Source organism: Silurus meridionalis, chromosome 17 (genome assembly GCF_014805685.1).
Source record: "Silurus meridionalis isolate SWU-2019-XX chromosome 17, ASM1480568v1, whole genome shotgun sequence".
Classification (NCBI taxonomy): Eukaryota; Metazoa; Chordata; class Actinopteri; order Siluriformes; family Siluridae; genus Silurus; species Silurus meridionalis.
In genome coordinates this window covers 3,078,185-3,149,731 of record NC_060900.1, presented here as the reverse complement: position 1 = coordinate 3,149,731, position 71,547 = coordinate 3,078,185, and the positions used below count along the sequence as shown (strand labels likewise).

Below are 71,547 nucleotides of genomic sequence, written 5' to 3'. Positions count from 1 at the left end.
TTACATCCCTGGAACAAAATGTTCTACATGATATACTGTAAAAGCAGCAATTTTTCCAGATAAAAAAACAACAAGAAGGAAATATCGGGTTACGTCTTTTCATCATTTTGAATTTATCTTTTTTTAACATCAGTGTACCTTGACACACAAACATATGCTGGTTATCATCTCAGGGACAGCATGCTTAAACAACCCACCATGTCAAACACACACACACACACACACACACACACACACACACACACACACACACACACACACTTGAGCTGGAGGCTCCTGTCAGTATTCCATCTTTCAATCCCAAAATACTTCAGGTACATGCCCTGAGTCTCATCCCACCCATAGCATTCTCAGGTGTTACCTGTAAAACACAACATACACAACACACACACACACACACACACACACACACACACACACACTTGAGCTGGAGGCTCCTGTCAGTATTCCATCTTTCAATCCCAAAATACTTCAGGTACATGCCCTGAGTCTCATCCCACCCATAGCATTCTCAGGTGTTACCTGTAAAACACAACATACACAACACACACACACACTTGAGCTGGAGGCTCCTGTCAGTATTCCATCTTTCAATCCCAAAATACTTCAGGTACATGCCCTGAGTCTCATCCCACCCATAGCATTCTCAGGTGTTACCTGTAAAACACAACATACACACACACACAGACACATACACATATACATGGGTTGTGCTTCAACAGTGTTTCCTATCATGTAGATGTGCTCTGATTACTTTGAAAGAAATAACAGACAGCTGCTCTGAACACCCCATCTCTCTCTCTCTCTCTCTCTCTCTCTCTCTCTCTCTCTCTCTCTCTCTCTCACACACACACACACACACACACACACACACACACACACACACACACAGACACATACACATATACATGGGTTGTGCTTCAACAGTGTTTCCTATCATGTAGATGTGCTCTGATTACTTTGAAAGAAATAACAGACAGCTGCTCTGAACACCCCATCTCTCTCTCTCTCTCTCTCTCTCTCTCTCTCTTACACACACACACACACACACACACACACACACACACACACTTTCAGATACACACACGCTCTCATTGTGTGGTCTCACTCTCGATATAGAGGCTCTTAAGTGATGCGGGGGGAAAACAAAACACCATTAGCCCTCTCGCACCGGCCGATTTAGCTTTTACGGCAGAGAGGAAACCGACACACACACACTTTGTAGTGGAACACACTCGAGCAGGAGAAACGGGGTTTCGAGAAGACCAGACAAAACACAAAGAGTAAACCCCCCGTCTCGTATTTCCAAAGACACATCCATTATATCGATATTCCGTTGTTGCAAATGCACTGCACACTTTTTTATCTGTCCAGAGTTATGCTGAGGAATTGTTCATTGTTGTGTCCACCAAACAAGTTAGTTCCTGTTATCAGTTTGCAGCTATGAATATCTATTCCTTTGTTTCAGAGTTAATAAAAAAAATGCCTGTCATGAAAGCTTTCCACTGGTGGAAAACTACCTCTAACACGGGAGACTCCCTAGCTTTTCTTCAGCGTTAGACCAGACTGACCAGAAGTCAGACAGAGTCCAGACTGAAGCCAGAAATCTGGTAGTTTTTCCGCCATGTGAAATTTCACAACATTCTCAGCTAGCATTTATGAATGTCTATTCCTTTGTTTCATTGTTAATACAAAACTCCTGTTCTGAAGATGTTTCTGTGGAGGAAAACTACCTCTAACATATTCAAGTTAGTACCTGATAGCAGTTAGCAGTGATGATCAGTCAGTCATTTATTTTTTCTTTTTGAAAGTAAAAAGTACTCTGTTCTGAAGACTCCTTAAATAACATTATATATAAACATTTCATTAGAGAAAAAAATAAACAAGCAAGTGGAGGACGAATGTCATTTTATGATCTCAATAAAGGCTTATTTATTTATGAATTGCAAGGTTTTCTATAAGGAATTGTTTAAATATAACATTTTACTTGAACAGTGTCCAGCATCAGAGGTAATATTTCCACCTTGTGAGACTTTAGAACAGAGTATTTTTTTTCTTTCAAAAAGAGAAAATGATTGAAGAAATCGATGAACATTTCCACAATGACAGCTATATCTATAGACGGATAAAATGTACGTTGTGTTGTTCCAAATTGTAATCCAAATTGTACATTTCTGTGGAAGTATGGAAGCAGGTTGTCGTGGCGAATGATACGATTACGTTTATTTGCATTTGTGTGTGTGCCGCAGTCGAGATTTCCACAACATTTGAGCGATTGTTAGCTCCAATGCTGCGATACTGAGGTGTCTCTCATTAGATTTAAAGTGAGATGGTGTGTGTTACAGTTTCCTCTTTGATACCAAAGTCAATAGTAAAGACATGTTGTGTATAATAACAAGAGGTTTCTCATTTGAGATTTCATCTCAACTCATCTGCTTTATTTGGCAATTGTGTGTGTGTGTGTGTGTGTGTGTGTGTGTGTGTGTGTGTGTGTGTGTGTGTGTGTGTGTGTTGGAGAGTCGTCTGGCTAATCTGACCATCTGTTTCTTATCAGGCCTCCTTTTATTTTTTTTAATTTGCACATTTATTTATTTGCCCAAAGGATCCCGGTGAGCAGCAGGCATCCTCTCCACACTGCAGGGAGTTAGATAGCACCAGAAGTCACCAACATATGTATGTGTGTGTGTGTGTGTGTGTGTGTGTGTGTGTGTGTGTATGTGTGTGTGTGTGTGTGTGTGTGAGAGACCAGAAAGCGAGGTACCAGTAAAAAACTATCTCATGTCCCCGAGCATATGTGGTGTAAAACTATGTATATGTCTCTCCACTAGAGGGGGTTCAATGTCCTGGCACTCTGCCAACCCCACTGGAGCAGGAAGCACTGTGTTTGTCTTTTCACCAGGCCGTCTGCTTTGTGTGTGTGTGTGTGTGTGAGTGTGTGTTATTTTCTCCCGATAGGTGCAGAGGTCCAACAAAAACAACATGCATGGGAAAGAAGGTTGCACACAGGTCCGGAGTAAAAGATTACAGGGATACCGAGACATGCCACCGGCTTCTAAAACCTTACAAATGACTGACATGATAAAGGCAGACTTTCCAGGACCTCACTAATGAAAGTGCTGCTAGCTATGATCTATAGTAGATACTTACAGCATAACATATGGTAAATTATACGTAAGGAAGAAAACCCTTGGGAACAAGTCCAGGCCAGGACGTTGAACCAACTCACCAATCAAACACTCTGATACACACCAGGTCGTTTGCACGTACAAGCCGGTTATGTGTCCACCCATCTGAGCAGTTCAGGCACAATAGACCGTCATTTGAATCCGAATCAGAATCCAAACTGGAACTGGTGCACTCGAGAACGATCATAAAACAAGACCGACCTGTAGTTCATACTGCGCATTTAAAAAGAAGCAGGAACATCTTGATAGATACTCGCCTGATCCTGTAAGGGAAATTACTTTGAGCAGAATAGAGTTGTTTTCCAATTTACATAACAATCTAATGGTACATTTAATAAATACAAGAATCAACGGGTAGATTCGCATTCGCCTTATTAACAGAATAGGTTGAATTTTGGAATCGACTGTGTAAAAGTTTTATATTATAAATTATATCTGTGATTTAGGAAAATTACACTGTCCTGCTTACACTACATTGTAGATTTTTGAGTTTGTGCAGAAACTATTGTTCGAGACAATCAATCAGGTGTACTTGAAGTTATACTGATATTTCTGATATTTCGACACTGATTTTTAGACTGCGCTGTTACCGCTGAGATTATTATTTGTCACATTGTGTGTTCTCGACAATTATAGAGCGAAGATCCTCAGATGATAGGCCTGTGATTTAATAAAATGACAAAACTTTGCTAAAAATACTAATGTTTTTAGCATGTTTAGTTTGTACGCTCTTGCCGTTGTGTCTAGTCAGAACTTTCTGACCATGTCATGTGATACACTTAAATCCAACAATTTCAACTCATTAACAAAGATTTCTTGTACGATATACTACATATCTTAATAATTTTCCAATATATACCATACGTTTTAATCTTTACACTGCCGGCATATACTTAATATTTAAAAATGTACACTACCAAAATACACTGTATATTCTTCATATTTACACTGCGATATATACCGTGTATTTTAGTATTTGCACTGCTAATATATAGTGTATATTTAAATATTTATACTGCCAGTATATACTGTATATTCTTCATATTTACACTACTAATATATACTGTATATTTGTAATATTTACCTTTCCAGTATATACTGTATATTTTATCATTTTCTATGCCAATATATTACATATATTTAACCTTTACACAGCCAAAACATGCTGTATATATAAAATATATACGGCCAATATATATTACTGTATGTTTTAATATTTACACTGCTAATATATAATGTATATCCTGTTTACTTTATATATTTACACTGCCAGTATATACCATATATTTAAATTAAATACCCAGTTTTGGGAGAGAAATTGACTGACTGCTCCATCACTTCCCCAAATTATTGGACTTCTCAAAGACTTCATTATCCAAGTAAAGAAAGTCTAAATGAATGCTTTATTAATGACAAATGCACTTGCTCCATAATGCCACATAAACACTGTATGTTATTATCAATTCACAAATTGATTAATGGATTGAATTGACAAAATCCTCTGTCTGTTATAACCTGAGGCTTTAAGTCACCAGTCACATGATATACTATGATTGCATAATTATTTGTAATTTAGTATATTTCAGACATGTTTATTAGCTTTGATACATTAAAATATTAATATACTAAGTTTTTTTAAGTTTATCAAACCTGTTTTGTTCTACATTTTCGTAAAATTAATGATCATGATTTTAGCTGCAATTGTACAGCTCGAAGCCTGGAGCTGATCCTTGATTATAAAAAAAGGTTATATACGTTTATCAGGCTCTAAGTTAAAAACATAGAGCTAAACTTGGGGTCACGGTTTCATGAATTCCAACTGGGAATTAAAAATGGCAAAAAGCAGCTTTGTTACTTTTCCTGTTAGTAAAGCCTTTCTGGGTCACACAGCTAGAACTAGCACCACTTTTTTTCAGATTAATATCTGCATCCTTCAATAGTATGTCTTTGGTTAAATGGTTAGTTAATATCATGTTTATTCTAACTGAGACCCTAATTTGTAATGTTATGGTTAAGGCACGGCACTTCCCATGGAGACGTCTTTAGAAAAAGATGCCTTGAGTACTTAAACCGTATAAAGAGGATCAGAGAGGACCTGGATTGGGTTAAGATGTTTTGATGATGATCTTATAGCCCCCCCTTAAGGGACTGTAATGAGCTCTCAGGCGATTAGAGGTGCAAAATTAAATGTGTTAACAAAGAAATAAGTATTTAATTAAATGAAAATGGGACAGAATTAAAAAGTAAATATATGGTGAATGGAATGAAAAAATGGAAAAGAGTAACTAAATAGCATAAGAAAAAATTGATGAATATGTTCAAAATAATCTATCTATCTATCTATCTATCTATCTATCTATCTATCTATCTATCTATCTATCTATCTATCTATCTATCCATCCATCCATCCATCCATCCATCCATCCATCCATCCATCCATCCATCCATCCATCCATCCATCCATGAACAGAGAGTGAGAGAGAGAGATGGATAAATTAAACGGACACTGAGCTAAAAACGTATCTCATATACACATCTAATTGGTTTCTACATATTCTGTTCCTCTTTCTCTCTCTCCACGGGTGTGGTGCGTGAACAACATTCAGTTAACGACTCTGTTTATCTCCGATGTGTCGTTTCCTTTAGAGTATGACTCTGAGGGGACTGTATAAGTTTGTGTCTCTCTTTCTGATGCTAATTAATCCCTCGGTATCGCATTCACACTCGATGCTAACATTCACACTTAAACATTTAATGCCTTTTTTTTATTTTAATTGTGTCAGTTCAGAAAAAAAACATGTTAAAACTGAAAGAGTCAACTATCATGTCCTAGCAAGTCTCCATACTACTACTACTATACTAAATAGTTGGCTAGGTAACATCAGAGTATGTAATGTCAGGTAGGTATTTATGCATGTTAGAGCACTGGGGGCATTAATTGAAATTTAGAGTACACTGTCTCCATACCGGATAAGTGAAAAGTTAAATGTGTGTGGAATGAGTTGTTAATTAATTGTTAAGAATCCTAAATCCGTTTAAGCCAATTTGGGAATTGAGCAGAGACCACGAAAACCTTTACATTCAAACTAGGTGTTTCGTTATAGAAACCTGTTCAAGCATGCTTTAGACGAGCCCTGGAGCTACTGCTTTATTTATTCGTTTCCTTATTTGGTTATTGATTCATTATTCGCTAATGAATGCATTTTCACATTTATGCACAAGACTCGTTCATTTTTTTAAATTCATTTTACCAAACGAGAACAGTTTAGACCCTCCTAAGTCCCTCATTTTAAAAAAATACATTGCTCACTAGATTACTTTTTTTAGTTAAATACATTAAATACTCATTTGAGTGTCTTGATCATTTAATCAAATTCTGAGTGACACCTTAAATAGTTAGAGAGCAATCAAGTGGTTCAGCCTATATTAAAGAGACCCAGGGATCTTTGGTCATCCGTCATTTCAAGCCTGACTCGAAAGAAGCATGGGCCATTACTTTTTCATTAAGAAGAAAAACAAGAGTTAATTCCTGCTGTGTTGACCCACTCCACGCTGGCCGAGATTCAGAGGCTCGGGGGTGGGTTAGTGGGATGTAGGGGGACTGTGCTTTAGAAAAAACAGGGGGGGTCTGAGGGGCGGAGATGGGAGGACGAGGAGGGGACGGAGGTTAAATAGGCTGGGTGGCTCTCCCCCCTTCACTTAAACACAAACTCTCTCTCTTGCTCTCTTGCTCCTGCTGCCCACGTGTGCATGGTGCAGAACTTCACAGAGAGACTTCTGTTCACAGAGGGAAGTCAACCAGTTGGCCTTTTGTCAGCCCAGAAACTTTTGGTTCTGCAGTTTTAAAAGCATACCTGGACTAAAGAAAGAGAACCAAACTTTTTTTTTAAACTTCGTGGAAGGCAGAAATATCCAATGGATACCACGGAGTACCCCGACAGCTATGATTATTATGAAGACAACGAGACAACATGTGACTACTCTGAGTGGGAGCCATCCTACTCGCTCATCCCTGTCCTCTACATGCTCATCTTTATCCTTGGTCTGTCTGGGAATGGGATGGTCATCTTCACAATGTGGCGCTCGGCCAATTCCAAGCGCCGTGCTGCAGACGTCTACATTGGCAATCTGGCTTTGGCTGACCTGACCTTTGTGGTGACCCTGCCACTGTGGGCTGCGTACACTGCACTTGGGTACCACTGGCCTTTCGGCGTTGCGCTCTGCAAGATCAGCAGCTACGTGGTGCTGGTAAACATGTATGCCAGTGTGTTCTGCCTCACCTGCTTGAGCTTTGATCGCTACCTGGCTATCGTGCATTCGCTGAGCAGCAACCGTCTCCGATCCAGAGGCACCGTGATGGTATCACTTGGCGCTATTTGGTTGCTTTCTGGGACTCTTGCTGCACCGACACTGCTCTTTCGCACCACAGTGGATGATATGACCAGCAACCGAACCACCTGTGCCATGGACTTCAGTCTGGTGACCCTGAATCAGCGCCACGAGTCACTTTGGATCGCCGGTTTGAGCTTGTCATCCTCAGCGCTTGGCTTCTTGCTCCCGTTTATGGCCATGACTGTGTGCTACTGCTTAATTGGCTGCACGGTGGCACGCCACTTTGGTCATCTGCGCAAGGAGGACCAGAAAAAACGGCGCCTCCTGAAAATCATCACTACTCTGGTGGTGGTGTTCGCCCTCTGCTGGACTCCGTTCCATGTTCTGAAAAGCATGGACGCACTGTCATATCTCGGTCTGGCTCCGTCGTCCTGTGGTTTCCTGCACTTCCTGCTGCTGGCGCACCCGTATGCCACCTGTCTGGCGTACATCAACAGCTGCCTCAACCCGTTCCTCTATGCCTTCTTCGACCTGCGTTTCCGCTCACGCTGCCTCTGCCTTCTCAGCCTGAAAAAGGTCGTTCATGGTCATGTCAGCTCTGCCTCATCCACACTCAGCGCACAGACCCAGAAGTCCGAGTTGCACTCGCTGGCCACCAAAGTGTGAGGAGAAAAAGTGCAGAAGGAGAAAGAGGAAAGGATAAAAAGGAGGTGAGAGGAGAAGTGAGGGGGCGAACCAGACGGCTGGTCCATTCTGGTGCCTCGACTCGTCCAGGCTGGGCCTCAAACACAGACATTTATTTAGACTGAAAAGATAAAGGACTTTTCACTCCCTCTCTGTGTCTCTGTCAAAGAAATGGTCTGTTATGTACAGCATGTAAATAATACTCCCAGGGTTGTGTATTCTACTGTATGAATAATGAAGTATGAATGTGTGTATGGGAACCGTATGATGAGGAATTTGCAGGAGAAACAATTTTGGCTTCAAATCTGCAGCTCCTTCGAGGTGATAGATGTGTGAATGTGTGTGTGTTTGTATACACTGGTCAAAGATTACAAATTGTACAGTATTTTCCTACTTTAGACACATCTTTAGCCTCTGTAGCACTTGTTTAAAATTAAGATATAAATGTATGAGTTTGCATGATGAGCCCTTCTTCCTGGCTGCTGTTGTTTGTTTGCTGATGAAAGCTTCAAAGCATGTGTGTGTATGGAAGGCAGGGGGGCAAGTAACTGAAGTAAAGGTGTTTCAGCTTAATTAGATAGTTTAAAGAGTGGTCATAGACACGGGAGGAGGAGACGGGGCAGACAGACAGATGGCAGCTGACAAATGTCTCTTGGAGAGCGAGAGAGGTGAGGAATGGAGGAGGGGGTCAGGATGATGCACTCCAGATAAAGTTGGGTTAATGAAAATCTTTTATTTTTGCTCATCTTTCTGTAACTAACTACTGTTTAATTAAAGATATTATGGAGCAATCGCACTATCGTGTTGTACCTTTGAATATAAAGGACATCTTTGTGTCCTGTGTGTGTGTGTGTGTGGGTGGGTGGGGGGTGTTAATCAGTTAATGTTTTGAGTTAAAGACATTGGTTAGGAAGGCTCTATAACTGCCACACACGTGAAAACGTTTTAATAAACCACAAGCCTACAGTGGTTAAATTGTAAAAAAAAAATGTTCCAAGGTGATAATGAGTAAGTAATAATGGGGTTCAGCTTTAATTAAATTCTTAAGCTTGGGGAAACTAGGAAAAAGTTTTGGTTAGCATAAGTAGTTAGCATGTAATCTTTCAAAAACACAACTAAATGAAATAGTTGGCCAACTTAATATGATATAAATATGCATTATTGCATATTAAGGCAATCCATAAAGGTATTAAATCATCTTATTTCCCGTGTTGATAAAAAACAAAAAATGCATTTGTAAGAGATGTAAATAGAAACAGTTTATAAAAAAGGTTGTTTAAATGTCCTTTCACATTCCCCCTTAAATCAGGACCTGCAAGCACAAGCATTCTTAATAAAAAAGTGCTGAGATTTCACTATAGGACCATGGGTCTCTTCTATACACAAACACATTTGTAAAGAAAATTAGAAATGCCAGTGGTTGATACAGGTTTCATATATATATATATATATATATATATATATATATATATATATATATATATATATATATATATACACACAAAAAAATATTTTCTTTACTGTAACTAGTTAAATGACTGAATAAAATGTATTAATGCCAGATGATTTCATGATATCATCAGTAATGTATATTTTAGATAGCTTAGTTTGATCAGAAGTATTTCACTACTGATCAAACCCAGTTATTAGTTTTTTGTACCTTTAGGATATAATAATGAAAACCAAAAGAAAAGCGTTTCACATTTCACAGACGTTTATTTTCAACACATAGCTCCCATTTTTGCTTTTATAACCACATATTTTTCAGGTCCTCTAGTCATAGCGAAACCTATTTCCAAACTGGTTTTCTGGTTTACCTTGTATTTTTTTTATTACTTTGGCAGATAGATCATATGACAAACAATAAGTTCTAACAATATATTATGTGTATATGAAAATAACATGAAGGCAGGCATCAAAATTTGCTACACAAATAAAAAAACAATAAAACCCAGAACAATCAGCTAATTAGCAATTAGTGTCACTGTATCTTCTATTAGGCTGATCCCAAACTTATTAAATTAATCACAATGAATGTATTATGAGTTCAATTATTTCTATTATCATGTCTGTTATTTCTGAAGGACAAATAATACATTTTGTTTTGTGGTTAAATCAATTTTTTTATGGACATACATTTCAAATAGAAAGCATGGGGTGCACCAACTTTTGCACTTTATCTATACTTTATTGACTTTATTACCAAAAGTTTAATGCTTTTTTTTTTTTTACATTTATTTTAAATAAGTAAATAGTTTGACTGGGTGGGTGGGACAAGTGATATATTACTAGATACCTCTTGAATAATAGAATGATGTTTAATAAATGTCACAGGTTTCTAATAGTGATGATTAGAATTTCGCTGATGAATGTGTTTGAGTGAAGCTAACCTGTTCTTATCCCATCTAACACGAAGACGAAACTTTACGGGTGGAGTGGGCCTGCTTCTCCAGAGACGCCAGTTCAAGATCAGGTCCAACAGGAACGAAGACAGAAACACACACTTTCTCTCTTACATACGTACACACAGAATGTAGTAAAGAACACAGTGATTCATTTTACCCATACTAAGAAATAAATTGGTGTGTGTGGCTGACATTTTTTTTAATTAATGACGATTAACTGTTTTTCAATACCGAAAACATTAAGAACTACTGCTTGCTAGCATATTTAGCACAGAAATATATATATTTATTTTTTGCTGGCTAGTTCATTTTAGTACTGAGAGTTATTACTAACTAGCTTTACCAGACCCATATTGTGAGTATAATGATTATATCATAGGAGGTAATGTCCAACCAGCTCATATTACCACAGGATGCTTCTATTAGCTAATCCTATTTTAAAAATAGGAGCTTATTGATTGGTAGCTTTAACACAAGCAGCTTTAATTAGCTAGCTAATTTGTTTTTTAAACCCAGAAGGATATCGCTAGCCGGCTAACTTTACCACAGGAAGTTTCGCCTAACTGGCTAATATTCCCAAATATTTAAATGCAAATGTGTGTGTGTGTGTGTGTGTGTGTGTGTGTGTGTGTGTGTGTGTGTGTGTGTGTGTGTATGTGTGTGTGTGTGAGTGTGTTTGTGTGTGACTTTTTAAGGAAGTTAGGGTCTTCAACCCTGGAAGCAAGCTTGTGTAGTAATAAATGGGTTAAACAAGGACATGAGAACACAAGAACAAACACGAATGCATATTGAGAAACATGGTGTATTTGTTTCCTCAGAAGGCCAATGACCAACACAGAAGGGGGAGGGGTGAAAAAACACACACACCTACGTTCCCCCTGACCCCCCATACACACACACACACACACACACACACACACACACACCTCTAAAAGCATACCAAGCAAGCCTGTCTTTCTACACTGTAGTCGATCTGCCCTCAAATGCAAATCAGAATGATGAAGGAGAAACACTGAAAGCTTTTTGTGTATGTCACTGAACTTGGCCCTGGTGAAAAGCGTTAATCCCAAGATAAACATGTCTGGATTGTTTTTGGCCAATTTGTCTGAGGAGCACATATGCGGACACGCGATCTAGGAGACTAAGATGTAACGAGGTAATCTGATCGGGTTCAGAAATTCGGCCAGAGACATCATCTGAGAAAACAAACCTTAATATTGAGCTCAGTGAGGGGCTAATCTGCTAACTTTCACACTCAACGACTGGCATGATAGCTCAGTGATTAACGTCTCTTCTCAGTGATTATAAGATTGGAAGTTCAAATGCTATATTACCTCAGATCCTCTGAAACCCAGCCAAGTAAAACAAGCTTTCGCTTGGGGATGGTTAAGGATGGCGTGAAACACATTTTTTTATCCTTTTCATAGTTAGCATGGTGATGTAGTTAAAAATCAGAACATGTAAATTTAGATCTCCAAGATCGATCAAGAATAGGAAAGATATAACAATGGTGGAAAAGAACTCCCTTAGAGGATATGAGAAAGAAACACCGGTCCCTTTATCAACCCATGGAAAAACATACAGATTTACAGAAGCTTTCTAAAGAGGAATAAAGTGCCTCATAAAGTCTTCCAGTAATGCAGCCCAGCCACTGCTGTGGCATAAATTCAATGTTTCTTTTTAAAAATCATAATTTTATGCATTTAGGCAATTTTTTGCATTTACAAAACTTCTACAAAATCCATGTTATACACTCAATGATCAAACGTCATGGGGTTCTTCACCAATTTGTAAAGGTGTAGAATGTCTTCGTATGCTGGAGTTTTAGGATTTCCCTTCACTGGAACTAAGAGGCCCAAACCTATTGCAGCATGATAATGTACAAAAATGTATTTGTTACATATACATTAAAGCAAAAGGAAATTCTTTACTGCTCATATCCCAGCTTGTTAGAAAGTTGGGGTCAGTGTGCAGGGTCAGCAGGCCCCCCCTTGGAGCAGAAATTTTTGAGGCCCCAACAATTGCAGCTTGGTAGTACTGGGGCTTGAAACCCCACCCTTCCAAACAGTAAACTACAATCTTAACCATTAAGCTACCACTAAGCTCCATGAAGTGATAGAGTGTTAGGTTTGGAGCAGCAGAAATTTAGTGTCCTACACAAAAGTTGACCCTGACCTTAACTCCGTTAAACACCTATGAGAAAATACAGACTGTAACCCAGACTCCCTCACAACCCTTACTGATGCCTGTAGCTGAATGACCACAAATCCACACATCCGAGACCAACTTTTGAATGGTATGTCCAAATGGGTAACTTTTGGCCATATAATGTATGTTGCTTCGAACAAAAGTATGATAACTAAAAAGACATTAGCACACAAACACAATGCAGCCACTAATTATTGCAATGCAGTGGATTTGGAAAGCTTGGTGGTGCTGGGATTTGAACTCATGACCTTCTGACCTTCTGGTATGATTGTTTCACATTGGTTCACTTTTATCTGGGACAGCCCAAAACCGTACAACGTATACCGTAAATGTGCTAGTCAGGGCGGCATATCCAACCTTTACAGGCAGAATTGTAGGTTAGAGTTGATGGATCTTTTTTATACTGTATAAATTGGACATTATAGTTTCATTCTATAGTTCAAGTTCAACCGGGACTTTTAATTTTACAGGTATAAAAATTCCTTCTAGCATGGCGGTACTAAGTGGCTAGTGTGTCCTATTTCTGATTTCTGGCGCACATGTCGTGGCCCGGGCCAAAGACCATTAATCAAGATGACAGACAACGGTGTTAGTGTGCATGGAACAGTGTGTGGTGATGAAGTTTCTTGTGAACGAGGGCATAAATCAGTGGATACCTACAGAAGACTTCAAGCACAGTACGGTGATGAAACACTCAGGACATTTAAATTTTGTAAATGCTTTAAAGATGACTGTATGTCTGTCAGTGATGATCCAATTCTTTGTGGTTCCTGATGACGAAGTGAAACAGGATGTCTTAAGATTTTTCAGGCGTACTGACCAATCCTAGGCCGAAATTTTCCATGCTTTAGTTAACCGCTGGGATAAGTGTATAAATGTAGCAGGGGAGTAAAAACTTTTAGAAAATGGGCATAAAAAATGAAATGTCTTTTTTGCTTGCATGTGACGATGTGTTTGTGCAGTGATAAAAACAGTTGTTCCAACAAGCTTCAGTTATTTGTTTGCTACATTCGCTAGAGTGAAAACCTAAATACGTTAAGTCATTGGGCTAATCCAGGCCAAACACTCGAGGAAACATGCTATCGTACTCAAACATGCTACCACCTGCCTCTGGGGGTTGTTTGTGTGTGTGTGTGTGTGTGTGTGTGTGTGTGTGTGTGTGTGTGTGTGTGTGTGTGTGATAGTCACTGTTACTGTTATATTATCTGTGCATTAAAGAAAGAAGGACAGAAGGCTTCAGTTAGGCTAGACAGCAGAAATCTGGACACACACACACACACACACACACACACACACACACATACACACACACGAACAAACACACACACAAAGGACAAAGGGGTCTTTGAAAAGAAAAAAAAAGCAGCTCCTTTTATTATGTACATACTTAAATTGGTTAGGCATGTTTTCATGGTTCAATACAGACCCATTACCACATCACTCAGAATGTGTGTGTGTGTGTGTGTGCATGCGTGTGTGTGCCCACCTAATAAACCTGACCAGAATCTGACCAGAATGTCTCCTGATGTATGCATCATCACCGCACATACTTCCCTACTGCCTCATTCCTCTGATTCTCAGGAAGCTTATCTCAGACAATTGGTTGATTGGTTGGTTATTTGGTTGACTCATTAAAATAATGGATGTTTTGCAACAATGTCTTCAAACTCTTTGGAAGACAGGGCTAGTGGGAAAAAAGATGTAATAAGACGTAATAAGTAAGAGTGTTTTAAAAGATGGCCGCCCCATAACATGTTCAGCTATGTCAAAGGTGTATGACAAACTCAATGAAGAACTGAATGTGATAAAGATGTTGCCTGAGACTGTTTTTTAGAATTAGCAATATTAGCCAGTTATTAGCTGGCTAGCAACTAAAATGTGTGTGTGTTCATGTGTGTGTGTTTTACTTGGTGTTCACACACTTGTGAACATCAAAGAGTGGCAAACTGTCATTTGATACACAATACATTACAGCAAGAATTTGTTCACACTCAAGGGTATAGAGCAAGAGAGAGAGAGAGAGAGAGAGAGAGAGAGAGAGAGAGAGAGAAAAGAAAGAGAAAGAACAAGAGAAAAGAGAAATTTTATTAAAATGCAGTGATGGATGTCCACAGTGTGTGTGTGTGTGTGTGTGTGTGTGTGTGTGTGTGTGTGTGTGTGTGTGTGTGTGTTTGAACACTGTACTGCAATCAAGCCTGCTGCCTATTTTGCTTGTAAAGACATCCAGATATCAATTTTAAACACTTGCATGCTCCAAAAGGCACATAACAGTGTACTATGTGTATGTGTGTCTCTGTGTGTGTGCCCAAGCTGAAAACATGTCTAGACAATAGAGTAGAGTCACCTCTTATCCATCAAAACAAACAGACCATGCTGGACCATAAGTTTGTTCAAGGTCAACACACATACACACACACACACACACATGCACGCATTGACGGGCTGGAAAGAAAAGCAGGTTCAGAGATGAATACAGCGAGTGTGTGTTACAAAGCTGTCTATAAAAGAGAGATTAGAATGGCATCTGGGCTGAAAATGTTCATCTCTTTGATAACTTGTTATACAATCTATGCTAATTTCCACCACATATGCTATAGTTTTTATAGTTAGCTAGAAATACTGTCACTTTCCTTACGTTTCACACGAAACAAGGTTTCCTTGATAGATTTAGTCATCCTAGTATCATTCCGGGGCTGCGTTTGAATGAAAACACTTAAATCTGTGCCTTCAATGTTAGCAAAACACTTAAGACTGGAGCTAGCGTTTAGCAAGGCTAAGTATAATGAATGACTATAAGATGAAGATAAGTATTTTCTTTGACAGTAGAAAGCATAGGGACATTTAAACAAAAGAAAAGCATTCGGACTAGTATAACATGACTATAACTACCAGTTAAACTCTTCTGTCATCTGTACTGCCTCTGCTATTTTGATTTATCAGTTTGCTCATGCCACCTCTTCATATGGACTGCTAAAGTTGGTTATCATTTGCTTTACAACAGCTATACACAGCACTCCCATCACCAGCCTTTTCCACCTCTGGCTTGAGGTGGTAGCTTAGTAGTTAAGGCATTGGACTTTGGATCAGAGGATCATGAGTTCAAATCCCAGCCACACCTGGGCCCCTGAACAAGGCCCTTAACCCCAGTCACTCTGGATAAAGGCACCTGCCAAGCATTATGAAAATAAACGGGTGCCTGAATTTTCCAGAAAATTGACAAATTCACCAAGAACATTGAGGATAATGGGTAATTTGCTGAGCCGTCCCACATAGGCCTAGTGAAAAGGATTTATTAGAAAGCAGATGGTTCAGCTTTTATCTTGGAAATCTGGAAAAAAGGGATTTTAGTGAGAAACCCATTCTATAGAGCTGTTAACTGCTTAGCAAAAAACAATACTAATTATAGACAAATAAGCAAAGAAACATTTTTAATTATTTAATTAACGTTTACCTCGACATCATCATCCTTTTGTATTTGGTTCAGACGTCTGCTAGCATTTATCTCCTTTTCCATCTCTCATATCATTATGTCCTTTATCTCAGTTTTCTGCCTCTTGATTTTTTTCTCTTACTTGTGGTTAGTTCTCTTTTGATGTTTTTTGTGAGCTCTCCACCTCCTCTTTATGCCCTAATGAGCTCCCAGACCACTAATCTAGTGATAAACAGCACTAGGAGCCACATGGACTCTTCGAGCCCTAGGGATGATTTAAGAGTCTGAAACTGGATCGCTTTCCATCAATTTCATGGCGTATGCCTTAAACGTTAAAGCCGTTACAGGGCACCTGCGGAAAAAGCTGAAGAATTGTGAAACGGCCCCATTGATGTGTTTGTACGTTTGTATGTGTGTGTCTGTTCCATTTTAATTAGTAGCATTAGTCTCCTGATATGCTATCTCTCCCTTAGAGTCAGATGTCACGTGTAAATTAACCTTTTTCAGTCCGATGCCGGATTTAGACCCGGATGGCGAGCCAGAGGGGTTACATCTGCCCCTTGTTTTGCCCCTCTTCCCTCGAGGCATCTCTCATTCTCAGCTGGACGCGCCCTATGATAGGCCATTAGGGTCAAACAAAGCCCGCTGATCTGTTATCCCGCTCACATCCATGACAAAAGAAGCAACCGAGTGCCAATACACACATTTACCCATAGAACCATTTATCCAAGCCAAGCAGTGACGAAACACTTACAACAAATAACCAGTGCAGGCACTAGCTGCAATCCGGGTGTGTGTCTGATGTGCAAGTAATTTGACATGCAGAGTCGTTTCTCGGCCGGGAAAGGTGCGAACAGTTTTATTTTTACTCTCACCCGCTTGGTTTGTTTCATCGATCGTAATTATACCATGATGTGGACAGAGGAAATTTAATTCTTGTTTAATTTTAACCTTTAGTTCATGCATGTGTGTGTGTGTGTGCTAGAAGAGTGTGTTTAATATGTTACTTTGAAAAACAAGTATTTAGAAGCTAAATAAATGATTCTATTGTTATTTCAACTAACAATCACTTACATCCGTTTCATGCTCTTACACCTTATAGATCTTCTCCTCAGCCTTCTATCATCTGTAACAAAACACAATTTATACCATTATTTACCTTCAATACTTAAAAAAAACAATTTATATTTGAATCTTTATTTGTGTTCATTGCTAAATAATAAATAAATAAATATATATATATATATATATATATATATATATATATATATATATATATAAATTATATAATAATATAAAATGTCATGCAATTTACGTTTTTTTTTTTTTTTAACATTTTGGTTGAATATTACAAAAATCTTGATTTTCACATATGATAGTCTTTAAATATGGCACAGAATGGACCGAAATAAACAAACAATACCGTCTACTAAGTACCAGTTCTAAAGATGGAAATGCCGCCGGTGAAAGGTAAAGATGATTTTTACTTGTCACATGTACAAGTAACAGTGAAATTCTTTCTTTGCATATCCCAGCAATGTTCATCCCTCCTACAGCAAAGAGGGTTAAGGGCCTTTCTGAAGGGCCCACTTGACCACCGAGCTACCAAATTCCTAGACTATCGAAGACTACAGTATACTCAAATCACTCAAATCTAGAAAGCCTCCAGAATGCATCTTAAACCTTAAGCAGGATAAGCAGAACAATATTTCAGATTTCACTGCTTTCAGTTCTGAATCTGAGGCTACAGCACCGGCTTTGAAATTCAGCCTGCATGATACTAATACATTCTGAATAAAACACTTTCCAGTCAGTCGGATTTACATAATTCTGGTGGATACTGAAACCGTATATTTTCTGTTTAGGGCTTCTAACAATCAACAACGTACATGTCTGGCTCCGGAAAAGATCTTTATCAGTTTAGTCATGGTCTTTTGCCCTTTTGCCGTACCTAAAGCTGTCAAACTAATCAAATATATGAGTCTCCATCCTTCCCTGTCAAGATGAGCAGAGGAAACATGTTGCAGCAGACTTGGGTTTTGGGGTTAAATGTCTTGCTCAGGGGCACAAACACAGCAGGACTGTGATGTTGAAGCAGTGTTTCTCAAAGTGGCTGTTTCTTTTATTTTTTTTTTATTTTTACTGCTTTGTCACATACAACAAGTCAGATCAAGGGGTTTTTTAACTACCTCAGGAGGTATGTAGGGCCTCTCAGGACTGATCGTGGTATGTTTTTGAACGTGTTGATGAATGTGTTTTCTGTCGCTTAACTTGGCCATTTGACAGATTCAGTAATTGCCAGTGATGATCGCTTTTGCATTACAGTTGTTTACATACATCGGTCTCAGATTGGCATTCATATATGGGGAACGACAATATCATCGGATATGAATTGTATTATAACATTTGTTCATGTTATATTGTGTTTCAAAAGTACTATTTTTTTTTTTTTTTTTTTTTTTCCTAGGGTTACCCTTATTTTGGAAGCCATGAAAGCCACACTAAATCCTAAAAGGTTTGCAGACACTCGAGCACAAAGTTGGTATGTGCTTTTTGACATCCTATTCCACATTTAGTCCTCATTTGCTGTTATAATAACCTCCACTCTTCTTTGAAGATGTTTGAAGGTGAGGTGAGGTGAGGAAGCCTGGGGTGCAGTCAGCTTTCCAAATTCTATAGCAAAAGATCTTCCACTCCAACAAATATAAAGCATATCTTCATGGAGCTGGCTTTGTGCACAGGGACATTGTCATGATGGAACAGGTTTGGGTTTTTCTAGTTAAAGTGATTGGAAAAGATCAAACTCCCGCATCTAGAGACATCCTTCAAAATCGTGTGCCTCCAACTTTATGGTAACAGTTTGGAAAAGAACCAAGAGATTTTGCCAGACAACTGCAACAAACTGTTATGTTTAAATGCGGCTGTACCAAACATGATTTAAGATCATGAGGAATGTTCCCGAAGGCACCCTTAGAGTGTGTGTGTAAGTTAAGATGGGGTGAGGTCCCTCTCCGATTGCCCTCAGAATGGTCAGGTCTTCCTCTCTCATTGTGCTGCTTAATGGATTAGACATGCAGCTTCCTGCAGGCAGAATGAGTTCCAGTCAGTATTGTGAGATTTGTACTAGACAGGTTAACCACACACACACACACACGGCCGCAAAGTGTCCTGTATAATGTGTTTATAATGCACATACATTCAATGATCATTCATTATCGACCTTTGCTCTAAACCAGTGGTTCTTCTCAGGTGGTTCTTATAAATTAATCAATTATAAATTTTTTATTTTACTAATAAAGTTAAAGTTTTGTGTATCTTTTAAAAACAAGAACTTTCCACATCGGCATCCTATAAAAATCTCCTTTTTTTCTGCTCACAGTTTTTGTTTTCTGAGATATGTCACTGGATCTCAAAAACTATGCAAGAACATGGAGACCTACATACAAATGTATTTTAGTTATTATCAGTCATTTCCATAGACAGAGTCTGTTTTTTGAGCACAGGTCTAATAACAACAGCAACAACATTGTCCATAAAACACCTTTCATATATGTGAAATACAGCTCAGAATGTGAACTCAAAACAATGCAATATAGAAAACTAAACAAAAGGGAGTGAGAAAGGCATTTCATTCTTTAAAAATGTGTAAAAAAGAAAATATACAAAAATTTAATAACACAGGAAATGCAAATCAAATTCAAGTTTAATGCTTAAGAATTTTTTTTTTATAGTGATTGCATATTCATAGCTTGTTCGAAATCTTTTAAAAACTAACCAGTCGTGTATTTAATTGAATGGTGCATTAGTTGATTTCTAATACAATTTGCATTAAATCATTTGGAAAACCTTTTTTTGTGTACGACTAATCGATGTACAGCCGATCGTACATTTGTGGGGGTTGAGCTCCAGGAAAATGGACAGGAGAGAAAAAAAACAATTTCATACTTCATAGAACTAAAGTTGTATAAAAACATTTATACGTTTAGTACCAATACATTTTTTTTTACTTTTAATTGCAAGCTTACTCCAAATAAAGGACGGGCGCAAGGTTGGCATATAGAACAACCTTGAGAGGTAATAGACTCAAAAGGGAACCCGTCCTCACTGTGTTAACTGCTTCATTGTGTTGTGTTTGTACTTTATGTAGTGTCCTAGCTAGTTATTATTTGAGTAAATATACTTCGTTACTGTATTTCAAGTAAATTTTTGGCTACTTTCTAGTTTTAATGAGTATGAAGATATACACAACTTTTACTCTCTACTCAACTACATTCATGATTCAATAGATGTACTTTTTACTCCACTATATTTTAATTAACAATGAGCGTTACCAATTATATTTTGCACCTCTGTTGAAGATTAAGCCTCTGTTATGGCTCAACACTTCTTTACCCACATCTACTCCATGTGAGCAACTTTTTTAGCACAGCTGAAATGTCTCTCAGTTTTGAGGACTAGTGCATCTTTGAACCTACGTTTAATAGGAGTCAAATACTCAAGTACCGTTCAGATCAGAAACTTTTACAAAAGTCATATTGGAATTGGTGACTTTTCACTTTTGTTAATGGAGTAAGTTTTGTAGTAAAGTATCTATACTTTTAGTTAAGTATGATTTTCATTTTCATTCACCTCTGTTGCCGAGCGTATCGCAAAATGTCGATTTAGAAACATTAGCAAAGATAGCGAGTGACCTAACCTAAGTGCAGCTCTATCATTAGTCAGCTAATTCATTTTGCTAACATTAATGGTATGTCTGAATAATTTACCTGAGGTATTTAGATTGCGATCTAGACACTTAAGTTTTAATGAGCTCAATAAATTGAACCAGTCATCTAAACATGGATAGACTGTTGTATTGTAAGAATGCGAACTCTGTAAAATGTTAGCATTTCTTCTTTCATTCCATTAAATCCTGAAAATAAGAGCTGTGAAGCTCACAAACAGACCCTACTGTGTGTTTAACAATCCTTCAACCTTCAATGTGTCGAATAATGTGACACAAAAAGTCTAGTCACTGCATATGCTAATCTCTGCAGGATTCATCTCTCTTCCTGCATCCCTTCATCCCTCTTTCCATCCATCCCTCCTTAACCCTCTTTAACCCGCTTTTATATTTATGTATCCCGCTCTGTCGGTTTGTGATGTTCCTGCACCCAGCGACGGTTTTTGGCTGGAGGATGTGCGTTCCTCTTCTCGCGTGTGTGTGTGTGTGCAGCTGGACTGGCAGTGGGTTTGAGACATGGACAGGAGACTTATTTAGCCCTGTAATGCTCATAATGCTGCTCTCTTAGCACAGCATCAAGGGACCCTTTGTGGTCCCTGGGGAGGAGGATGAGTCACTTCTGCATCCAGATCCGGTGCTTATCACAAACACACACACACACACACACACACACACACACACACACACACACTCACACACTCACAACCGTTTTTGTGCACCTTCCTCCAACCTCTTTTCTCTTGTGTGACAAATTGTTGAACTAATATGTGACACATAGACACACATTCACAGACACAGACACACACACACACACACACACACACACACACACACACACACACACACACACACAAAGGTGTGTAGGTGTGATAGACTAGTGTGAAAAGTTCACTTCTCCCAAAGTGTCTGAGGTTTGTGCAAGGGCGGCTCGTTCTCTTTCCTATTTAGACATCCTGCACCACACACACACACACACACACACACACACACACACACACACCTGTCTCATCTGTGAATTCTCTGCCTGTAACAACAACCCCTCCATCCTCTCTTCCTGACAGGTGCCTCTATGAAAAGACCTCCAGTGTGAGAGATGCCTGGCGCTCCATCAAAGCTACAAAATGAGGGGGAAGTTGTGTGTGTGTGTGTGTGTGTGTGTGTGTGTATGCCTGTCTGTGTGTGTGTGTGAGTGAGAGAAGAAGAGCGAGAGAATCTAGAGTACTTGGGTAGCATACCAATATAGTAATAAATAAATAGAGACATCACTTAACGTCCTGAACATCTTTACACAGACACTTGCACTTTTTCATGGTCTGTGAAGGCGTTTAAAAGTATAAATAACGCACTCTTGCATATGTGTTATCAGGTAGTGTGACTGGGATGCTAGTCCATTAAAAAGGCACCATGCACAAAATTCACACACACTTGAGGTAGGATAAAACCCAAGAAGCAAAATGAAACAAAATTTGCACATACATGACATTTACATTAACCAGAGCGACTGACAATGTTCTCAGTTATACACCTGAGAAATTGATGGTTGAGGGCCATGCACAAAGGGCCAGAAGTGGCAGCTTGGTGGTGCTGGGATTTAAACCTACAACTTTCTGATCAGATGTCCAACAGCTTATCCAGCAAGCTACCATTTCTCTCATGATGAGAAAGTTCAAACCACCACACAGACACTAATTAGACAGCTAGTTTATTTACCTGGGTATTAACCTACACCCCTCTGTATATGACTGGACAATTATACATCATGTATATAATTATTAAAATAATGACCCTATATAAATCTGAACCTGCTCTGGGCCAAACTCTACAGCTCTTGCTTCATAAATGGCCTCAAAAGGAAACCTAGCACTAACCACTGGTTGGCCTTCTGTAATACAACATTCCCACCTCCTGGACATCTTCTAAACTACAATGTCATACATACATTTAAGGTGAAATTAAAGTTGCCATGTGTTTTATTGTCACTGACCCAAAATCTAAAAGCGAATCTTTCAATCGGTCAAAGAAAAACCAAAAACAGCAGCCGTGTATCCATTTCAATAGCTGTGGCTAGTCCTGGGGTAAAGTTTGTTTAGCTTTCGAAAAATTAACTGTGTACAAAACTTTAAATTGTATAAGAGTAAGCCGAGCACATATAGAAATCAAATGGATTCTACTTTTTATTGGCCTTTCACACCATGCTACTCTTTTTACTTCTGAACAAAATAAAACACAGCAATTATTCTCAGGCCTATACAACTCACTTTTAAAGATTTGTGTATGTGTTGTGTATGCTAGAGTACTGTGATCCCAAAAATCAACCCTATTTATTTGTGTTTGTCAGCTACGGTAGCTTATCACAGCCTTGCAAATACATACAAAAAACAAGTGTTATTATTATTTACTGCTCTCAATGTAAAATATTGTAAAAGTCCGTGGATATCTTGATTTTAGTTTTACTGTAGTTTTAGAAGTCAATAAATAACTAAATAAGGAATGAATCAATCAGATTAATATATTTTAACATTTAAAGGCCCACAAGAGGAAGGGACATTTTTTTTTACATTTTTTTAATATTTGGATGTGAAAAGTGTATATCTCGCAATTCTGAATATTTCTTTTTTTCAATGGATAAATAGTCCTTTCTATTTTATTCTATGGCGAATACCCTAGGGTCAACCGGAAATGAAAAACCTTTTAGTTCATTGCGCTTGGCCACGTGTGCGACGGATGCGGTAATGTTTACCCCCGCTTTTAATTTTCCTCCTTTTAAATTTGTCCTCTTTACACCCTTAATTATTTATACTCGTTAGCCTTTATATAAATATATACATCAAGAGTATTGGGTCACCAGGTTATACATACGGAATGTGATTTTTGAGCGTCGCATACCACATATAGTCCCAATGTGCGCTCCTAATTCTCTTCACTCTTCTGGGAAGATGTTCTACTAGATTTTGGAGTTTGCTTATGGATATTTGTATTTATCAGCCACAAGGTTGTTACTAAAAGCATGTACTGATGTAGGTGAGGAGACCTGGGTTGCAGTCAGCGTTCACATTCATCCCACATGTGTTCAGTAGGGATGAGATTAGCGCTCTATAGTAGGCCATTCAAGATCTTCCTCTCCAGAGCATTTAAACCAGATCTCCAAGAAGCTCACGTTGTGCACGGGGGCATTTCCATGCTGGAACAGGTTTGAGTTTCCAAGTTCACGTGAATGCAAAAATTTATTATGGCACATGTAATGACGTCATGTACAATTGAGCGCCTCCAGATTTATGATAACAGTTTGGAAAAGAACCACACATAGCAGAGAAGGTCAGGTGACCCAATACTTTTCGCAATATAGTGTGTATATACGTGTATGTGTGTGTATATATATGTGTGTGTGTGTGTGTGTGTGTGTGTGTGTGTGTGTGTGTATATATATATATAAATATATATATTTGTTTCCCAGTAATTATTGAATGCTTGCATCTTATGTTTAAAGACGGATTATATTTTAATTTAAAATGTTATTTAATTTTTTTTACTTATTTTTTATTTATCCACGAAATCATATGGCTATTTTCTTATTCTCAGTGATTTTTTTTATCTTATCCCATGCCCTAAAAATCATTTGTGAATGTCTTATGAATTGTATGATGAAGTGTATGTGTATTATAAACTGATTTTGAATTTTATTAGGCATATTAAAAGATCAAAAAGACATGATTTAACTTCAAGAAGACATGGTGAGTCGTTCTTTCTTAATTGTATTGGCTCAGTTACTACTGTCACCTTCCTGTAGGCTGAAATTAGTTCAGGCGTTCTTTGTTCAGCTTTCTAATTGACAAGATGTTTATTTCTGCAGATCTTTTTAATTTTTAATTGCATTTTTTTATTGCTATAACTTCATCCCAGTGGACCATCATCTATAGAAATACTCAAACTAGCCCAGCTAGATCTTAAAATCATACTACAAAAACATTTTCCTATGAGATAATATTTTTGCCCCATGAACATTTCCAGCGCCTGGCTCATATCTGCGATATTTTGTGTACACTGGTGGTCTGATTGGATATTTGTAGATATTTTAAATATGTAGGTGTTATTTTTCAACAGGCAACACAAGGGGTTATCCAGATCTTTTATTATATCAACATACATAAAAGGAAAACAGCATTTTGATGTATATTGTGAAACATATAAGTAATATTTGCAGCCATTACGTGAGTTTCTTCTGGGTTTTTGGGTTTCCTCTGATGTTTCATTAAAATGTTATTAACATTTTAATAAGATTGAAATGACATCTCTGTCTAATGTGTAATAAGTGTGTAAATGAATGATTTGTTTATTTTTGCAGGAAGGGTCCTGGATGTCTGTTCTATTATTAATCCCAACATTAAGGGCTTCTGGAGTTTTGCCCTTCGAAGGTAATTTAGGTTTCTTCAACAGCAGGATTTGCTGGAAGTGCTACTGTATTCTTTTCACTCATTTTCAAAAACTATCCTTAATTTTCTGTGTTTTCTGTCTGTCTTGTATGTTTCCTGTATGTCTTGTTCCCAAAACAGCATTATTTCACATAAATCTTAAATATCCATACTATAGCTATAAGGGGGTGTAACGGTACACAGACGGTTCGGTTCGGTACATACCTCGGTTTTTAAGTGTGGGTTCGGTTCATCTTCAGTACAGTTAGAGGAGAAGAAATGCAAAACATAAAACTGAGTGTAGTTTTTAATTGATGCAGTTTGTTATTATTATTAACATTTGTGATCGTCAACATTTGAACAGTTTATTTAATAAAAATTAAACAAAATGCCTGCTTGGTTAAATAAATATAATTATAATTATTATTATTTTATGAAAATTAAATATATAAAAATAGAATAGAATAAATCTAATTAATGCAATACACTTTATTATATAGATTAAATTCAGTAATTGTATAACTTGGCACAGACTCAATTGATTCAATAAAAAATAAATATATGGAATGTTTAAACGAAATACTTAAAATTTTTTAGACCCTATTTGGGTTATACAGGTGTGTGTGTGTGTGTGTGTGTGTGTGTGTGTGTGTGTGTGTGTGTGTGTTTTTTATATTTAATTTAAAAAATTGAATTTAACATAACTTCTACTTATTTCGGTATATTTGAACAAATGTTTGCATTCCTTCATCCTTCATTCATTCACTCCCTCGATATGTGGAATTGTCAGGATTTTCTTCTTTTAAGATAAATTTGATGTAAAAAGCTAAAGAATTCATAGCTTTAGCTGATACCCAGGAAGTGGCAGCCATGTCACGCATGTGCAAAACAAATCTAATTTCCGGTGCGGAGCGAGTAGCCGCAGTTACACTGCACTAACTCTAGTTTCTTATTATTTCCCCGGCATTGTTTTGTTCGTTTTCATATTATATAATTTAATAATAATAAAAAATGAGTTCCTAAGGGGAAACTCGGATGTTCCGCACGTTGGAGGTGACTTCTGCCAAAACTGCCTTCTACAAGGAAAAGCTTGAGGCCTCTGCACAAGATCCTCGTAAGCTTCACAACATCTTCTCTTCTCTACTAAACCCCCCTGCTGCACCTGCTCCATCCTCCCTGACTGCTAATGACTTTGCCTCCTTCTATGATGAGAAGATTAGGAAAATCTGCCAGACCTTCACTTCCTCTCCAACAATGATTACACAACACAGCCAACAATCCACTACGTCTCTGTCAAGCTTCTCAACCTTAACAGAAGATGAGATACTGCAAGTCATCCGATCCTGCAATCCCACCACCTGTCCTCTGGATCCAATCCCTTCAACTACGCTCCAGACCATCACGCAAGATCTCCTGCCCTTCATCTCCACAATCATCAATGGGTCATTAACATCTGGCTATGTACCAACTACCTTCAAGCAAGCAAGGGTCATTCCTATCTTGAAGAAACCGGCTCTGGATCCATCAGACATCAACAACTACAGACCGGTATCACTCCTTTCCTTTCTTTCTAAATCTCTGGAGCACTGTTTTAACCAACTGTCTGTCTATCTCTCACAGAACAACCTCCACGATCCGAACCAGTCTGGGTTCAAAGCGGCACATTCCACAGAGGCGGCCCTATTGGCTGTTTCTGAGAAACTACATGCTGCTCGGTCAGCCAAGCTGTCATCTGTACTTATCTTTCTGGACCTTTCAGCAGCATTTGACACAGTCAACCACAAGACACTTTTGTCAACCCTCAAGAGCCTTGGTATCTGCGGAACAGCATGGGAATGGTTTGCTTCCTACCTGGAAGGTCGCTCATACCAGGTAACATGGAGGATCACATCTGCCCCATGCAGACTCACCACTGGTGTCCCACAAGGCTCGGTACTTGGTCCCCTCCTTTTCTCCCTCTATACCCACTCCATTGGTGAAGTCATATCCTCACATGGGTTTTCTTATCACTGCTATGCAGATGACACTCAACTCATCTTTTCTTTCCCTCCATCAGATACCACAGCTTCGCTCGGATCTCAGCATGCTTGTCAGACATATCTTTATGGATGAGGGCTCACCAACTTAAACTCAACCCCAGCAAAACAGAACTGCTGGTCATCCCAGGTGATTCATCTCCAGGTCAAGATCTACAAATAACACTTCATGACTCTCTGCTCTCCCCTTCAGCCACTGCTCGTAACCTTGGGGTAACTATGGACAATGAACTGTCTTTTTTCCCACATGTCGCTAATGTTGCTCGTTCTTGTCGATTTCTTCTCTATAACATCCGAAGGATTCGACCATTTCTGTCCATACAGGCTGCCCAGTTGCTTGTTCAGTCTCTTGTCATTTCAAGACTGGACTACTGCAACTCTCTGCTGGCAGGTCTTCCCCTGAACGCTATTCGTCCACTGCAAATGATCCAAAACGCAGCTGCACGACTTGTGTTCAATCAGCCCAAGTTTTCCCACACCACCCCACTGCTGCGCTCCTTCACTGGCTTCCAGTAGCTGCACGTATCAGATTCAAAACACTGATGCTTGCCTACAAGGCCAAAATGGACCAGCACCATCTTACCTCAGTGACCTCATCACATCTCGCACTGCACCACGCTGTCTGAGATCCTCCAGCACTGCTTGACTGGTACCACCTTCTCTCAGAATGAGAGGTAAGTACAATTCAAGGCTCTTCTCTGTTCTGGCACCGAGGTGGTGGAATGAACTTCCCCTAGATGTCCGTACAGCAGAGTCCCTGATTATCTTTAAGCGACGACTGAAGACCTACCTCTTCCTGAAATACCTAAATTAGCACTTTCCAAGTTTGTAGAATTCGAGTTATATTTATATTGAGTTTGTATTCTTGCGTACCAGTGTAGATTTATTCACTACTAGAGATTTAAAGCACGTTTGTACGTCGCTCTGGATAAGGGCGTCTGCTAAATGCCGCAAATGTAATGTAAATGTAAAAAAGGATTGCGATCCAAAAGCCCTGTACTGAAAAAAATCAGAACGAATGCATGTACCTTTACACCCCTAATATCTAGTTTCAAACCGTTGAACTTGTTGAGAAATGTCGTATTTTGTCATACATTTGTTGTTTTTGTATATACATTTGCCTTTTATCTTTAACTGTATACACTGTGTCCACGTTATTTGTTTTCTTTGTGTCCCAGTTCCACCCCTCAATTATTGCTACACAGAAGATGCATGTAGTAAGTCCCAATAACTGAAGTCACATAATAATGACAATAATATTTGGCCTTATGATAAATCTTTCATTTGTGTAAAATGTTTGCATTTTACTAATTTCTTTCGCACTTAAAGTATTGAAATGGCAAGACCAGTTCCATTATTGTTTGCTTTGAATATGAAAGGGTAGATCAGAATTTAAGCTTTGGTTTTATTTTTTAAAAGGCCAATATTATTACGTCTGTTTTTATATGACAGGTCCGTATAAGTGGGTGAAAACGTTTCCCAGCTGCATTGCTACAGCCTCAGCACTGCAGTCTCCCATTGAACTGGAACATGTCGTTAAAAAGAACGACTCCATCTATCCGCTGGAACTGCGAGGCTTTGGTGTACCTCAAAAGTCATGGACCGTAGTTAATATCTGGGACACTGGTAAGCAGCACTGAGAGGAATAGTGACGTCATAATACAGTGATGGCAGGGGGACGTTAATTCAAGATTTAAGGTTCAAGATTTTTATCTGTCACAAACATAGTTATATGTTCACTTGCAGTTAAATAAAAACCCGATCGGCCGCTCAGAAATTGTGATTTAGGTAAAAGACACTATAAATATAAAATATAAGAAAATGAGAAAAAAAAGAAAATTCTAATATATGAAAAAATATGTATTAATTGATAGTTATTTATTTATTTACTATTTCTTAAAAAAAAAAAAAAACTTAGTAGTATGCTGAACTTTAAAAGTACTTAAAAATTTAATGTAAAATCAATGCTCTGGCGTTTGTGAAGGTAACACTTTAAAATAAGATTCCATTTTCCAAGTTAAGTAAATGCTTTAAAAGTATTAATTACTATTTGTAATACATTTTTATCCTAAGTGAATTTTTATTTGATCTCTTAACTAACATGAATGAGTTAAAGTTCGCAGTCTCGCTTATTAAAACAAACAGCCGTGGCTTCAGTGAATCGCCTCTAGAGGCCGCTCTCGTACTGAATAATAACTTTCTCAGCCGCTCCAGCACAGACGCAACCCGGAAAAACTATGGATTTTTGCAGATAGTTCCAGCAATCAACTATCGGTGCCGATTAATCAGCAAAACCGATGAATCGGTCGACCTTTGAATAATAATATCATCAGTAAATGTTTCTATTGTAGAAATTATTTTATTTAATGTTAAATCTTTCTTCAGATTTAAATATGTGATTGCCTTGTGTGTGTATGTTTTTAGTTGTTGTGAAGTTTCAAGCAGGCATGACTGTGAAAGGTGGCAGTATAAAGCATAATTATCGACTCATTGAGATGAGATTCCACTGGGGTTCGAGAGACACCAACGGATCAGAGCATAAATTTAACAGTCGCAGGTTTCCTATGGAGGTGCACATACACACACTCTCACGCACACAAACACAAAAAGGCAGACTCACACACTGAATGCCTGCTAATGAAATGTTCTAACCACTTACTTTTAATGGTGTATAAATAATTTACAGAAAACATGATGGACATTGTGGTTGTAAATGGTTTTTTGTGTGTGCATGTGTGTTTTTAGATGCAGATTGTGGGACTTGCGCCTGGATTCGTCAACGTGGATGCTGCTTCTTTAGTACAATCAGGCCTGCTTATGATTGGAGTCTTTATTGATGTAACATTCCTAATTTTATCTGTTTGACACACAGGCTGAAAGTTCTCATCAGAGAAATTAATTGTTGGTGTGTCTTTATTATGTAAATGAGCAATTGGTTTAAAAAGCCAAAGCAGATTAGATAAATGGATAGGTTCAGACTTTCAGAGGGACACAAAGAGAAATAGGCACAGGCAGACAGCTGGGTATGGACAGCAGGAACAGACAGATAAGGAATGCAAGGTTAGGGAGGCGCAGACAAAATGGCACCGAAAGGCAGACAGAATAGCAGCATGAGTCGTCTCATTGGTGAGAATGAAGGTTATGCATGATTAACCCATCAAAGAGGGGAGATTTTCTGGTGAAGTAAATGTATGCATTAAAAGAAACAGCCAGTATGCAAACATTGTGCAGTAAAGGGGCTTTAAATTTGGTGCCTCGAAGGTTGTAACCTACATTTTTGCAGATTTCTTGTTTGCTCGTGTTCCCATTTCAGATCGCTTCTGATGAGAATATGGCTTTCAGAGCCATAGCTCATGCTGTGCTCAATGTCTCGTACCCAGGTGATTAGAAAAACTTTGTAACCCACACATCATTGTTAATCGTTCCCGCTTCACACTCTGCCGGCTTCTCGTTTCATTTTCCAGGGGATTCAGTGAGCGTGACTCCTCCGGCATTGTCGCGTCTCCTTCCTGATAATTACAAATTCTATCAGTACTACGGAGGCCAGACAACTCCCCCCTGCCGGCAAACCGTGATTTGGATCGTGTACGAGAAGCCCATTTTCATCTCCAGAGAGCAGGTAAAAACAAAATGCACACAAAAGACGTACAGACATCTAGCAGTGAAGAATCTCTTCACTTTGTATTAGTTGTTGTATAATTAATTGTATAATCTCAGTGTAAGGGACGTGGCCCTAATCATCACATCTTTTTCAGGGGTGTAAAGAGTACCTGAGAATTATACTTGAGTAAAAGTATAGACTGCAAATCTTACTTCTGTTAAGTCATTCATTCTAATATGATTTGAGTAAAGCCTTAGAGTATCAGTACTTAAGTATTTTATTTTTAGGCTCAAATATACACTAGTCCAAAAAAAGTAGTAAAAAAGCCTAAAACAGTTGATTTGTGAGGTTGTATTTCCTAAAATACAAATCAAATTGTGCACCTCGACACAACAGCCTTTTCAACATGACAGAATAAAACAATAATCAGCCAAAATGAATGAAACCCCGTCAGGCAATAAAAGACAAAGTAGTAAAACAATCTTTCAAAAAGATATTTTTAATGAATAAATTAAATTGCAGTATCATGAACCATTAGTATTAAGTGGACAAATTAAATGACGATGACAAGTTTGCCTCTTCTGCAGAATAAATAAACAAGTGAAGCTGCCGTGCAAAATATAAATGGTAAGTCATTTTCAATAAAAAAAAAATAGTGACGTAATAAGTACATGCATGCATACAAACATACATGCATGCATGCATACAAACATACATACATACATACATACACTGATCATAAACAGTATGAACTTCTTCAGCACTTTGAGCTACAGGAACTCGTCTGTTGGATCCGACCACACGGACCAGCCTTTGCTCCCCACATGTCTTAATTATCCTCGTCCCTGTCTCCAGTTCAACACTGTTTCTACCTTGAAGCACTTTTGATAGATACTGACCACTGACCAGCCCACAAGAGCTGCAGTTTTGGAGATGCTCAGACCCAGTCGTCTAGCCATCACAACTTTTGTCAAATTCGCACAAATCCTTACTTTTGCCCATTTTTCCTGCTCCTAACACGTCAACTTTGACGACAAAATGTTCACTTGCTGCCTAATAAATATATCCGCCCACTAACAGGTGCCTCATAATGTTATAATGTCATAATGTTGTTTAAATATACTTTGTCTTTCATACTTTTACTTTCAGCCCTTAGTAAGATGCATTTAATTATTTATGGAAGGAGTCTCCAGTGTCAGTGTTTGTAATAGTCACAGGAATATTTGTCCTTTTAACTATTAAAGATAAATATGTGGTAAGATAAGAAATACACCGCTTGAGATGTTATATGAGAACAGAAATGTCCCTTTAATACAACACATTGCCATTTGCTTGTACTGAAGTGTTTAATTAAATTAGTCATGGTTAGACATTAGCACACGGAGTTCTGTCTGGTTCGCATTGTGTGGTTCTGACATGTAATCTTAGTGCGTGTCGAATGTGTCCACGTTTGAACGATAAACAAACTCGTTCGTTCTTTATATTGTTAAACAGCAGGTGGTTGTAATTTGGTGCTAATAATCTGAATTGTGGCTGAATTGTAACTTCGGTACACCTTTTGTTAATATTGTGTGTGTATATGTGTAAATTTAAATGTGTTCTATGTATTGGATAAGTATCAATAATTGTTGTATAATACCAGGTATATTATGTGATGATGTAAAAAGTAGAGGTCGACCGATTTATTGTCTATTTTCCGGTTTCAAATTTTGTAGTTATTTTAATTGGGGTTTTTTATTTATTATTTATTTTAGATGCAACTGTTTTTATTTATTTGTATTTATGTTACCTTTTGTTTAACCCAGCTATTAGGGTTGCACAAGCCAGTGCACTCTAAGTGCCGGTCCCAAGCCCGGATAAATAGGGGAGGGTTGTGTTATGAAGGGCATCCAGCGTAAAACATGCGCCCAATCAATGGAGATGGAGACAGATGGTCCACTGTGGCGACCCCTAATGTTAGAAGCTGAAAGAAGAAGAAGAGGAGTGTTACCTTTTGTTTGCTTGAATGCATCTTTTATTTTCCTGAATATTTATTTATTTATATAAATAATATATTTAGGTAAATTTTTTTTAAAGCACATTTCCATGATTAGTACTATTTCACTACTATTTACTACTATATTACATGTTGTGTCGTTTTTTTTCCCCCCAGTATCCTTTTTTTTTTTCTCTATCTGTTTTATATGTTGGGGGTTTTTTTTTCTTCAACAAGTATCCATCCAGCTGAATAGTGTAAGTGATAGCCTGGTGGTAAAGGCATTGGACCGAAGATCCAGAAGTTGGAGGTTTAAATCCTGGAAATACAAGGCTGCCACACTTGAGCAAGGCCCTTACCTCCTGTGGGTATTCAGGATGTAGGAATGGGAATAAAGTAGAAGGTAGCACAGTTAAAGCATTGGACGTTGGCTCGGAAGGTCACAGGTTCAAATCCCACCACGGGCTGCCGCTGCCCTTTACCCTCTTCTGCTCAGTTGTAAGTCGCTCTGGATAAGCGTGTCTACCAATTGGCATAAATGTAAATGCACCATGGAGAGTGGGTGTTAACTAAACTGCTATGTAAACTGTAAGCCATTAGGCTCTTTCAGACCAATGGTGGGGGAGGACTAAAAAAAAGAATCTGTTCATCGGTTTATAAATCGTTTATCTGCAAGTACAAACCAACTTAGCTATCGGTAAATTTAATTCTGTCAACCTCTAATACAAAGGCATGATATTTTTTGTGTTTGAATATCACTGACTCATATGTGTGTGCATATTGTAGGATATTCATATAGGATGTGATATTGGATGTGTTAGTTTAAAGGATAAGGACTTTGGAACAGAAGGTTGTGAGTTCAAATCTCAGCCCAACCAAGCCACAACTTCTGGCTCCTGAGCAAGGCCCTTAACTCCTTATCTGCTCAGCTGTGTGAATGTGATAAAGGTATAGTAAATATGCGTTATACTGGTCACATGTAACTACAGCACAGTGAAATTCTTTCGCATATTCAATGGATGTTAGGAAGCTGGGGTCAGAGCAATGTCAGGCGGGATACAGCACCCCAGGAGCACAAAGGGTAAAGGGCTTTATTCAAAAGTGGCAGCTTGGAAAAACCGAGGCTTGAAACCCCTAACATTCGATCAGTAACCCAGAGTCTTAATCACTCAGCAACCACTTCCACTTGTAAGTTGCATGGATAAAACAGTCTGCCAAATGTCATAAATTCATATGGTACACGTAATAGATTGGTATTGTCAAATTCTGCAATGCGTCCTTAAGAATTGAAACGGTATCATAGTATTTGTTGGAAATCTTTTGTTTTACACTCCAATTAATTACTTATTTACTGGTTTATTAATTTGATTGCTTGTCAGAGATGACTGAAAATAACTCCCCTTTTCATTTTCGATATGTTCCAGTATTTGCCGTTCATCACAAGTGTGTATTACTCGGATAGAAACGACCCTGTGAAGAAGTTGTTGGTGGACAACTATCGTACCATCCAGCCCAGCTTGAATCGCCAAATCTTCGTCTCATCTGCAGTGAAGATAATCTCAGCGAGAGGGGCGGCTCAGAGCCAGCACACACTCCTCATCCACCTTTGCATCCTCACCAGCTCTCTCTCAATGCATTAAACACTGTAGGATGTCATAGCAGGGCCAGTCAGCATTTTCAGTGATGATAAATAACTGTTTTGTTCAGAAGAGCTCAACTAAACAAGGCAGGTACAAATATAATGCTAGCTTTCATTAATACTAGAGCTTAATGAGAGTCGTATTATTAATGTAATCAAATGTACAAGTCCTATATTGCTGCTGAGGAACAGTGCACGTAGCAGAGACCCATTGCCTTGTAATCATTGTGGCATTTGGTCACTAGTCATCTAAAAAAAAAAGGTTCTGTTCAGTTCTGTGCAATATTTGTTTTATTGATGACTTGTTTGAGTTCTGTGTTTTGATTACCTAACACCTTTTTGTTTTCCATGGGTCTTAAAAATGTAGTCCAGAACGTGCCTTTTGAATTCTTTGCACTTTCGATCTTACAATTTATCGCACGCAGGCACCTAAAATCTAACTTACAGGAACCACAAGCTGAATGTAACCAAAGAGGTCCGGTAGATGTCACACTCTAGTCATAAGTATAAGAAGGTTACAGAGGGATCGAAGTTATATTACATTAAAAGTGTTTCGTGAATTGATGAATCTTGTTTTTTTCGTATGTAGCAATAATAGTGTTTGAGGTTTGACATGGTTTAATATTTATTTTATATACATTTTCAGATTGTATTTTATTTGCTTTTATTTAATTGATTGGTTTATCCAAGTTTCTAAAAATATGAAAGTTTGAGATTGCATTACATTATTATTTAAGTTAGCCATCAAGTGATCGGCTTTAAATTTACTAAAATTATTAATGTTAATGTTGTAAAATAAAAGAATGCAGTCACATGATCCAAATGCAGCGTCGTTTTAATTCTTTCAAGGCATTTTGCTCACTTTATTATTGTTCTTGTGTAAAGGTCAAACTCCACCTGATTACCAAAAGAGAAATGTGATGTGTATATTGCCTGATGAAAAAAAAGTCATTCCTCATTTACAACTAATACAGAAAGTGCTTGTTTATTCCTTTGTGATTTTGTGGTACACTAGTTGAATATCAATTCTATATTTTCTATTTGAACACACACACTTTAATAAATCCACCAAAAAAAAGAGGAAGTTTTCACTAGGAATCCTCTGAAAGAATTTCAACTAATATTTATTAGATGAGAAAATGTAATAACCAACAAAAAAAACAGTAATATATTATTAATAGAATAGCCTTTATTTGTCACATATACATTACAGCACAGTGAAATTTGTTCTTCGCATATCCCAGTTTTGCTTGGAAACTGGGGTCAGACATGATACGGTGCCCCTGGAGCACAGAGGGTTAAGGGCCTTGCTCAAGGGCCCAAGAGTGGCAGCTTGGCGATACTGGGGCTTGAACCCCCGACCTTCGGATCAGTGATCCAGCACCTTAACCACTGGAGCTACCACTCCCCGTAATAATTAATATTTCACTTTCAAAATGGTCTTGAAACCCAAATAGGCAAGTATGTATTTCATAGCAATGCCATGCTTATATTTTGTGTGTGAAAATATGTGCAGAGACGAAGGATGACATTAAAAACAAGTTCTACGATTGTACTTGTTAAGGCAGTTAATGCACAAGATAATGAAATGATTATGGCTACAAGTTCTACTCCAGTAAGTATTGGAGATGTTTATTTGGCAGTTCAGTCATATTGCATTAATCTTCTTCATCTTCAACTGTATTGGCTTTTTTTTTTCCTGTCACCTTTTACAATTATTGAATTTGGCAGATGCCCTTATCCAGAGCAACATATCTCACATATACAATTGAGCAAGTGGGTGTTAAGGGCCTTGCTCAAGGGCCCATGAGTGGGAGTTTGATCGTACTGTGATTTGAATTTACAATCTTCTGATCAGAAGTTGAACATTTTAAGAAGAAGAGCTGCCACTTTACCTTTCCAATCCTGGAATGAATGAATCCGCATAATAGCTACATGCATGAGGTTTTCCACCAACATTGATACATGGAGAATGGAGTTTCTCATGGACAGAGCTCACACTTTATCCTCTTTTATGTCTTCCTCAGTTTGCTGTCTATTAGTTCCGGGATGACTAAAACACACTTGCACCAATGCACAACTTTAAGATTGTTAACAAATGTTTAAACCCTTGTAAATATGAAATTTGTTTCATGTTTTCTTGTAAATATCAGATCAAACAGTTTATTGCATTAAAAATAATTAAAAAACAAGACACCTTAATGATATATTAATTACAGACTGTTTGAAAAACCACCAGTTTTACAGGAACATTCAAAAGAAAACGTGGAAAAACAGAAATCTATACACCCTGCTATAGATATATGGAAAAAAAATTAGTTCTTTTTTTTTATTTATTTATTTTTTTTAATAAAAGCGTCAAAATTTATTCCAGTGTTTTGGAACCGTTATTGCAAAACAAACACGATGAATTCTAACAATTTGATCCTTTTATTAAGAATTGCTTCTATTTTGCAGCACAACTTCACCTGTAATCAAGAAAAAACTACACAAAAGCCATTTTGATCACTGTAAGTATAGAAAAAATGTCCCCAGACTTGTGCAGTCAATGACATTTCCAAACAAATGCATTTCCAGCCTTATCTATCCAGACATCTTTTAAAACCAAAGCATTGGAATTATAATGCCAGTCACCACAATTATATAATTATACAAAAAAATCCCAAAAGCATAAATTAAAATCTTAGTTATATTAGTTACAGATATAATAATTATTTAAAAGTACAAAAAGCGTTCTGATAACAAGTGCTTTGTTGATGGCAGGTATTTTCACGCTACAACGCTATTGGGAAAACATACAGCTCTGGCAGCACATTGCATCATTATCACTAAACAATTAGCATTAAGGGGGGCTTCACAGTACACAAACATAAAGATCTCAAACACATAGAGCAATATATTTAGCAGTAGGCTGTTACAATACCAGTCTGTCCAGTCTTCAAGGTTTAGAGGGCTTCAGGGGCTTTTTTGCATCATCTGTCTAGAGCTGATCTTCATGTAAACCTTTTGTCATTGATAGTAAAAAAGTTCTCAGATCCCTTCAATCTCATTGTCATTTATTTGTATGCATCCATATGTAAGGCATCTCTCGCCAGCATGGAGCATCTTGTTCTCTTTTCTGGTCTTCTATATCCATTATTCTCTGTTGGCAGCTTCAGGTCTTAGCTTCGAGTTTTAGTTAGACATGATGCAGATTTATATGCCCTTTTGGAACATCCTCACGAGGATTCTCTGATGAACGTTAAGCTGCAGGTTTGTTCACACGAGGTTTAGAGTGTACAGGCTTCTTAGCATGATGAGTAACCACAAGTGATGGAAGCAGAGGATCCAGAGTGGACACCGGTAAAGTGCTATTCCCATTGCTCACAATTTCCTTGTTTCGGCTCCCCACAGGCTCGGACATGCAGCGAGGCCGGAATGCTTGTGGCGTGGAGGTCTTCGGAGCAACAGTGGTCAAGGTACGTCTCAGGATACGTCTTTTGGGTGCTCCTACAAGTGGAGGGACGGAAACAGGTGCGTTCGTGTCAGCATTGATCTGCTGTGAGGGTGTGAGGCGTGTCTCCAATTCTCTCAGCACTCTATCCGTGTTGCTCCGAGACTCCTGTCTAAGCAGATTTAACTCCTCACCCAGATCCTTCCTCAGACCCTCTATGCTGTAAAGAATTTGCTGGAGAATAACCACACACTCATCTTTTTTGCATTCCTCGTTTGTTTGTTCATTTTCGCTTGTCTCCTCTTGAACTTCCAGGGTTTCCTGGAGGTCTGTCCTAGGTGATGTGTCCTCAGTACTTCCATTACCCACTTTGGTCCTGTCCAACTGCCTGGTGACCTGTTGCACCAGCTGAAGCATTCCCATCCTGTTCGCTTCGTGAACTGGCTGCCCTCGAATCTGATCTCTTACTAGACAAAAGACTGACTGCACTCTTCCTGGTTTGGTCTTGGAAGCAGGAACTTGACACTCACTATCTTCTTGCAACTGGTCAGATTTGAGAGCGAAAACATTTTCGTCTTTCTCAGCTCGCACTTTTTCCTCTCCTTCACCTTCTCCTCTGCTTTTATCCTCCTCTTCTGACTGATCAGGGATGGTTTTCAGTTCATTTTCAGCCATGCTTTTATGCTGAGCCAATCTTTATTCTGATTTATTGAATCCTTTCTTCTCTGTATTTCTGCGTTGTTCACTGATGCTTTCGCTCTTCCCAAGTGCCTTTGTAATCGCATAAAAAACGATGAGTAATCTAACAGGGACCAATTCCCCACAGATCTCCCAACTAACCAACACCCTTCTCAGAAGCGTACATACTCTTCCCAAGGGAAATGCACTATTATGTACCATGCACTTAAACATCTTGTCCCCAAAAACAGACACACAAACCCACCTTTCAGCTTTAGATTCAGGATTTGAACCCTAGTAGACAGTGTCTACTCTGCATGGACATTGTGATCATTATCTTGTCTGCATCAGCAGGAACATGTGTGATTGATGGTTCATTAGTGCACAAGCAGAATCACTTCTCTACTGTTACACCATGTTCAAAAGAGTGCACTCGACTGCACATAATGAAGTCCCATGATGCACGAGGGTGAGAATGCTTCTAGGAATAACAGTAGTGAGGAACAGGGAGAAGAAAAGACCCCAGGTGGAGCAGAATGGCATGTAAATAGAGACATTATAGATTATTAAACTGTGTATACAGTCTAAAAGTAAAAAAAAAAAAGAAGAAGAAGCCAAACCGCACACATATGGAGCTGAGAGTGGCGTGACTTGAGGTGGAGCTTGACTTTGAGAATGACTTTGCACTTTCTGTAATGTGTTCAATTTGATTCTTTAAAAGCGTCTTCTTTTTAATAATCTGTGAAAATGTCTGCTTCAGAATAAAACTAGGCCAGTCATCAATTTTCAGGTAACAGATTTGAGAACATTTGACAACATAGACAACTTAAGAATAACTCCTTATATCCAAAGCCTGAATCGCATGTCTTTAATCTGGCATGTAGAAGCTAAGAGCTGAAAATCTAGCCAGCCAATAGGAAACCAGAACAGCTGCACCTCCTCTACTATCTGTGCTCCATATGGCCAAACAGCTGGATAACCGTAAAAACCTACGTAAAAGCTCTAATGAGGTAAAATAGAGTTGCTGTGTTTCTTTGCTTCCAGTGTCCATATTCTTCTAATCAAAATACCATCGCTGTCTACACATACTTTAAAAATGTATAGACTGAAAAAGCATTTATTTTATATTATTTGTCACAGGTCACATGCAGAAGTTTTGTTAACATACAGATTATTTAAGAAAATTATTTTTAGATTTGTGGTCCGTAATAGATTTTAGAGTAGAGCAACTTACTTTTTTTTAGCAACATACTTATTTTATATTATTTGTTGATTATTATTACTATTTTTCTTCTATATTAGAATTATACTGAATCGTATGACTGTTAAATTTCACATAGTATGCAGTGATATAGAAAAGTCAAAGTATTATATATTTTTATATTTTATATTTTAAACATTTAGCCTCATGGATCTTTAATAATTTCTAATTTTTAAATTTTTAAGTCTGAGAAAAATATTATTTAAAATTAGTACTTGAAATTGGTGGATTGATGGATAAATAGATGTACATGTAGATAGATAGATAGATAGATAGATAGATAGATAGATAGATAGATAGATAGATAGATAGATAGATAGATAGACAGATAGATAGATAGATAGACAGACAGACAGACAGACGGACGGACGGACGAATGGATAAATATTTTGTGCTTTTTGACTTGAAAAAAAATTGACTTCAAAATGTGACTATATCTTTTTAAATATTTTTTTAAAACAAATTGCTTTTGTCAGCCTTATAATTAAGCTCTTATATAATCTCTGCCTCTGACCCACCCTCTCTGGGCAAAGCACCACAGACCCTCCCTATTTATATTTGGGACGAGACCAAACATTGCATCTTTAAAATCGGGAGCTGCTGCACACCAAAATGGTAAGCCAAACTTTTATATCTACATTCTGGAATGTTGCAGATGGAATGTAAAACTCGTATAACCTGGAAAACAATGCTGAAAAGTTGTATTTCTTTTTTTCCTAGACTTCTTACACAGATAAAGGTGAAAAGGTAGGTGCATTAGGTTCTATCTAAACTTTTGTCTTCTTAAATGTTTATGTATATATGTGTAATTAAATAATTCTGAAGAATTCTTCCTCTGTATGGTGTTTGAATCAAAATGTGACACTAAAACCCTCTCTCCATTCATTATCTTCTGACTGTTTATCCCCCACTGATTTGTCTGGATGCTTTGCCATCAGCACGAGCAGGGCAAGTTCCTCAGCTTTGACCACCTCACTTTCTGGGTTGGCAATGCCAAGCAGGTACGTCTATTCTATATTCATAACAGTACGCAGTTTGTTTTGTTGTCACTTCATTGTGCTTTAAACTCTGTGACCCTCGGGGGAGTTTCTGTGCTGCTGGATGCTATTGGCTCTTGAGAGGGGAGGAGATGGCGGAGTTAAAACTCCATCTTAAGGTTTATTTGATCCCTGATGGGATGTTCTCACATGCTTTGCTCCTTCGACCATGAGTCTTTGAGAAGTGGACCAGTTTGTGTTTTGTGCTATTAAGGATGAAAATTGTGGTTAAAATCAATTGGTTTGATTTGGTCCAAAAAATAGGACTAGTGCAACACACACACAATGTATCAAGAAAATCCTTTTTGACATTGCGTCAAACATCATGTTTTCTTCCAGGCCGCCTCTTTTTATTGCAACAAGCTGGGGTTTGAGCCTCTTGCATACCGCGGACTGGAGACAGGCAGCCGTGACGTCGTCTCTCATGTGGTTAAGCAGGGAAAGGTAAGTATTCTGAAATGTATATATACACTCATAGTTATTGGCACTATGAGAGTTTATATAATAATCGACAGGAAACACAAATTATGACATTGTGGACATCCAGTATACCATCAACTCAGTATTATGTCCAAATTAGGCCACATGAGTTAAACACTTTTTTATTATGCATCTGTATTTCTTTTTCCCCCTACTGCAGATCATCTATGTCTTCTCCTCTGCACTGAATCCTGGTAACAAAGGTATTACTTTAAAATAATCACATATTAGTGATTTATGTGTACATATGTACCTTGAACCCCAATTTTTTTAGTAACACTAACTTTCTATGATCAATGATTTAATGAACAGTATATGAAAACTTTCTAATTGTGTATTGTAAAGGTTAATTATTTGATAATAGAATCCCTCTAGGAGATTCTGTACTCTAATTTGTCCTTTAGTTTGCCTTTATTGGCTTTGAAATTACAGTAATCTTGATGAAATCAAATGAAAATCTTGCTTTTTCTCATCAGAAATTGGGGAGCACCTGGTAAAACATGGAGACGGAGTCAAAGATGTCGCCTTTTCTGTCGAAGACTGTGACTCCTTGGTGCAGGTAAAGATCAGCTTCACTTTTTTTCTTCACTTCAAGACTTTTTTTTGTTATTCGACAAGCATAGATTAAAGAAATATGTACATTTTACAGCAGAAGCCATAGAGAAAGGTCACCCATCTGGAAACTAATGATGTGTCATTTGTGTAGAGTCATTTGGGAGTCAATTTATATTAAGCCAAACGAGCTGAAAAAGAGACAGAATTACAGCAAGTGTGTGTGTGTGTGTGTGTGTGTGTGTGTGTGTGTGTGTGTGTGTCTGCACAGAAAGCCAGAGAGAGAGGTGCCATCATCCTCAAGGAACCTCATGTACTGGAGGACAAGTTTGGCAGCGTGAAACTGGCAGTCCTGCAGACAGTATGTACATGTGCTTCATGTCTTATGGAAGATAGTTTGAATATCCTCTTCAATCTACTGGTTTTATTCTAAACCATCAGTTTTACATTGAGAACAATGCTGCTGTCTACCAAACCTACGCCTTCTTTTCTTTAATCCCGGATTTTTTTTTCAGTATGGAGACACAACTCACACACTGGTGGAAAGAAAAGGATACACAGGACTTTTTCTTCCAGGATTCCACGCTCCACTATTTTGTGACCCTCTCCTGGCTAAGCTGTAAGTAACATTTAGTCGTGTTGTGTTTAGTCAATGCTGTCTCAGAAATCTTTGACATAGTTTGTATAGGGTGTAATTAAAAAGTGAGAATTTCAAGACTGTGTTTCTTTTACAGACCGAACGGTCATCTGGATTTTATTGATCATGTGGTGGGAAACCAGACAGATGATGAGATGGTGCCTGTGGTGGAATGGTGAGAAAGTGAATTTGTCTAACATGAGAGTCATGACAGGCACAACAGCCACACCCTTTTCAAGGTGACTGACAGACACAAGCCACCACACATTTCATGGTGACTGACAGACACAAGGCCATCAACATGTTCACTGTGACTGAAAGGCACAGAGGCCTCACCGCTTTAGTTTCAGAGCAAATGTGCTAAACAGTAGGTCAGAAAGCAAAATCCATTTAAATGAAAAGCCATGAATGAATACCCTCCTCTAGTAGAGTTTCCTTTGAGACAGGGCGGAGACATAGCTCTCTGCTTCTGACCAATCAGAGTACAGCTTTTGCTTCCTCCCTAGTCTCAAATCTTCTCAGTACTGACATGTGCATGTAATATAATAAAGACAGAGGTTCATATATGCTTTTTCTGGTACGCATGTATCATTTATTGAAACCCCATTTGTGCATTAGGAGATTGTTAACAGAAGGAGTTGAGGTGATGCACAATGCAGAATGATAATGAGTGGAAAGAATGAGAAAGTGGGAGATGGTTGTGATTTTGTGGTTGCCTCTGGGGCTACAATAAAGAGCAAAACAAAGCTCTGGCTCAGTCTACATGGAAGCAATTAAAGGGGTGAGGACTGATAGAGGGGTGGAATAAAAGAAAGAAAAAAAGAAAGAAAGATAGATAGATAGATAGATAGATAGATAGATAGATAGATAGATAGATAGATAGATAGATAGATAGAGATAGATAGATAGATAGATAGAGAGAGAGATAGAGAGATAGAGAGATAGATAGATAGAGATCCACCTTGCTTTTAACTGACTGTGTGTGTGTGTGTATATACAGGTACCAGAGGAACCTCCTCTTCCATCGTTTCTGGTCTGTAGATGATAAACAGTTGCAGACGGAATTCAGCGCTCTACGCTCCATCGTGGTCGCTAACTACGAGGAGACGGTGAAGATGCCTATCAATGAGCCTGCCTTTGGTAAACGCAAATCCCAGATCCAGGCAAGCAGCCACACACACACACACACACACACACACACACACACACACACACACACACACACACACACGCATGTTATGTTTTTTCAAACTATTCTTTTGCATTTCACCTATTTGAAAAAAATTCAATAAAAAATGAGTCCAAATGCATTTAAATACGGGGTTTTGTGCTGTTCTAAAATAATCCACGACGAGGGTGAAGTGGAGTTACGGTTATTACCTCCAATTAAATTATTTTCCTACACGGTACTATTATTTATCAGTGTGAGTGTGGTGTGTGTGTGTGTGTGTGTGTGTGTTTGTGTGTGTAGGAGTATGTAGAGTATTACGGTGGCCCTGGAGTCCAGCACATTGCCATGAACACCTCGAACATCATCAAAGCTGTGAGTATCCTGGGATTTACTCCAAATAGACAGAAATCCAAACCTATTTTGCAAACTAGCGTTCAAATAAAATCTTATTATTCCAATTTCGGATCATTTGATTTCGGATGATAAATTTGCCTAAATGTGACCATGTGATCAGCAAGATCGATATAAACAGATGGGGAGTGAATTAAAGGTGAAAACTATTTGCATACATATATGTACAAACTCCTTGTATTTTTATGTGTGTGTGTGTGTGTGTGTGTGTGTGTGTGTGTGTTTAGATTCGAAATCTGAAGGAACGTGGAATGGAGTTCATGACAGTGCCAAACACCTACTACCAGCAGCTCCATGAGAATCTAAAACACTCAAAGGTCAAAATCAAGGAGGACATCAGCATCCTAGAGGTCTGTTTTGCCACTTGTTCTCCTCTTTTCTCTCCTCTTACAAAACAACAAAAGAGAATAAGGAATGACTTGCTTTTCACATTCACAATGCATCAAATGACCACACGTCGTTTATCTAGGAGCTGCAAATTTTGGTGGACTACGATGATAACGGTTACCTCCTGCAGATCTTCACCAAACCAGTTCAGGATCGACCAACTGTGTTCCTAGAGGTGATTCAGAGGAACAACCACCAGGTCTGTATAATCCAAACTGCCATACAAATGTCTTTGGATTCCATCAGTTGAACTAGAAACTTTCTGAAAGCTCAGATCAGATGACTTTACTCTGAGATTTCTCTGTAAAATGACAACTGCATTTTAACTGTAATGTTACAGGGCTTCGGTGCAGGGAACTTCAAGTCACTATTTGAGGCTATTGAGGCAGACCAGCACGCCAGGGGGAACCTCACTGTCTTCACGCCCAACGGGGAATCGGATAAAATCTGAATCCACCTTTCTTTACCAACATATCCCCTCATATGTCTTTATATGTATGAACAAAAGCTGTGATTTTTTACGATTTTAAAACTCAGTAGTCAAATTTACATCAGTGCAGTATTCTCTAAATGATTTTTTTTTACCAAACCAGCAGGAGCTTCCAGCAGTCCAGATAACAGATTGTTGTTTTTTCATAACATTGCAATATGGCCGTGCATGTGATAAAAGGTAAACAATAACCATAAATGTTGACCTTGAATAATCATACATACTGACCATCATTAGTTGAGTTATGTGAAAAAGAATGTAACAGAGCAATAAATCATTAATTATGAGCATTTGTTATTGTATTTGTTTATCTGAATTGGCCATAGCAATGCCAAAGTCCCTGAGATTAAACTGAGATGAATATGAGTCAAAAGGAATTCTTCCTGTTATGGGTCAAACGAAACTAGACGTTTGTTACCCACAAAGTTAAAAGCACACAATCGTGAAGGATATATTTGGATGCCTTCAGTTCAACGAGGATATATATATAGATAGATATGTGTGTGTGTGTGTGTGTGTGTGTGTGTGTGTGTGTGTGTGTGTGTGTGTGTGTGTAAACATATTTACAGTAAATAAATATAAAGGCTATGGCAGGACATGTTTAAAAAGGAGTTTATTAGAGGGACAGCACATGTAGGACGTTTTGGAGACAAGGTGAGGGAGGTGAGATTGAGATGGTTTGGACATGTGCAGAGGAGGGACATGGGGTATATCAGTAGGAGAATGCTGAGGATGGAGCCACCAGGAAGGAGGAAAAGAGGAAGGCCAAGGAGGAGGTTTATGGGTGTGGTGAGGGAAGACATGCAGGTAGCTGGTTTGAAAGAGGCAGATGTAGAGGACAGGGGGGTGTGGATGAGACGGATGATCTGCTGTAGCGCCCCCTAATGGGAGAAGCATGAAAAAAAAGAAGCAACTAACAACGACACTGTGTCCACTGGGATTGTGACTTGCCACTGTATTTGTATAAGGGGGAATTAGCTCAAATGGTAGAGCGCTCGCTTAGCATGCGAGAGGTAGCGGGATCGATGCCCGCATTCTCCAAGCGAACCTTTTTCGTTCATAAAAAATATTTGAACAATATTGTATACTAAAAAAAAAAAGTATTATTATTATTATTGTTTTTATTGCTTTTATATACTAATACAAATATGTATTATTAGCTCAGCTGTTTTAAAACGTGAGAAGACTAATACACTGATAATAGAGGTACTTTAGTAGGAAATTATCATCTTACTAAAAGTTAATTGAGTTAACGTGCTAGATAAAACAAAAAAAGGTATATATTATCGTAATTAGCGGAATAATCCAGCTTTTGACAATCATTCAGCAGGTTATTGCACGCATGCATCTATACGACAGGATTCTAGGGAAGTTAGTAGGTTAGTATGAATAGATTATAGGATAGGATAATAGAGTTTATGGAATAATATGCACTTGATTTGAACCGAGCGGGTGTAAATTCAGTTTAGTACAATTGATTAATCCCATTAAATAGTTATTGAAAGATGGGAAAGACCATATTATGCTTTGTGAAGGGCCATTTCCTAACCGGGGAATTAGCTCAAATGGTAGAGCGCTCGCTTAGCATGCGAGAGGTAGCGGGATCGATGCCCGCATTCTCCAAGAGAACTTTTCTCACCATTTTATGTATAATAAAAAAATATTATATATTTAAATATTATATTTATTATATACTGGATCATCCTTTTATTCACGTTCTAAGAATTTGCACCAAAAGGGTCCATGGTTGCTCTGTGTCTGCACTATCATGTTCTCCTCATAGAAGTCATAGGTTTCTCTGGTTTCTTCTCACCTCCATGAAAGATGCTATTAGGTGGACTGAAAGCACTAAATTCTCCATTGGTGTGTGTGTGTGTGTACACCAGTATGCATTTCACACCTAGGCCCTCAGTAGTGTCCTACCACATCAATTCACCTCTTAATTCCATCTCATACAGTGACAACGAGTGTCATTACTAAAGCAGGAATCCCAATGAACAAATCTTCTTTCACTGCAATATTAACTTATAAAATGACCCCAGGTTTTTCCTGCATTTCTTTGACCCCCCCCCTGCATTACGGTTTTCCTGGGGGTTTGAAATGAAGGCAAATTGTGTGGTTTTGTGCAAATTCTACAGGAAAGAAAATGCAAAAGTATAAATGGTTCAGACCAGCACGCCAGGGGGAACCTCACTGTTCTCACGCCCAACAGGAATTGGATAAAATCTGAATCCACCTTTCTTTACCAACATATCCCCTCATATGTCTTTTATATGTATGAACAAAAGCTGTGATTTTTAAAAATGTTAAAACTGTAGTCAAATTTACATCAGTGCAGTATTCTCTAAATGTTTTGTAATATCACAGTGACGATGTTATTATTTATTTTTTTTTACCAAACCAGCAGGAGCTTCCAGCATTTATACTTTTGCATTTTCTTTCCTGTAGAATTTGCACAAAACCACACAATTTGCCTACATTTCAAACCCCCAGGAAAACCGTAATGCATGGGGGGTTCAAAGAAATGCAGGAAAACCTGGGGTCATTTTATAAGTTGATATTGCAGTGAAAGAAGATTTGTTCATTGGGATTCCTGCTTTAGTAATGACACTCATTGTCACTGTATGAGATGGAATTAAGAGGTGGATTGAAAAATCTCAACTGTTTTAAACTGTTTGGGGCAACCGTCTTTACGATGGTCAGCTTTTCTTAAAAAGCCCGGTTTTGTAAGTATATCCAAGTCAATTTCTTCTCTCTCAGCCATCGTGGGATGAAAAAACAGCAAATAAATGCACACAAATATTTGTTACAAAGGATGTAAAAATGGCAATGTTACTGTAAGCGTGCTGGATGGCCCTGACATCGTTAACTTGAGATCTGATTGGTTAAAGCACTTAACACTGCTGTACTTAACACTGTACTTTGATGCTGGCAAAACATGATGTAACATGCTGAAATCTGATTGGATAGAATTTTTTATCTGTATTTACACCGCAGGAAGCAGCGCGAGTGAACAAAATGAAGAGAATAGTCTATTGTAAATAATTTAATACATATTCATGGAAAAAAAAATGAAAACATAAGTCAATGATTCTCAGGCAAACAGAGAAGACCCTGATCTGACGTCCTGCCACTGGTCTGCATGCACCTGGTGCTTTGGATAAAGTGACAAATTGAGATGATAAATGTTCTTTGATGAACTCAGTTCCTGCAAGAAAATATACTTTATTTGTCCTGCACACTGAATCGTAATACCACACAGACTGATGTGTGATGTTCCCGAATTCCAATGTTAATGTAAGTTGACTGTACAGCGCTGTACATTGATCTGCGTTCACACGACCTCTGGATCGAACCCTGGTTACATTTTCTAATTAAACCATAGCCATTGTTAGGCTGTGTATCTCTGAAGCAGTGACTCGCCCTGTTTCATTAATTATTAAAGTAATTTACATAAAAGAAGTACCCACATGATTGCAAGTCTCTTGTGAACTGTAACTGATAACTGTTACTGATGTCACATGTGGGGATTAAAACAGCATCTCTAGATGTTTATAAAAGAATGGCGCCGTATCCCGATCGCTCACTGTCTAGTTGAGGGTTCCTCTGCAGTTCTCAGCTCCACACAGGCAGGGGATCTTCTCGTCCTCGATGGGGAATTTATAATCGTACGTGATCTCTTCGTTGACGCTAATCATCTGGCGAGAATAGATGACGATTTTCTTTTTGGCTTCGACAGTGATGACTTTGGCGTAGCAGTTTGGCTGAACGTAAACAAGAGTAAAAAAAAAAACACAACCTTATAATCTACACTGCTGGAGGCTTTTCCGGATCAGCACAGAGCAAGAAGTACAGATCTTTGTTCTGGATTTCATGTTCATTCAAGTTTCCAAGTTATTCACTGATTTCACATTCAGTCTTAAGCTAAGTAGGAAGTAGTGCAGAGTACGAATCACTACTTACATTACAGCTGTGGTTGATGAACCGGGCCAGGTTCCCGCACTTGGTAGCGTCGATGATGGTGTCCTGGTCGACCCGGAACAGGTAGCTGCTGCCGATGCCTTCCTGCTCGTAGCGTCTTTCACGCATGTCTGCTATCACCTGAACACAGCGTTCGAACGACATCAGGTCTGAAACAATGTACTTTTATACAAGAATTGAGGAAAAATGTGTTGTGGGAAAGAGAAAACTTAAGCCCTCTGTTTTTTCATTCCAAAATGGCTGAGAGTGGAGAAGATTTTGATTGAAAAGCAGGACATCGTAAGAAAAGGTCACAGAAACATTTTAAAACAGTAATGTTTTTCCATGAACCGTTTATACTTCTGCGTTTTAATGTGGAATTTGCTCAAAAACAAACAATTTACCTTTTTTAAAAATCCCCAGGAAAACGGTAATGCACCAAAAAAAAAAAAAGGATGATGTATGGGATGATGTATGCAGGTGGTGCAGCTGTGGCTGTTTGAATGAAGATGTGTTGAATTGTGTGCATTGGGTTTTCTTCTTCAGTAAAAGCATCCATTCTCGCTGTATGAGATTCCTGTCTGCGATGCCGCGCTCTGTGATGCAGCGCTCTGTTATACTGCGTTTCTCTATAATACTGATGCTTGGTGTCATTATGATGGTAATAAGAGGTGGATTGATTCGGGTAGGACACGACGGCAGTATCATTCGCCTCACCTGCCGTATGCTCTGTCCGACATATTCGATCACCATCTCATCAGCAGCTATCGGTTCCTCAGCAAACAATCCCCAGTCATGGATGTGACTCCTGCTGAAGCGCAGCCTCTTCTTACGGAACTAAATTCAACAAGACACATTTTAATTAAAAATAAATTAACCATATGAATCAGATGTAAAATACACCCAAGTCCATCCTGGGAAAAGTGAGGTGGGAATACACCCTGAATGGAAACCGGTCTAGTGTAGTGTGTAAAACAAGAAGGAATCAGCAGAAAAGCTGTAGATGTGCGTGAGTCGCACCTTCAGTTGGTTAAACTTGAGCAGGTCACTGTCACAGCTGAAGGAGGAGAGCAGGCGTCGCTGTTCAGCTCGAAAATCTGATCCAGAACGGGTCGATGAGGGAAGCTGAGATGAAGCGTTCTTATACTGCATGGACATAAAATGTATAAATTGAATAAAGTTTTGAATCTTGACTTGTTATAATGGAATTAATGTGTGGAAAAAAAAAGGTGTCACATTTTCTAGTAAAAGATTTCTTTTACCATGTGCTCAATACTGACCTACTAAACTGGTCACTCAAATGCTAAAGTCAGCTTGCAATTGACGTATTTAACTTTTACTCTCAGGTCGGCTGGTGTTTTCTCTTTCTGTCCATCTATGCATCTACCTCTTACCTGAGTGTCCGTAGTCAGTAATCCCGAGACAGTGTGTGTGTGTCGTAGGTAGCGCAGTTTGTCCTTCTTGCTGATGACGTAAAATCCCTCTGTACGTGCCGACCCGGACGTGTGATATCGAACGCCGACTGGCAATTTCGGTGGCCATTCCAAAGGAACACTGCTAGGTGAGGTGAAGTCAAGGAACATACACTAGGGCTTTCAAATTGTGTGCAAATAATACTTTTAAGTTTCATTCACTTGAAGAAATCGCAGTTGAGTATAAACAAAGATTTCTTTCCATATGCCTTCAAAATAACATAGAGGTGAAAAGAGATCACTGGTGCAAAGTGATTATTCAGAATCATCTTTATAAATGAATTCTATTTAAGATTGCTGTGTGAATTCCGATATACAATTTTTAGAAATCTATAATAATTCCAATAAAACGAAACAGTTATATGCAATATTAATGTAAGAGGCCATGCTACACTATCGGTTGCCAGCAGAGGGCGACAGAAATCAGCTACCCACAATTCTCCTTACTGATAAACCTCGATTGCCTGCATCAACTAGGCAAAAATCTTACAGATCACACCATTATAAAGGTATGGTAGGTCCGGGTTTTGCCTGGGGGGATTGTAAAAGAAAAAACAAACTAACAAAAAAAAATTCGAATAATAATTTATTCAAAAGAAAAGAAATGAAAAAGAGAAAGAAAGTGGAAAAACATGAAACAAAAAGGCAAAGTTAAAGGGGCATAAACCCATTTTTATTCAATTTCTCTCTATTTAGTAACAAAAAGATGTATTTTTCACTACTCTGTACCTATTCATCTGGGCGTGGAAAAAAAAAGTTTTGAATCTAGTTTTGCAAAACGCCAGCAGATGGCAGCACAAGGCTGCATGAAGAGTCACAGGGCGCACCGACCTTCATTAGTCAACTGGTGCTATTCTGACCATGTCTGCTATTCTGACCCTGTGTGTTACTACGTCTGCGATTTTATCATGAACAGCAAGTTAGAACAAAGGGCAAAAATCTGCCACTGAGCTCTCCTCACACGTGAGTTTCTCGTAGGAAATAGCATGATCTCACTTCTGCACCCACCCTACTAGCCAGATTTGGCTCTTGTGGATTTCCCGAAGAAGATCTGGCTCAAAGGTCGCCATTCTGACACCACTGCAGAGATCTAGCACAGATTGCAAAAGGTGCTTGACACACTTAGAAAAGAAGACATCCAGAACGTATTCCGGAAGTGGAAGAAATGCTGGGAGCACTGTATTGCTGGGCAAGAATACTGTTTTGCAGGGGATAGTGTGTAAACATAAATAAATAAAAATAAATTTGTAAACAGAGCAAATCTGTAAAGTTTTTGATACCATCTTCTCAGATTTATAACCCCAGTTGTAAACATTGGCAAAACCCACACAGATCAATAATCTATATAAGGATATGAGGATGAGAAACCCAGTGTGTGCTTCTGAGCCACTCAGAGGTGTTGTTTTGTAGCAGCATCCTCTCGTACGAGGCTTTCAAGTGGCCGATCTCCTCCATGTTCACTCCTCTAGTCCAGACCGCATCGATCAGCAGCCTTTCTCTCCGTTTTGACCGAGGGGTGAACTTTGAAGTGTAAAGCCATAATTTTCTTTTTCTCCATGGGTACTGTGATTTAGAAAGTCTCTGGTTCTCAATTGGTCCTGGATAAAGCCTGTTTTCTAACCGGTTCTCAAGTCCCTGCAGTGGCTTTTTGGCCTGAGCTGTCGAATGTTCCATGCTTAAACCTGGAGCCGCATCAGATGATGATTTAGGGAATGAACTTTGCACTGGGGTGTGTGTAAATTCCTCCTTGTTTCGTCTGTTTCTCTGTGAGAGGATCATCCTCCTTTTTCGCTGCATCCGTTCTCTTCGCTTTCTGAGATGCGCAACACTGAAACGTCCCAAACGATTGGTAGTGCAGCCCAGATCTCGACTCTCTGAACTGGAGGAATCGGAGGAGTAAGGAGAGGAGCTGGTGCTGTGGACGTGGATTTGAGGCGAGTAGTTTGGACGCTGACCTCGCCAATGCTCCCTTTGCTGAAAATTAGCCTCGCTGTCATCGGAAAGAGGTGAGGATGGATCTGTGTCTCGTCCCGGAGTTCTGGGAACACCGTTTCCTGTGTGAGGGGATACTGAAAGAAAGCAAGGAGAGAACGATCTGTGTATCGCCATCCTGAGCATTGCATCTCGTGTATTCACTGCTGTATGATGTATCTGCTCCTCTCTGTTATTCCTGCCTGGAGTTTTAGGGGTTTCCTCATAGGCAGGATAAGAAGATGGGATGGGAGGAGACAAGTACAGTGGAGGAGAGGGAAAAAGATGGAAGCCTGTGGGTGAGGGTGGAGGAGGGAGAATCGGAGTAGTAGGAGCTGGCCATAGAACAGGAGTTTCTGTTTCAAAACCTCCTCCAGGAGTACAGGGCGGTTCCACCTCGTCTGCAACAGGGGGCAATGACCTGTGCCTAAGCTCAAGCTCCGTCTCACTTTCCGAAAGGGAACCTGTTGGGGTGGGGGGTCTGACGTTCCCAAAATCCTCCAGTAATTCATTTATGTAACCCGGATCCTCCAGTTCTGTCTCCATTGCCTCATCTGTGAATATTAAACAGAAACGTATTAACTACCATTAAATATAAATTATCTTGAGATTGCACTGCAACTTGACCAAATTAATTAAATTAGAATCAATTATGATAAAAATTGTATCTTCCCAATTAGTTACTTTAATAAATGTAACAAATGAATAATAAAAAACTTACTTGTTTCCTTGTTACTATCAATTCTAACGATCCACAATTAAATCTGTATATATTCTATATACAATATGATAATACATATCGTAATATAATGTCATAATATAAATTTGTTACAAATGTTTGTGTACTTTAATTACAGAAACAAGTCTTGTTTTGTATCTTTGGTGTAATCTTAGAGCTGGTCATGTGTATCATACCAGAGGAGAGCTCTCTATATACTGGAGATGGGGGGCACTGCAGCTCTGGCTCATCTGCTGAAGAAACCAAAGCCGGGTCCGACAGCTCGAGCTTGTTGGATAAGTGCTGTGTGACTGGGTCCTGGCAGCCATAGCTGTGCAGAAACACTCGCACTCGGAGCTCCTCTGGTGGATCAGTGCCTGCAGAGGATATAAAAAACGTCCCGTAAAAAAATGCCCCTGTGCACAAAGTGAGATCTGGTTTACATGCTTTGGAGAGGAAGATCTTGAGTGGCCTGCTATAGAGCTCTGATCTCATCCCTACTGAACACCTTCGGGATGAACTGGAACGCTGACTGCACCCCAGGCCTCTTCACCTACCTCACCTGCGTTTCATAACACCCTTGTGGCTGAGGAACAAAAATATCCATGAGCACTCTCCAAAATCTAGTGGAACATCTTCCCAGAAGAGTGGAGGGAATTATAAGAGCAAAATTGGACACATACCATACTTATGACCAAGTGGCACAATACTTTTGGAAATATAGCGTATATATGTCATTCATTTGTCACATTTAAATTAATACAGGTAGCTCCGACTTTCGATGGAGATGCGTTCTGATGAACCCGTTGTAACTTGAAAATATCGTAATTCGACACATGGCCTAGCCTACCCAGGATTCTTAAAGAATGGTGATCAGTATGGGGTGGTACATTGCACTTTTTTTAAGAATTTAACTAATACGTCATTTAGCAAAACAGCAATTTACTGTACAATCATGTATAAAGTTACAGTATATAAATATGTGGCAGCAGGCGTGTGGACAAGCACCGGTTTTTCGAGTGGAGAGAGGAGCCGGATAAAATGAGCAGTAATAAGCACACCTGTAGCTAATGAGACTAATCAGTACGCTCTGTTCCAGTGCAAAACACCTAAAATACAGAAAGAATATGAGCTCTAACACCAAGACATTTCGAACTATCGAGGTCGTGAGTGTCAAGGTTGCGAGTATCGAGGTTTTACTGTACATCCAGGCAGAGTCCTATATATATCAGACTCATAGCATGAGCACAATTGGTACAATTTTTTGTCAGCGTAAGATTGAAAACTCGTAAGTGGAACCAGCGTACCTCGGTGACTACCTGTAATAAGAAAATGCAGCAGTGTACTTTTTCATGAGGAAACGCAGGGTACTCTTTCCTGAGGAGTTTCGTGTGTGGTAAAAACCTTCAAGATACAGCATTACCACAGAAAGGTACAAAGCACTAACAATGGAGACTCACTCCAAAAAGGTTAAATAAATAAATATTAATGGGAAAATTCACCATTGTGCTTAAAAAAAAAAAAATTCCAGTTGTCCAAGATGAGTATAGTATGCTGTATATTATTTTATTATCTGCATTCTGCTATAGCTTTAAAACGTTCTCTTTGCTTCCTCCAGATTTCACAGAAACCATCAGCTTCCTTTTTGTTTAGTTCAAGGTTATATATGACAGAAAGTCATATATAATGAGAAAGTTATGTACAGAGGTTTGTGGTGAAATCGGCATCCATGCCTTGCTTATTTGATGTCCTCACCTAGCAATGTGTCGTCCGGGTCGCCATCATTAGACAGTGGAGCAGACGGAGTCCGAGGCGGGGCGAGCTCGTCCTCCCAGGAGTCCACAGAAGAGCGAACAGATATGTGAGATGTATATTCTTCAGCATCGTCATCTGATGATATCCAAATCTCCTCCACTGCTCTCTCTTCTTCAGGAGCTTTTGATGGTGGACTTTCTCCTCCATCCTCATTTTCTTCCTCAGACTCCTCACAGTCAGAGGAGTCATGACTCTCATAAGAGGAGCTCAAATCAGATCTGGAGGAGATTGTGGAATCAGAATCCATGATGGAAGAGGATATGGATGAGGTTATGCTGATTATCTCTGAGGAACAATAAAAACAAAATTACTTCATGTTCATTAATTAATGAACTTATCATGTGACAAATTAGCATTAGCTAGCGAGTACTGTATTACATAGTACCTTTGTCTGAGTGAGTTTCATCATCTACCACAACTGAAAGTGTCCCTTCTCTCTCTTCTCCATTTACAGCAGAAAACCTCCCCTCTTTTTTGTCACCGTCTTCTTCTTCTTCTTCTTCTTCTTCTTCTTCTTCTTCTCCCTCATTATCCTCCTAGAAGGACAAGTAATTTCATTTGTAAAAGTGTTTTGATCTGGTGAAATAACAAAAAAATCAAACCTTTGCTAGGTGTGTTATACCTGATCATGATCTGAAATCTTATTGCTCTCCTCTTTTCAGAACCCAACTCCTCCACATTCCCAGAATTCTCCTCGTCTTCCTCCTCCGGTTCCTCCTCATCACTGTCCAGCTCCAGAGGTCTGGCATGGCGCCGTTTCACCACAGGGACCACCCATTCCTTCTGAGGCTCGTCCACTTTTTCGTTCTGCATGTTTGTGTCATGCCCCGTCTCTAAACATAACAACATGTTTGGAATGGGATTAAAGAAAACCAGGATTTCTACATTCCTAACAATGCTGATTTGAAACGCTACTCGGACCATTTTATTAACAGATTTAATCAAAATGTAAATGATTATTAACAGTTGAATTGTTCTATATTTTTAGTTTTTTATTTCTATATTATTGCACTGAAAGCACTGACCTGCTTCCTCTGAAAGTGTGTGACATGGAGAAGAGGAGGGACAGGACATTTTAGACTCCATAACATCCTCCCCACACGGATCTTTTCGTTTTACCTAAACATAATATTAATAATAGGAAGAATGATGACAAACACAATCCTGAATGGTAAACCAACCAACCCAAAACAAAGGTAAGGGTTAGTAGAAGAATAAATATGTGGACACACACTATCACCACAAGCAGCACAGCTCAAATGATGAACCATGTCCATCATGCTTAACTACCTAAACCACTCCATGGTCTCCCTCCATAATCGTTTTATCAATTACCTAAACTTGGATGAAACTGTAATGAATGGACATTCGGTGCCACCCAGATAAGGATGGGTTCACTTTTGAGCCTGGTTCTGCTCAAGGTTTCTTTCTCATGCCATTTCAGGGAGTTTTTCCTTGTCTCTGTTACTGGCTTGCCCATTAGGGATAAACTTACAATTGTTTCTTTATTTCTATAAAGCTGCTTTGAGCTGATGTTGATGGTTACACTGCTCTACAAATATAAATGAAGTGAATAAACTTGAGCTACTGGCAACAAAAACAACAACATTTTTATACTGGTTTATTATTGATTTAGGCAAAAATGTTTGATTGACGGTACCTTAAATGATGGCAGTTTGAGTGTGGAGCGGAGGCCCAAACCCAGTCCTGGGCCTTGTATCATGCCCTCTGACCCCAAACTCTCTGCAGTCTTCCATGGCTCCAAAACTTTAAGCTTCACAGGCTCTTTCTCTTTACTTTCTCCAGATTTCACAGGAACCATCGATACCTGTAGCACATATCACATAAAAATGAGATGATATGTTTTCATGCTTCAGAAACATAACACTGATTCAAAAAATGTATTTCACAAGCTAAATGTGAAACTAATAGAAAATGGACATACTTAAGAGAATTAATCAGCATTATGCATATTTTACCTTCGCCAAGTGTTCCATCTCATCCCACCACTGATCAAATGCTGTAAAGGCAACACCTTCAACCATCCTTCGATGAATGTCCTTTCTAACTATGACCCTCAGTTCTGCAGCTACAACGGCCATCACTCCATCCACCGTGGCCTTGTGGAATGACTCACTTGCAGGTAAGTAGCCCGGTGGCGGCACCGAGGGGTCAAACATGGGTAGGAGCACGGGTGGCCACGGAGCTCTGTAGCCAGGGGCAGCTGCTATATTAAAAGTTCGACCTGGTGCATGTCTGATTCCATCCACACCTGGAAAAGAAGGAGGAAGACTGGCAAAAGGAGGTGGGAAAGGTGGTGGAAAAACAGTGTGGGATTTCCCCTGGGTTATTCTGGTCGGGATAGGTAGAGGTATAGATGGAGAAGGACCAGAAGGGTTGGTCCACCTTGAGGGCCTGTTCACCTGCCCAACAGGGAGCTTTGGCTGCAGGCAGAAAGGTGATGCAGGTACAGAGAGGTTAGAAGGAGGAGGAGAGGAAGTGATCCGAACTGGACCTGGGGGCAGTAAAGAAGGTAAAGGTGCACACATAGGAGGAAGAACCGGGGGTGGTATTGTAAGAAAGCCTGGTGGAGGCAGGAGAACAGGAGGAGGAGGCATCGGGAACACAGAAGGAGCAGGTGAAGAGCAGATCCCAGGTACAATGGGCTGCTCTGAAGTCTCTTTGTCAATTAGGGACAACATATCCTGTGAAAGACATAAGAACATTGACCTGTAAGAACTGTATCTAGATAAGTCCCACTTGAAGACTCTTAGAGAATACTTAATCAAGATAACTTCAAATAATATTTTTGCTCTTTCATGTGGAAAAGAATCTTTTGTATATAAAGTTTTTTTTTGTTCTTCTTACCATAGCTGTTGGCTGAGGAGACTGCTGAGCTGGGCGTGTCATCGAAGAGAAAGTTGAAATAACAGGTATTTTGGACAGTTGCTCGTTATTTGCATGAGGTTCCTCTCCTTCCTCTGCTGAGTCTGGGAGTGGGAAAGGACTCACATCTTCAAAACCCAATGCTAATGATGTTTGCTCTGTGGAACTACAGTGACTCGAAGCTGCAGGAAAATTCCAGGTTGGTGAGGCATCAGGGGATTGAGGAGAAGGGGGACCAGGTTTGGTAAAGACCTGAGGAATATTTGGGGAATTCTCCTCTTTCTCTTTTGAATCCGGACTCTGAGTGCCCAGGAGCATCTTGATACGAGAGTCCAGACTGCTTGGCAATGATTCTGAAGAAAGTGACTCTGTGGAGGGACCTCTCTCTGGCTCAGGTGAGGCACATCGTTCTGGAGTTTGTATCACAGCAGTGTCCTGCTGTTGCACCTCAGTCACATGAGGAGGAGAGTTAAAGATGTTGTGAGGTGTTTTTTGGGAAACATCCAAAGATTTCGCCAATGGCTGTGAGCACAAGGTTTGTATTTGATGCAAATTGCCTCTTTGGGATAGTGGCAAAAATGGTTCCTTATTCATATTTCCTGTAGGTGCTTCCATGTCTGTTTGTTTTGTAATTTTATTCATGCTACTACTAGATTGGATCATAGATGCCAGAGACTTATCTGGCTGTGCCACTGAAGGTCCGTGAAATGTAACTAAAGGCACCAGATTGGTTGTGCACCCTGAGCGATAATGAGATTTGTTAAATCCGGGCCTGTGTACGTAGCGATGCTCCGGCCTACGGTTGTATGCGTTTTGGTATTTAGTGCCCCAAGTTCGACCCCTGTGCCCACCTCGAGGAGCCTTTCCAGCTTTAAGGGACTGGCCTCCTGATACCATGTGCCCTTTAGAGGTCCAGGAACTTACTATTGTATTAAAAGAACCCGGCCTCGCATTTGGCTTATGTGGTGTTAGCTGGACCAGGTGTGGATTGTGATAGGATTGTTGGGATTCAGAAGTGATGAGTGGAGTTGAATGTGGGATGTTTTTTGGGATGTGTGTATCATTTAGTGTATCTGTTGTGTTTGTAAGGCCTTCGCAGTGAGGTGGGGTTCCTGGGTTACTGTAGGACAAGGGCGAGCCGTGTGGGGTATCCTGCCAGAAACTGCATGGAGTGTCCTGATACATGCTGGAATAGGCAGTGTCCATGGACATAGGAGTGGAACAATCAAATGGGGTGGAGCCAAGGAGCGTAGAAGACGATGACAACGATCCATGAGACAGGCGTTTCAGGGGGTCATATTCCTGCATAAACAAATGGCAAAAGATGGTTAGCAGTGGGACCAAGGATGCTTAATTGCTCTTTTTGGGAGCAGAAATTCATTCCTAATCAAGATGAGAAAACAACAACTGCAAAACCTTATCAACATTTACAGGACATGTCTCTTTCTGTCTGTTTAATGCATCTGTTTTACATTTATTTACCAGCCATTGGATTTTGGACCACAAAATCATGAGTTCAAATCCCAGCACCAACAAGCCGAGCCGCCACTGCTGGTCCCTTGAGCAAGGCTCTCAACCCTCAACTGCTCAGCTGTAATTGTAAGTTGCTCTGAATAAAAGCATCTGCCAAAATGCCATAAATGTAACTGTCTTACTCACATTGTGAGAGTCAGAGCTGAAGGTGGGTGACTGTGGTCCCCAGGCATCTTCCCCTATAGGAAGAGTGAACGGTGTATATAGTCCACTGACCAGCAACTGGAAATATCGTGTCCTCTTCTCTCCTGTAAGCAGAGATTGTGACAGAATAATATTATTATAATATAATGTGAAATAAACATTTGTGTTAGTGTTTTGGATGACAAGAAAACTGCAAAAATAAGTTTTTTTTGCCTCAAATTCCCCCCCTTCAAACTTCTTAATCCCAGAGAACAAGGAGTAAAATATTGTTTTCTTACCTCTTGGATCCAACTCCACGTGAATGCGATTTCCCATAACTGACGTACTGTGAAGTTTTTGCACCGCGTCATTAGCACCACGGACAGTTTCAAAAATGACTTTGGCTATTCCTAAATGTTTCTTATTCTTGGGATTGAACAAAACCTCCACTTCTTGGATCTCTCCGAACTTTTGGCACATGTCCGTTAAGAACCCGGCCTTGATGTTGTCATTCAGCCTGGTGAACGTCACCTCTTTCGGCGGGCCGACGTAATGCTCGTCAATCTAAAATAAAGAATTTACTGGTGAATTGGTTTTCATTTATTACTAATCAACAATTAATAAACTATTGATGACGCATACAACATAAAATGGTGCTGTAACCTTGAACTTTGGAACTGGAAGGTTTGTTTCTTTGAACTTGGTCCAAAAGCGGGCAATTCTGGGGTCTCTGATTTCTGGAGTGGGAATTCCAGGATTCTGTAAAAAAAAATAGTGTACAATATTTTCAGGTATTACTTTATTAGGAGTTGCTCTGGTTTGTAAACTGAGACCAGAGTTTTTCACTATGATTAGCTCAAAATTCAAAATTCCATATAAACACAAATTTAGGTCAACAATAAACTACTTTTGTTTCCAGTGATATAATTTTGGGTGGTCTTTTATACAACAAAGAAAAAATACTAATTATATTTGGTGAAACATCTACTTGTATATAAATGGCTCTTCTGACACTAGAGACTCATTCCAAAAATGTTAAATAAGCATCAGTAAACTTTATCTTTTATATAAAATAGACACTTTGTTCTTTGTTATTACATATCTTTAATTTATTACACGTAAAGCCTGCCATCCAACTTGTCACAAAGCAATCGTTACTATAGCAACCACAAGGTATTCAAATAAGCGCATTAAAATAAGCCATGATTTGCCTTGTCGTTAATCAAAACCTTCAATTCAACAGCATTTTGACCCAAAAAATGAATTGCTTTGTTTTGAATATTAGTTTACATGCTCACATGGCCTGTCGCTAGGCACTAAGACATTTTGCATGTCATGAGTGACAACTGTTTCTGAGGTAAAGTAAAAAAAAAACAAACAAAAAAGATTTGCATTAGTAACACTAACAAAAGCAAAAAAGCCTGCACAAATCTGCTCTTTAATATTATACAAAATTACAAAAGTTTGTGGACAGCTAACCGTAATGCGCTTTTTAAACATTTTATTCTACATTTTGACCCTATTTGCTGTTTATTAACCTTCACTCATCTGGGAAGATGATCCATAAGATTTCGGAGTGTTCTTGAAAAGTGTTAGTAAAATCGGGTACTGATGTAGGTGAGTTGAGGAGGCATGGGGTGGAGTCAGCGTGAAAAATTCATCCCAAAGGTGTTTTAATAGGGTTGAGTTCAGAGCACTATAGCAGGAGATCTTCCACTCCAACCTATGTAAAGCATATCTTCATGGAGATATATTTGTGCACAGGGACATTGTCATGCTGGAACAGATTTGAGTCTTCTAGTTTAAGAGAAGGAAGAATTTTATGCTACTGCATCCGAAGACACCCGATACAATTGTGCGCCTCAACTTTTGGGGAAGGACCACACATTGCTGTCGGGTGTCCCAATACTTTTGGCATATAGTGTAACATTCAGGTGTTGAGTTTAGCCATCAGTGGTCATTTGAGAGAAACCACCATTTTTCTAGCAGCTGCAACTGAATTAAAACTTAATCTAAATGCTAGAATAACTATTTTATGTTGTATATTAAAATATTTTCTCAGAAGGAGTGTACGCAAGTTACTTCTTAAAAAATTTCATCCCAAAGTCCTTATCAGCTCCATGCCTGTGCACCTTTTCTACATAGCAATTTCTTTGCACTTGGACTTTATTCACAATTATGAATATACAGTAGAATTGAAAGTGTTTTTTCTGCAAAAAAAAAATTTTGTGGAAACTCAGGCTCTGTAAAGCTGTTCAGCAGGACCGTGTTCAGACTTGATTTGCCTAAGTCATTTATAAAACCACCACCTGCCACAAGAACAAATGTAAATGTAAATAACTTGTCCCTAGGCCTTGTGCAGTATGAATAAATTAAAGCACATGTGTGGTTTAGCACCTGAGGGATGCCATGGCTCAGAGGAAGCTCAGGTAAATTCCTGCTTTCCCTTTCAAAATGCATAATGGTTAGGAAGCTGTCGAAACAGCTGCATTCTTCTTCCTAACAGCCTGAATGCATCATCTACTAGGAAAAATCACATCAAACTCACAGGTGCGCTGAAATGAATTCCATCATAGCGGTAGAGCTTTTCCTTTTCACTATCCAACAATGGATCAGCAAGCAGCTTGTAGCTGCTCCAGTTTGGTGTTTTTTCTGCTTCAGGTTCAAGATATTCTGTATTTGGGGAAAAAATACAATCGAAATATGAATCAAATCTAATCAAAGTATTAATCTGATGTATAATAACACAATTATTATAAGATAATGTCAGAGAATAAAACTATTTATTTAGTAAAAATCAAATTCGATAAATAGGAGAACTGAAGACAAATGTACGTCTTAAAATCTTAAATCTATTCTTTGTGATGACAGATCGTGCAAAAAGTGCATAATAAAAATCTAGAACTTTAATCGTAAGAAAGGTGTTGGCTTAGCGGTTAAGACATTGACTTTGGATTCAAAGATTATAAGTTTGAATCCCTTCCACACCTCTCCTGGGCCCCTGAGCAAGACCCTCAACCCCACAGCTGCTCAGATGTATGAATTAAAAGTAGAAATGTAACTCGATCAAGATAAAAACGTCTGCCGAATGCCCTTAATGTAATACATTATTTGGGCTATATTTTGTCTACAGTGTAGTTTTAACACTTCTTACAGACAAAGGTGGACAAACCAGTACACACAGGACACGCATTTTTTTACATCTGGGGTATTTGTGATTTTATTTGTAAATGCCTGCCAAACAAGCGAACAACCAGAGAACAAAAATCGAATCTTGTGTGTATCTATGGGTTAATTTAATGTATAATGCTTTCACAATTGCACGCAATGGAATAGATGTAACGGAGTTTGCTTTTAACCGATGATCCAAACAGAGACGATGTAATAATATAATGAGATTTTTTCAACATTTTGTGGGAAATCAGTCAAATTTGTGGACTCTAGATTCTTGAAAAGATATTAATATTTAATTTGAAATGGACTAGTCTTGCAGTATATTATATTATGCGATACTTAATAATAGACAATACATATAATACATATATTTAACATTTTTTCTTTCTTATTGAGTGGCTCGAGAAACATTGCAGAACGTAAACATTATTAAAAGAATCTGTTCCACGCTTCTGATATGGCTGACCTTGTGTTATGGTGTATTCTTGATGAATTCTGTAATCTCATAATTTTTGTAAAACAGTGAAACATTAAAATTCAGGTGAGGCCTGATGGGGGGAAAAAAACATGGCCGACACTATTAATATCAATACAAGATGCAAGTGTTCGGTGCAGAATAAACTGTTCATTAATAATAATTAATTAGTTCATTATTAATACAGTAAAGCAATTATGATGTTTATGAACATCTGTTATTCGTGCAATAGTGGACATTATAATATTAAGTAGATTTAAGACACATTTGAGAAGGAAAGGAGACAGTAAACATGTAGAAACCAACTGGTCCAGGCCTGAATCACAGCATCCCTTACCGTTATCTCTCTGTACCTCCTTCTCGCCGCTTTCGCTCATCATTTGCACTCATTGTACACCGTAATTAACAGCTAATTTGCGTTCAGACGAAACTCTTCCCCTTGTAGACACATAACCGGGTCGTGACAATGTTTTTAAGCTGCATTGTCACGACTTGTGCTTTTTTCCCCGAGAGATAAACCTGCATCACAACAAGTGGGAGTCACCTGGCGCCCCGCCTTACAGGTGCTCTACACAGCCTTGGGTTGCCAGATTGGGACTAATACCTCACATTATACTAATACACCCTGGGATGCTAACATAATAAAATCTAGTGTCATTATTCATTTATCTTAATAATTACATTATTTTAGTTTTACCTCGTAGGTTTATTGTTTTACACATAGCATATACTGAACACTCTGGAGTTAAATAGTACCAACTCGGCAACCAGGCAGCATCCGCATCAGTCTGGCGAATACAAAAAAAAGGGGTTCTACGTCACGAATTTTCTGACTAATCAAATCCCTCCAAAGGCGGACGTTCACGGATAGTTATGCCTAATAGCCACATATTTATTTGTTTGTTTTATTTCATTTTTTTAAAATTAAACATAAAACCATAATTTAATTTTATTATTGATTAGCATTATTGTTATTAATTGGTTATTTTTATTTATTACTTGTTTTGCATTCGTTTGATACCTTATCAAATAGCCAGCTGTAGCCTAGGTAGCAGCAACGGTTGCTTGGCAACAGACTAACGTGTAGCACGCTTAAAAATTTCCGGAAGTACACCGGAAGTTTGGTGTTTTAATTCTGTATTTTTAGATAAAAAAAATAAAATAAATAAATAAATAAATAAATAAATAAATAAATAAATATATATATATATATATATATATATATATATATATATATATATATATATATATATATATATACTTTCAAAGAACAAACCGTTTGGATAATATAATAAAAAATACATTAATATAATATAATATAATATAATATAATATAATATAATATAATATAATATTAAAACACAAAAAACTTTATCAGTCAATCTTTATTGTTATTTTGTTGTTATTCAAAAACTTTATTATCACTTAAAGCAACACATCAGTCTAGATGCAATGCAGCATCACCATGCCATTTCCAATCTAAAAACTGTCCTGATCCACTGATGCCTGAAGCTTATTATCCTGATTAATTCTTTTCATAAAATGTTATACATGTTGTTCTTTTTAAAATCACTTATTCAAGTTATTCCACCAGGAGTAATTTACTTAATTTGTGTGACTTGTTCTTTTTATATTTCTTTGTATATTGTCATGCTGTGACTGTCATATCTTTATGATAGATGCTTACATATATACCAAGAACAGTACAAGAACCATGTTTTTATAGCTCATCGTGTACTGATATGCAACGCAATAGTCTAATAGTCATCACAGACATCTACAGTATATATATGCATTCTCTCTGTCCTTAAACTGGATTTCTTTCATACACGTCCTGGTGTCTGTGAGAACAAGTGGGATGAGACTAAGTCATTGCTAGCTCAGGATTACGTACAGTACAGACGCAAGCAGTCTGACATGGTGAGGGGGCTCACAGGACAAAGTAAACCAAACAATACTGTAAAGTATTAGTGCACGAAATGCTGCAGAAATCATAATCCACCAAATACTGGGGGACGCAAGTGCAAAACAGCTTAAGGTAAAAAAGTAGGATGCAACCAAAATACATGGACTATGTCCTAGTGCAAATTTAGTCCACAAATGAGCAAAAATGTGAATTTATTTATCCTTTAATCTAATTCTGTGTAAAATAATAATGAGAAAAAGAATAAACAAGATAAAATACTTTCAAGGCACTGTACATGAATCCACCCAGAGTTACTTGATCTATTAAAAAAGTAAAAAATGTATATTTATAAACAATTCAAAACTTCATTTTCAGGTTATATATAGTGTTCCATACAGCTTCATCCTACTTTACACAGGTCTCTTCCTCCGTGCCTGAAATTGTAAAAACACAAGGGTGAACTTCAAAGTTTTTAAACTGATAAAGGTGTAAAAAAAAAAAACCTTTAACTTTCTTTAGGTTAAACACATTAGTGTGAACTGAGCTGGAGTTTTCTAAGATGGCAAATGAGTGGACAGACTATATAGACAATCTATTTTTTCATTGTTGCTCACATGAGAGCATTTTGGAAGCCTGGAAATAGAATTAAATAATAGAAAATAGTTACGAATGCAAGGCTTACTCGAGGCAGTAGAGTAGTCCGTCTGAGAGGATGGTTGAGAAACTAGATGTCAAAATGCAGGAAAAGTCATTTAGGACATTTTTATTAAAATTCAAATAAAAAAATGTTTGTTAGTCACATACACATTTATACAGAGTACGACATGTAGTGAAATACTTTTTATGTCATTTGACTGACTTTTATGTCATCTGAATGACTGTCCATGAAAAATAGAAATCTAAAAATAAAATAATGTAAAATAAAATAAAAAAATCAAGTATAAAAGTACAACTATAAAGTATAAAAAACAGTTAAGAAAAATATAATATATATATTCACACACTAGAATATATATATATATATATATATATATATATATATATATATATATATATATATATATATATATATATATATATATATACACTTTATAGTTGTTGTGTGAAATTAACCATTTTTACCTGCACACCTTCTCTTCCATAACAGTAAGGCAGCTGTTGGTGTGATCACACACATAAATAGTACAATGATGATGATGAGAGTAACATTCGGACCTGGTCTGCTATCTGTGATCAGCATTTCTGCAAGAAAAGAACGGACCTCTTACAGGTTGGACTAATCTATGCAAAACTGGCATGCATAGTATAGAGACATACTGCCATACCCCAGTAAACATCCATCTTGTTGTCCTGGCTGAGGTGTGTAGCCATGCAGGTGAAGTTGTGTTGCTGTTGAAGCTCATCCTCACTGATCTCTATAGTCTTTCTAATTTGATAGGTTCCATCTGCATTGGGCAAAGGTCCTTGCACAGTGAAAAGGTGCTCGGGCATGCTTTGGTTGTCCTTCAGCAGCATCACATTAACGTGTCGTGGGTAAAAACCGGTAGCCAGGCAGGTCAGACGAAAAGCTCCGGATTGTGAGTTGAGTTGTTTCAAAAGTCTAAGTCTGGGCTTCACTGGTAAGAGAGAGAAGAAGAAGTAATGATAATAACACATGCAATCTAGACCATTAGATATATAAGTACAAGGTGGTATCAAAAAGTGTCAAGACTGGCTCTGTATACAAGAAAGTACGTAGTAAGAAAGTTTATTTATCCATGTTTACACACTATCACCTATCTCCCAGCGTTCCTGCCACTTCTGGAATGCGTCCTGGAAGTCTAATGTTTCAGAGTGTGTCAAGCACCTTCTGCGATATGCACTGGATCTCCGCAGTGGTGTCAAAACGGCTACCTTTAAGCTGGATCTTCATCAGAACCAGTTGTACACAAGAAAATGCCTTTAAGCACACTGACTTATGAAGGTTGGTGCTCCCTGTGACTGTGCATGCAGCCCTGTACTGCCTTCTGTTGGCGTGTTATAAAAATTAGTATCGAAACTTTTTGATACCATCTTGTATACTGCATATGATAGCTAGGTCAAGTAATGAAAGTTGGCAATTGAAAAGAAAAAATGGGATCAGATTGTATAGATAATAATTTATTCCAAATATGAATTAAACACAAGTTTCCTGAAACTGAATTTACCTTTCCTCAGTGCATAATTTCTTAAATCTTTTAGTAATATGTTTAAAGCTTTGCTGCATAACGGCTGCAGAAAATGAAGATAAAGTGCCTTGGCATATTCGTATTTTATCGTGCCAAAGCTTAATGGCCATTGTACATCGGTGTGGAGTGAATGCTGGTGTATGTTATAATCCATCTCAAATCCACTCAAGCCATCGAAAGCATCAATCATCTTCATTTCTCCTTGCATGTTGTTGTCCAGCAACTTGCAACATTCCAGCCTTTGTTCCACATGAACACCTAAAAAAAGTATTACATCGCAGTGCCAAATTACAGCATTTTTACAGACTTTGATTAAGTTCAAAACACGAAACTGTGCATATATATATATATATATATATATATATATATATATATATATATATATATATATATATATATAGTATACAGAGTTCAACAGAGTTATCTCCTACCTTCAGAGCAGTTAAAGTGCTCCTTAAGAAGATACGCACGTGCCCTCATTTCTTCATACAGTGCTCCAAAGATCATTTTAGAAAATTCTTGCTCTTCATCATTTATGGCTCTGTTTACTCTCATAACTGTCGTTTGTTTATCTGAATCATAGTAGGACACTATTATATCATCCAGCATTATCAGGACGATGAATTCAGGGAAAGGAGAGTTTCCTATGATGAACGTCGCCACCGAGCACAGAGAGTGGGAACCTGTGAGAACCAAAAATCAGACCAAATCCAGTATTGTTTCTGACATGCGCCCATGTTCTCCTTTATAACCGTATTTCGGGGATTAGAGCAAAAGTCAGGTTACGGTAAACTGTCCCAGAATGGATTAAACTGAACTTCTTAGTATAATTAACATAACAATTATGTATGCAAATACCATAGAATAGATTATATTTATATTTCCTGGAAGTTTTTCACTTCCTCACTTATTCCTAATTATTCAACTTGTGATTTTTTTTTAATTGAACAGTTTCAGTGGTGTAAAAATTGACATGAAATTTTATCCAGATATTGGTTTTAATAAAAAAAAACTACACAGATTAAAAAATCATAATACAATATTTAAATAAGTAATTGTCCAAAAAAACTAATGATATTTAATTCAGATTAATGGTATAGCAAGAAAGTATTGAACACTAACAAAAAGAAGTACATCAAGGCGAAGCAGGGCAGCAGATGATTTACAGTATCTTTACCTCCTGCCTGTGCAAGTTAGAATCAACTGGGTGTGCATGCTGATACTGTCGGTTAGAGAAAACCATTTCTACGTCTGAATTCAAGCATACAAACATCTCATGATAAGTAGAAGTAAAGAGCTCACACAAGACCTTTGCAACAAATGGTTGCACTACAAAGCACTGGTTACAGAAGAACTCCTAAATGTTCCTGTAAGCACAAGTGCAGTATTAAATAGAAACATTTCCTTAGACTTGAAAGAGAACATATCGTACCTGCGTTGGCAGATGCTAAAAACATCGGAAGGTTTAGTAAAATATGAAGGATCTTCATATCACCTGTGTGCTCTTCACTGTTTAAAGTTCTGCCTTACAAAATTTTTTTTTAACAAACTTGTTTCCTCATTTTAGGGTCAAACTCCACCCTGATAGTGTTAGGGATGTTTTTTGTTGATAACCATAAATAAGTGCATCATTCCAGGATGGTCCAGGTGAAGTCTCCAATAATGCCATGGTACAGAAAATATAAAACCAAAAAAATTTGATTCTGTCAAACAGCATTTTCTTTACCACCATTTCAGTGTTATAATGGACAGTCTAATTTGACCACAATGCATGAATTTGGAACTTGGCCAAACAAACAGATCAGATAATTTTTCAGGTCTGACAGGTTTTGCAACATGATCAGGTTCAGGTTCAGGTGTTAAGGTAAAGGTCTGTGTTAGCATACATTTGCTAACAACAAGGGCGAGAGTCAAAAACGAGGAAATAATCAGAAATGCGAGAAATGTTAATCCATGGCTAAACATAGTATAAGTGAACACTTTAACCAACCAATAGCAGGACTTGGGAAGGAGAAGTATACCTGTAGGAAGAGAAGATCCAACAGAAACTACATTTATAAGTATCATGCTGCTGTTTTACTGCTTGTGTTCACTTACTAAAAGTGATGCACATTCTCTGGGTTTTATTCTGCAAACCAGCAAGAAGGTCATAATACACTTTCTGGATATCATATTAAAAAAAATAGCTTTGGGGCAAAGGTTTGTGCATTGACATTTACATTATGGCATTTTGGCAGATGCCCTTATCCAGAGCAACTTACATAGGGCTGTCAATCGATTAAAATATTTCATCACTATTAATCGCATGACTGTCATGAGTGACTCATGATTATTCACTTAATCGCACATTTATATCTGTTCTAAATGTTTTTAACACTCTAATCAACATGGACAAATATTAATGCTTTATGAAAATGTATGTTTAATATTAGTGAAACCAAACTTAACATAGAGCATGAAGACAAAATATTCCTGTAAATGTTTTTATGGTAATTATGTAATTATGGTGTTTAAAATATTGTAACTAATCAAGTTTCCACACAGATGGTTTGAATTGCTGTGTGCATAATGGTGGATTTTTGGTGCTGATTTGAGACTTGATGCTTCAGGAAAATTAATGTTTAGTGATTAAAAACATTTTCTTTTATTTTAAGTTATTATATAATACTACAATATCAAAAGCAATGTAATACAAATATAATACAATATAATATAATATAATATAATATAATATAATATAATATAATATAATATAATATAATATAATATTCTAAATGTAAGGTAACAAACAACAAACCTAACAAAGGTATCGCTTATGATTGTTGACAGAGTTTGGCCACTAGATGGCGATAAAGGCGTACCCAATGACACGTTCACTTGGTGAAAATTAACTAATTTGGTTTCAAAATTTTTGATTGAAATCGATTTTAAACGCGAATCAATTGTAAATGTGTCTTTCTTTTAACTATACTCCTGTAACCCAGTTGGCATAAAATCGCCAAGTTTGTTCAGAGTTTTTTATCTGTTTGTCTGTTCTAAGATGGATGCAGTACTTCTGTGTGTCCACTAGGGGCACTGCACAAGTACATCCAGTAGCAAGCACACACTGTAGAGTACAACCAATGAATCTGTTCAGTAAATAAGAAAGTTCTCTGCTAAAGTTTATTACATAAGTGACATATTTATTATAAGTTATATATTATACATTATTATATATATTATATATTTATTACATGTTATGACTGAAATTTTGTGAACTTGAAACACACGTGAATAAAACACCTGAATAATAACCATGGCTGCTAAAATCCAAATGCCTACTAGGAATAAAATGTCAGATTAGAAATAAAGTGTGTGATAGAATTTCAGTGACTTAATTTCAGTGTTTTTTCATTCCACTTAGAAATAAAGAACCTATTAAATATTACTTTGTGCAAGAAATAAGCCACCTGTTAGGACTTAAATGCCTACTAGGAATATATTGACTGTTAGAAGTAAGGACTTGACTATTTACTAGACACAATGTGTGTTCTAGGATTCAAATGCCTAATAGGATTAAAAAATCTACCTGATCTCACACCTTTATTAGAAATCAAGCACTGGCTAAAAGCCTAGGACCTCACTATGAGTGACATAGCTATTAGAAGTAAAGGGTATGTTAGACATTAAGTGTGTGCTAGGAGAAAATGCCTACTAGGATTTAAATGCCTATATGTAATAAACTATGCACTAGGATCTAAAAGCCTATTAATAACAAAGTGGTTAGACGCAAAGTGTACGTCTGTTAGGACCATTAGAAGTAAAGTGTGCATTAGGACTTAAAATACATGATAGGCAGGAAGTGTTGAATGCCTACTAGGAATAAAAATGCCTGGTTGAAATAAATTGCTTGGTTTAGAAATCAAGGCACTGGGTCAAATTGTGAATAGATCAAAAGGATAATATATGAATCCCCACTAGGAATAAAATGCCTGTTAGGCACAAAGTGTGTGCTAATACTGTAATGTTTACTAGGTTTTAAAAGCATGTTATAGTGTCTAAATTCCTAGCTATAAGGTTGTTACAAGTGCATAATAAGAAGCATTTGTCTGTTCGGATTTGAATGCCTGTAAGGAATAATATGTCTGTAAACAACAATGTCAC

The 71,547-nt window shown here is 38.2% G+C and overlaps 5 protein-coding genes and 2 non-coding genes across 12 annotated transcripts; 5 read left to right on the top strand and 2 right to left on the bottom strand.

Annotated features, from left to right (window-relative positions):
* The first annotated feature begins 6,898 nt into the window (after positions 1-6,898).
* On the top strand, positions 6,899-8,990 carry aplnra (apelin receptor a). Its single transcript, XM_046871115.1, has one exon. The coding sequence runs from the start codon at positions 7,101-7,103 to the stop codon at positions 8,181-8,183; it is 1,083 nt and encodes a 360-aa protein (XP_046727071.1). The 5' UTR covers positions 6,899-7,100; the 3' UTR covers positions 8,184-8,990.
* Positions 8,991-23,618: 14,628 nt separating this feature from the next.
* LOC124399857 (carbonic anhydrase 12-like) lies at positions 23,619-35,450 on the top strand. Of its 4 annotated transcripts, XM_046871122.1 has the most exons (11): positions 23,619-23,696; positions 24,652-24,698; positions 25,310-25,379; positions 28,591-28,629; positions 28,865-29,038; positions 29,837-29,982; positions 30,158-30,250; positions 30,726-30,792; positions 30,877-31,031; positions 31,601-31,640; positions 34,413-34,550. In XM_046871122.1, the coding sequence occupies exons 2-10, from the start codon at positions 24,696-24,698 to the stop codon at positions 31,607-31,609; spliced, it is 756 nt and encodes a 251-aa protein (XP_046727078.1). In that variant the 5' UTR covers positions 23,619-23,696; positions 24,652-24,695; the 3' UTR covers positions 31,610-31,640; positions 34,413-34,550. The 4 variants fall into 4 exon arrangements, with proteins under 4 accessions (XP_046727078.1, XP_046727075.1, XP_046727077.1 ...); XM_046871119.1 differs by lacking the exon at positions 31,601-31,640 and having other exon boundaries at positions 23,620-23,696; positions 34,413-35,450; XM_046871120.1 differs by lacking the exons at positions 23,619-23,696; positions 31,601-31,640 and adding an exon at positions 24,153-24,282 and having other exon boundaries at positions 34,413-35,450.
* A 5,082-nt stretch (positions 35,451-40,532) lies between these two features.
* Positions 40,533-45,451, top strand: hpdb (4-hydroxyphenylpyruvate dioxygenase b). Its single transcript, XM_046871114.1, has 14 exons — positions 40,533-40,614; positions 40,720-40,746; positions 40,938-41,000; positions 41,376-41,480; positions 41,677-41,719; positions 41,993-42,075; positions 42,340-42,429; positions 42,584-42,687; positions 42,803-42,880; positions 43,706-43,868; positions 44,177-44,248; positions 44,515-44,637; positions 44,757-44,873; positions 45,015-45,451. The coding sequence occupies exons 1-14, from the start codon at positions 40,612-40,614 to the stop codon at positions 45,123-45,125; spliced, it is 1,182 nt and encodes a 393-aa protein (XP_046727070.1). The 5' UTR covers positions 40,533-40,611; the 3' UTR covers positions 45,126-45,451.
* A 681-nt stretch (positions 45,452-46,132) lies between these two features.
* Positions 46,133-46,205, top strand: trnaa-agc. Its single transcript has one exon. It is a non-coding gene; the product is annotated as a tRNA-Ala (tRNA).
* A 509-nt stretch (positions 46,206-46,714) lies between these two features.
* Positions 46,715-46,787, top strand: trnaa-agc. The gene has a single exon. It is a non-coding gene; the product is annotated as a tRNA-Ala (tRNA).
* A 1,497-nt stretch (positions 46,788-48,284) lies between these two features.
* On the bottom strand, positions 48,285-63,803 carry setd1bb (SET domain containing 1B, histone lysine methyltransferase b). Its single transcript, XM_046870887.1, has 19 exons — positions 63,629-63,803; positions 62,191-62,315; positions 60,306-60,401; positions 59,942-60,206; positions 59,646-59,767; positions 57,969-59,288; positions 57,080-57,805; positions 56,761-56,928; positions 56,126-56,219; positions 55,723-55,933; positions 55,563-55,636; positions 55,041-55,385; positions 53,483-53,662; positions 51,952-53,121; positions 50,519-50,685; positions 50,145-50,270; positions 49,842-49,961; positions 49,128-49,265; positions 48,285-48,928 (listed from the first exon to the last, which is right to left on the bottom strand). The coding sequence occupies exons 1-19, from the start codon at positions 63,669-63,671 to the stop codon at positions 48,755-48,757; spliced, it is 5,664 nt and encodes a 1,887-aa protein (XP_046726843.1). The 5' UTR covers positions 63,672-63,803; the 3' UTR covers positions 48,285-48,754.
* Positions 63,804-64,701: 898 nt separating this feature from the next.
* LOC124399855 (T-cell surface glycoprotein CD1b-3-like) lies at positions 64,702-69,135 on the bottom strand. Of its 3 annotated transcripts, none has more exons than XM_046871116.1 (7): positions 68,837-69,135; positions 67,836-68,087; positions 67,384-67,662; positions 66,523-66,813; positions 66,320-66,439; positions 65,880-65,921; positions 64,702-65,631 (listed from the first exon to the last, which is right to left on the bottom strand). In XM_046871116.1, exons 1-7 carry the CDS (start codon positions 68,892-68,894, stop codon positions 65,603-65,605), a joined length of 1,071 nt encoding a protein of 356 aa, XP_046727072.1. In that variant the 5' UTR covers positions 68,895-69,135; the 3' UTR covers positions 64,702-65,602. The 3 variants fall into 3 exon arrangements, with proteins under 3 accessions (XP_046727072.1, XP_046727073.1, XP_046727074.1); XM_046871117.1 differs by having other exon boundaries at positions 66,328-66,439; XM_046871118.1 differs by lacking the exon at positions 68,837-69,135 and having other exon boundaries at positions 67,836-68,448.
* Positions 69,136-71,547: the final 2,412 nt, after the last annotated feature.

Bases quoted from the DNA above. Each gene is read 5' to 3' on its own strand.
- LOC124399855 (XM_046871116.1), bottom strand. From the start codon at position 68,894: ATGAAGATCCTTCATATTTTACTAAACCTTCCGATGTTTTTAGCATCT. The intron at 65,922-66,319 runs GTAAAAATGGTT...TTTGACATCTAG, and splicing joins ATGGAAGAGAAGGTGTGCAG to TTTCTCAACCATCCTCTCAG. The intron at 65,632-65,879 runs GTAAGCCTTGCA...TTACAATTTCAG, and splicing joins GGACTACTCTACTGCCTCGA to GCACGGAGGAAGAGACCTGT.
- setd1bb (XM_046870887.1), bottom strand. From the start codon at position 63,671: ATGATGAGCGAAAGCGGCGAGAAGGAGGTACAGAGAGATAACG. The intron at 59,289-59,645 runs GTGAGTAAGACA...TTGTTTATGCAG, and splicing joins TCAGCTCTGACTCTCACAAT to GAATATGACCCCCTGAAACG. The intron at 56,220-56,760 runs GTACCGTCAATC...TATTATGTTTAG, and splicing joins TCAAACTGCCATCATTTAAG to GTAAAACGAAAAGATCCGTG.
- hpdb (XM_046871114.1), top strand. The intron at 42,881-43,705 runs GTGAGAAAGTGA...GTGTATATACAG, and splicing joins ATGGTGCCTGTGGTGGAATG to GTACCAGAGGAACCTCCTCT. The intron at 44,874-45,014 runs GTCTGTATAATC...GTAATGTTACAG, and splicing joins TTCAGAGGAACAACCACCAG to GGCTTCGGTGCAGGGAACTT.
- LOC124399857 (XM_046871119.1), top strand. The intron at 28,630-28,864 runs GTAAGTCCCAAT...TTTATATGACAG, and splicing joins CTACACAGAAGATGCATGTA to GTCCGTATAAGTGGGTGAAA. The intron at 29,983-30,157 runs GTGCACATACAC...GTGTGTTTTTAG, and splicing joins GTCGCAGGTTTCCTATGGAG to ATGCAGATTGTGGGACTTGC.
- aplnra (XM_046871115.1), top strand. From the start codon at position 7,101: ATGGATACCACGGAGTACCCCGACAGCTATGATTATTATGAAGACAAC.